At 44.8% G+C, this 72,089-nt stretch overlaps 1 long non-coding RNA gene across 10 annotated transcripts; it reads right to left on the bottom strand.

The window, feature by feature from the left end:
* Positions 1–18,261: 18,261 nt before the first annotated feature.
* On the bottom strand, positions 18,262–28,720 carry LOC123145764 (uncharacterized). Of its 10 annotated transcripts, none has more exons than XR_006472447.1 (22): positions 28,108–28,715; positions 27,763–28,013; positions 27,598–27,651; positions 26,855–26,952; positions 26,619–26,774; positions 25,730–25,787; positions 24,909–24,966; positions 24,766–24,799; positions 24,364–24,454; positions 22,327–22,496; positions 21,344–22,247; positions 21,072–21,258; positions 20,868–20,984; positions 20,600–20,749; positions 20,309–20,515; positions 20,079–20,223; positions 19,822–19,954; positions 19,498–19,708; positions 19,256–19,387; positions 19,006–19,156; positions 18,648–18,836; positions 18,262–18,564 (listed from the first exon to the last, which is right to left on the bottom strand). It is a non-coding gene; the product is annotated as an uncharacterized lncRNA (long non-coding RNA). The 10 variants fall into 10 exon arrangements; XR_006472422.1 differs by having other exon boundaries at positions 24,672–24,799; positions 24,909–25,069; positions 25,730–25,828; positions 28,108–28,714; XR_006472426.1 differs by having other exon boundaries at positions 24,909–25,069; positions 25,730–25,828; positions 28,108–28,713.
* Positions 28,721–72,089: the final 43,369 nt, after the last annotated feature.

Here is a 72,089-nt window from a genome sequence, read left to right as displayed (position 1 = left end):
CCCCGAAAGAAGGAATTCCCCTGCATCTCTTGATGCACACAGCCATAATACGAGTATTTATTTACTCGCCTGCTTGATTGAATGATTGTTAGTTTGTTTCTCAGCGTGGGGGGAAACATAAACAACGCCCTCCATGTTCAAATCAGTTATGTTGTCATTTCCCAAGTTTCCTACTTTCTTTTGGCCTTGGAAGGTCCGATGTGTGTTGACATATGATAAATTTAGCTCCCTATATATGCTGCTATCAGCGAAGTTGAAGACTGATGTTTCCTATATATGTCTACAACAAGTGCCATTTTCCGTGCATGGATTATTGTCATCTATGGTCCATTACTCATTTTTTATTTAAATAAAGAGGGGTCGTTTACTTTGCTCATTTCATTCGAGCTATGAATTTATTTCATTCTGATGTTTCATTTTGTCCATTTTGATAGTAGCATATTCCTTCTTTCTAAACATTTTCATGTGCAGACAGTTTCTTCCAAGCTATATGATACGGAAACACATGATTTATCGAACGAAATGAGGTGATTTGTTGCTTGTCTTTTTTATGATTTGCCGCATCTTTTAAATTTTATAATTTATATTTCTAGTTAACCAAATCACAAAGATATCTTTATTTTTTGTAATAAGATCATGTCATCCAGATAATTAGATTTCACTCTATGATGTTCTTTGGCCTTCAATACGTCCTAGCTAGCATGAAGAATGAAATTGCATGAATCGTTAAGGGCTCAAACCACATACCCAGTGATCCCCGTACTCAAACATGTTGGAGCTCCCTTGATGGTGTGGCACACCTTGCATTTGGGCATGCTTATCCCTGGCCTTGTTGTGGATGGCTAGCCATTGGGAGAGCACCACTCATCCACCAACGCCTCCCAACAGTCCATCCTATCCGCACACCATCTCGAGGGCACCTAAGTTAGACAAAGAGAAATTTCAGCATGCACTCGAGCATCGTGACGTAAGTTCTGAAGTAGGCGCTTAAGAATAGGTAATTGCCTTCATGTACTTCTCCTTACTCAGATACTTGGCGCGGCACTTCTTCTTGGCCCTCTTAATGTTAGTCGAGGCATAGTAGTCTCAAACAGCCTGCACCTGAGCCTCGTGCCGTAAGTTTTGAAGTAGGCGCTCGCACTCGGCTTCGAGAACCATAGTCGCGTCCGCCTCATGTTCCTCAAGACACCTATAGAAGGTCTGCAATCAAACAAGACAACATTGATTAGTACAATCCTAGGTACTATTGATTTTTAATTTTGTAAAGAAATTACCCAAAACCGCCAGATCACAATGTCGGCCACCGTCTCGCACAAGACACCGCCGACCCTCTCCTTCGACGGGGTCGGGGCATCCACGTACAGCTCCCAACTCAGTGCTAGCTATGGAACCTCACCCTCACTGGGCAACATGACCCACCCTGGGAAGTGGTGCCGGCAAAGCACACCAAGGACCTGGTTGGGCCTGTGGACACCAGGGGCGTGTTTCCAACCCCTGCAGCATGACAAGGCCAACACATTAGATATTCATTTGAAAAAAACATGAAGGCAAAAGGTTAAAAAAAGACTAAATGCACTTACTTCTCCCCGTTAGGCTCAATCAACCACCTTTGATCGTGGGTCGCCGGCACGGACGGGAGCTTTGTACCACCACGCTGGTAGACCTTCTTGCCCCCCTCAACCAGCTCGCCCTCGCTATAGCTATCATCAGAAAAGGTGTCCTCGCCACCATCAGCATGGCCACTAGCCTCCGGAGTCACGTGAGACGAAGACTCTGGGACCCGAGTCTCCTGGGACGAAGACTCTGGGACCCGAGTCTCGTCGGACGAAGGCTCGGCGACCCGAGGCTCGTCGGCCCGAGGCTCGTGGACCGGAGTCTGAGACAGGTCCAAGTCAGACGGGTCCACCTGAGACAAGCCAAAACCAGATCTTCCTGCTGGTGTAGATTATGGCATGGTCTAAGATAGACTTTATGGCGACCAACTTCTACGGGCAGTCGGGCCCGACATGCATCTAAGATAGACTTGATTTCGATTTTTGAGATTTCAAATTTCACCTAATTTTAATGAATTTAAACATAATTTATATTTAGTTTGAAATCAGTTTGAATCTGCCTTGGAATATCGGGGTTAAAAATATTTCAGACGCCACTGAAAGATGTGAAATTTCGGAAATAGCACTGAAATTTCATTAAAAAATTAACCATGTGCGTCACTAGTACGTCAACTACTCGGTGCTGGAGTTCTGGTCTTAACTAGGGTAATGATTTCGACTAGCAGTTTAACTATTCTGTTTTGGCAAGTGTAGCAGCTATACAACATGCATGCATGTACACATGAGAAGCTCGGGCACTTCTACTAGATTCAGATTGTAGCTGTACATTTTTATGGGGATTCTTATATACCCAATAAAGGATAGAATAAACTGACCTACCATATCGGGTGTTTTATAGTTCATTCAATTAAACTCAACTAGCAAAAAGGCCCGTGCGTTGCAACGGGAGAAAAAGATACCACAAGCTCTTAATTCACGAAAAGTGGTCTTGAAAGCACAAGTGCTCCCTAGGTGGTTTTGGTAATTAATGTCAACATATCTCTTGTTGGACTAACACTTTTATCTAGTATATTTCAGATAAGTTCAACAATGGAGTGGCATGGACTAAAGGATGTGGGAACTCCTTCAAGATGCTAAGGACACAGGATTGGCTCAAGCTTCAAGCTCAAGACTCTTCATTTTATATTTCAATGATCCAAGATCACATTGAGTCTATAGGAAAAGCCAATACTATCAAGGAGGGATGAGGTGTTGCTTAACGAGCCTCTTGCTTCAAGTGCTTAGTGATATGCTCCAAATACCCTCAACTGCTTTCCCACTTCCACACATATGTCCTAAACCTAAAGTCAAACTCGGCCCCACTGATTCTTTCTATCCGGCGCCACCGAGTCTGGATGCCTTAGCCACTGCCACAAACCCTAAGCAAATTGGTCTCACCGATAGGGATCTCGGTCTCACCGAGATGGGATTGTAATCTCTCTGTGTATGTCCATTATCAAAATCGGTCTCACCGAGTTTGAGCAATCGGTACTACTGAGATTACAATGCAAACTTTCTGGTTGACTTATTATCAAAATCGGTCCCACCGAGTTTGATAATCGGTACAACCGAGTTTGCCTAACCAACTCTCTAGTTAGCTTATTACCAAAATCGGTCTCACCGAGTTTGTGTAACCGGTCTTACCGAGATTACGTTATGCCCTAACCCTAACCAACTCGGTCCTACCGAGTTGTATTTCGGTCCCACCGAAAATCCTAACGGTCACTAGATTTGTTGAATCGGTCTGACCGAGTTTCTCAATTAGGTCCCACCGAGTTTGGCAAATTGTGTGTAACGGTTAGATTTTGTGTGGAGGCTATATATACCCCTCCACCTCCTCTTCATTCGTTGAGAGAGCCATCAGAACGAACCTACACTTCTAGCATCCTATTTCTGAGAGAGAACTACCTACTCATGTGTTGAGGCCAAGATATTCCATTCCTACCATATGAATCTTGATCTCTAGCCTTCCCCAAGTTGCTTTCCACTCAAACCCTCTTTCCACTAGATCCAAATCCTATGAGAGAGAGTTGAGTGTTGGGGAGACTATCATTTGAAGCACAAGAGCAAGGAGTTCATTATCAACGCACCATTTGTTACTTCTTGGAGAGTGGTGTCTCCTAGATTTGCTAGGTGTCACTTGGGAGCCTCCGACGAAATTGTGGAGTTGAACCAAGGAGTTTTTAAGGGCAAGGAGATCGCCTACTTCGTGAAGATCTACTGCTAGTGAGGCAAGTCCTTCGTGGGCGACGGCCATGGTGGGATAGACAAGGTTGCTTCTTCGTGGACCCTTCGTGGGTGGAGCCCTCTGTGGACTCGCGCAACTGTTACCCTTCATGGGTTGAAGTCTCCATCAACGTGGATGTACGATAGCACCACCTATCGGAACTACGCCAAAAATATCCGTGTCTCCAATTGCGTTTGAATCCTCCAAACCCTTCCCTTTACATTCTTGCAAGTTGCATGCTTTACTTTCCGCTGCTCATATACTCTTTGCATGCTTTCTTGATATGTGTTGTGAATGTTAAACTTGTGCCTAAACTCCACTCAAATTTTAAAGAAAGTTAAAAACTGCAACTTTGGTACTTAGTGTCTAATCACCCCCCCCCCCCCTCTAGACACATCTTCTCAAGGTCCTACAAGTGGTATCAGAGCATTGGTCTCCATTGCCTTGGTTTAATCACCATTGGAGGAAGATGGATGAGTCTACTTTGGGGAGTCTTAGGCATAGAGTACCTATTCTTGATGGAGAGTATTTTCATGAGTGGAAAAATGAGATGCTTGTAATTTTCAATCAATATCATTTGAACAAGTACATTGCTGGCCCTTATGCACCTCATATTGATCCTATGCATCCTACCCATGATGAGTCAATTGACATGGTTAGGAATCTTAGAACTGCCGAACTTATCATTAGAGGATTGCCTAGAAACTTGATTGGATGTTTGCCTACTTTTAAGTGTGCCTACACTATATGGAAATTTCTTGAGGAACGATTTCCAGATTATTCATTGAAAAATCTAGATGAAATTCTCCATAAGTCTATTGCTTTGAGTAAAATTAATACTAGTGATCCTATATTTGGTGATTGTCTATTTGAGCTTACAAACCTTATGCGTGCCAAAGGAAATGTTGGTATTATTAGTGATATTATTTTTGAAGCTATAAAAATTCATAGACAAGATCATTATCAAACTCACTCTAACGAATCACCCTCTCTAGGATTTGATCCACCACATGATGATGTTGAACATGGATACTATGATGAGGATGATGAGAGTGACTTCGATCTTGATGATGCAATGAGACACTTTGGTCTTATGGCAAATCTTCGGGGATATATGTCAGGAGGAAAGGAATGGGTTCTTAATAGTGGATGTACCGATCGCATGACCGGAGATAAAGACATGTTTCGTGAGCTTGCTGATAATGATAGTCCTTGAAAGTATGTCACTTTCGGTGACAACTCAAAGGGTAGGGTGGTTGGCCTCGGTAAGGTGTCCATATCACATGATAGCTCCATTCAAAATGTTATGCTCGTTGAATCTCTTGGCTACAACTTACTTTCAGTATCTAGACTTGCTGATTTCGGTTTCAATGTCCTATTTACTGAAGTAGATTGCCAAGTGTTTCGTCGAGACAATCATAAAGTGGTCTTTACCGGCATACGTAGAGGTGATCTATACATTGTTGATTTCACTAAAAAGGCTCAACCTAAAACTTGCTTCATTGCTAAATCCTCAAAAGGCTGGTTATGGCATAGACGACTAGGTCACGTTGGTATGCGAAACCTTGACAAGCTTATTAAGGGAAATCATATCCTTGGTGTTAATGATGTCATATTTGATAAGGATGGACTTTGCAGTGCTTGTCAAGCAGGTAAACAGGTTGGAGGAAGGCATCCCGTGAAGAACATCATGACTACAAAGATGCCACTCAAGCTACTTCACATGGATCTCTTTGGCCCCAACTCTTACAAGAGTCTCGGTGGAAATTCTTTTGGTCTAGTTATAGTTGATGATTTTTCCAGATTTACATGGGTGTTCTTTCTTGATGATAAATCGCAGGTTCAGAAGATCTTCAAAAACTTCGCTAGGAAGGCCCAAAATCAATTTGAAAGTGAAGATCAAGAAGGTTCGCAGCGACAACGGAACAGAGTTCAAGAACGCAAATGTGGACACCTTTCTGGAAGAAGAAGGGATTTCACACGAGTTCTCGGCTACGTACACACCTCAACAAAATGGAGTTGTTGAGAGGAAGAACCGGACGCTCATCGAAATGGCGAGAACGATGCTTGATGAGTACAAGACGCCAAAGCACTTTTGGGCAGAAGCGGTTGAGACAGCTTGTCATACAACAAATCGCTTGTATCTTCACAAGCTACTCGGCAAGATGGCATACGAGCTACTCACCGGTAACAAACCCCAAGTTGGATACTTTCGAGTATTCGGCTCAAAGTGCTACATTCTTGATAAGTATCGTCGTTCTAAATTTGCTCCTAAGTCTCATGAAGGTTTCCTACTAGGTTATGGCTCAAACTCTCACACTTACCGTGTCTACAACAATTTCACCCGAAAGGTTGAAGAGACGGTAGATGTGAAGTTTGATGAATCTAACGGCTCGCAAGTAGAGCAATTGCCAATTGATGTAGGAGACAAAGATCCTTCGGAAGCAATCCAAGACTTGTCTATTGGCAAGGTCCGTCCAACGGAGGTGAAAGAGAGTACCTCGTCCGTCCAAGTGGAAGCTTCTACTTCACGACAAGGTGAACCAAGAGTTGATACGAAAGCATCCACAAGTGGGACACACCAAGATGAAGAAAACGAGGAAGTGCATCAAGATGAACGTCAACAACCTCCTTCTCCACCACGACAAGAGAACGACAACGCCAACAATGAAGAAGGCCAAGAAGAAGAACAAGATGAAGAAGATGTTCAACAAAGACCCAAGCAAAAGCTTTCACGAGTTCAAGCAAGAATTGGCTAATACCATCCCGTCGAACAAATCTACAATGATATTCAAACTGGGAGAATCACTCGCTCTAAAACTCGTCTAGCTAACTTTTGTGAAAACTATTCTTTCATCTCTAGCATTGAACCTATGAAGGTCGAAGAAGTATTGGAAGATCCGGATTGGATAAATGCTATGCATGAAGAGCTACACAACTTTGAGAGGAACCAAGTGTGGACATTGGTTGAGAAGCCCGACAACAACCACAACATCATCGGTACCAAATGGGTGTTTCGCAACAAGCAAGATGAAGATGGACAAGTAGTTTGCAACAAAGCACGTCTCGTCGCCCAAGGCTACACACAAGTCGAAGGTATGGACTATGGTGAGACTTACGCCCCCGTTGCTAGACTTGAGTCTATCCGCATCTTACTTGCCTATGCTAATCACCATGATATCACCTTGTACCAAATGGACATTAAAAGTGTTTTTCTAAATGGTGAAATAGAGGATGAAGTTTATGTTAAGCAACCTCCCGGCTTTGTCAATCCTAAGAAACCCGATCATGTTTACAAACTTCGCAAAGCTCTTTATGGTCTTAAACAAGCTCCTAGAGCATGGTATAAATGCTTGACCAAGTTCCTTATTGAAAAAGGCTTTGAAATTGGGAAAATTGATTCCACACGTTTTACTAAAAGGGTTAATGGTGACCTATTTGTGTGCCAAATCTATGTTGATGATATTATATTTGGTTCAACTAACCCTCATTTTAGTGAAAAATTTGGAAAGCTAATGTCGGAGAAGTTTGAGATGTCTATGATGAGTGAACTCAAATTCTTTCTTGGGTTGCAAATCAAGCAAACTAAGGAAGGTACTTTTGTCTCTCAAACGAAGTACACTAAGGACTTATTCAAGAAGTTCAATATGCAAGAATGCAAAGGTATGACAACACCCATGCCTACTAGTGGACATCTTGACTTAACCAAATATGATGAACCGGTTGATCAAAAGGTTGATCGCTCTATGATTGGTTCATTGTTATATCTATGTGCTTCATGTCCCGATATTATGCTAAGTGTGTGCATGTGTGCATGATATCAAGCTACTCCTAAAGAATGTCATCTTAAGGTCGTGAAAAGGATAGTGAGATACTTAATCCATACACCAAATTTTGGCATTTGGTATCCCAAGAGGGCCTCTTTCGATCTTGTTGGCTACTCCGACTCGGACTATGCCGGAGACAAGGTTGATAGAATGTCCACTTCGGGTACTTGTCAATTTCTTGGTAGATCTCTTGTGTCTTGGTCTTCCAAGAAACAAAACTCAGTATCCTTATCCACCGCCGAAGCGGAATACATTGTCGCTGGTTCATGTTGTGCTCAATTACTTTGGATGACCCAAACTCTTAAAGATTATGGGATATATGTGAAACATGTTCCATTGCTTTGTGACAATGAAAGTGCTATTAAAATTGGTCATAATCCTGTGCAACATTCTCGAACTAAGAATATTGAAGTTCGTCATCATTTCATTCGAGATCATGTTGCTAAGGGTGACATTGATCTTAAGCATGTTCGCACCGAAAAGCAATTAGCGGATATATTCACTAAACCTCTTGATGAGAAAGTGTTTTGTAGGTTAAGAGGAGAATTGAACATCATTGATGCTTCAAACTTGGAGTAGAAACTCCATTGAATACATGCAAGACATGAGCTTATGACTAATCCTTGATTATGATGAAGATCTTATGTCTTGGATATATTTGCATCTTGCATGTTATCTAACCCATGTAGGTACTTGGTTGAATCAAATTCCATGAGATTGTAACCTACTCACATCTTGAGCAATCTCTACATCACCAAGTCTCTATACAAAGGTGGTTGAAGACAAGGAAGCACGAAACCATTCGAACATATCCTTTGACAAATTCTATGTTGAGCTTCATGATTGTCATTTTTGGATACACAAGTGCTCGTCCTTGCACGAACTAACCCATGTAGGTAGATGGACTCAAGTTCCAAGTGGTGCTCCCAACTCTTGATGAGCTACATCAACCTTGAGCGACCCACACAAGTTCAACTACATGATCAACACCACCAACCAAGGTATGTTATTCCATCTTAGAGAAGCTTTACTCCAAGTCATGAGCTAAAGCAACTCGACAAGATGTGAATACATCAAGATGCTTAAATGAAAAATGGCAACCCCATTTTGAGCTTAAACAATGAGTATGACCTATGATCAAGTGATCTCACTTGACTCCTAAGTCAATATACTCTAACATAGGTGACTTTGTCGCCGACCATCTCTAGATGAAGTTCTCTTGTGTTTTCTTCTGTGTTTTTGCATTTGTCTCATGCATATTTGTTTCCCCTTTCAAAAAAAACTTCATCTAGATTTCTTTCTGTTTGCTCTGCATTTTCTGCATCAATTCCTTGCATATCATTCAGTAAATTCCTTGCAAATCATTGTGAGATCTTACTAGTCTAGTGAGCTGAGGTGACAAGTGTTTTCTCTGCGATGAACTCGCTTACACCGATTTGTTATTTTCGGTCCAACCGAAAACTTTCGGTACCACCGAAGCATAACACTCGGTGCCACCGATTTCACAACAGGAAAAACAATTTGCCACTTATTTTGTGTTTCTTTTGATCCAGCTCCACTCAATGAATCTTGTCCTCTACAAGCATCACATTTTTTAATCATTGCTTTTATGTTGTGACTCAAGGATCAAACCCATTCACGACAAATTCCAAACGGAGAGAGAGAGATTACATCTTTATCAAGCCCTTCTTGGAAATTGATGTCAAAGGGGGAGAGAGAGATCACATCAAAGCTTATCATTTAGAGAGAGAGATCACATCTTAGAGGGAGAGAGATCCTTCAGGGGGAGAGAGAGAGAGATCTCTAGGGGGAGAGAATACTAGTAGAAAGTATTTCTCAAGGATCCCAGATGCTTGGTGTTCAAGAGGAGAGATGCCACATGTCTTCTTGAGGGGAAAGACATGTTCATATGTGCTTATTTGCATTAGCTTGCATTAGCTCTGTTCATTTATAACTTTCAGCTCTGATTTTCTGTTCCCTATCTTCTCCCAGTATCCCATGCTAGATTCAGGGGGAGCAAGACATCTAAGGGAAATAAATCATCTAAATTCATTGCATATCTTTACTCTTGGGGACATGTCTAATCCAATGTAGTACTTAGTACTCACTCTCTACATGTCATCCCAGTCTTGGTATTCTTGTGGTTTCTTCTGTTTGCTCTGGCTAGTAGATGTATCTGTGTTATCTAACCTTGTTTACGCAGGTTCATTCCATCATAAGCCAACTCAAGACTACAAGGTAAGTACATGCATCACAATCATGTGTATGAGGAATTCTTGCTGATGTACATACTGTTTGCAAGAAGGACTCATGGGCATGAAGGTATTTCCTTTAATACTTTTTGCTCTGATGCATATGGCCAAGATACATGTAACACATTGCCTGCTCTATCATGGTTATGCTATCACATGCTTCCATTTTCAATATTCACATGATTGTATACATGTAGGGGGAGCCTATGCTTGTTACATGTCTTTCCAAAGCTTTACTTGCTATTCTTTATATCTTTATCTAAAGCTTTGATGTATGTTGTCATCAATTACCAAAAAGGGGGAGATTGAAAGCACAAGTGCTCCCTAGGTGGTTTTGGTAATTAATGTCAACATATCTCTTGTTGGACTAACACTTTTATCTAGTATATTTCAGATGAGTTCAACAATGGAGTGGCATGGACTAAAGGATGTGGGAACTCCTTCAAGATGCTAAGGACACAGGATTGGCTCAAGCTTCAAGCTCAAGACTCTTCATTTTACATTTCAGTGATCCAAGATCACATTGAGTCTATAGGAAAAAGCCAATACTATCAAGGAGGGATGAGGTGTTGCTTAATGAGCCTCTTGCTTCAAGTGCTTAGTGATATGCTCCAAATACCCTCAACTGCTTTCCCACTTCCACACATATGTCCTAAACCTAAAGTCAAACTCGGCCCACTGATTCTTTCTATCCGGCGCCACCGAGTTTGGATGCCTTACCACTGCCACAAACCCTAAGCAAATCGGTCTCACTGATAGGGATCTCGGTCTCACCGAGATGGGATTGTAATCTCTCTATGTATGTCCATTATCAAAATTGGTCTCACCGAGTTTGAGCAATCGGTACTACCGAGATTACAATGCAAACTTTCTGGTTGACTTATTATCAAAATCGGTCCCACCGAGTTTGATAATCGGTCCAACCGAGTTTGCCTGACCAACTCTCTGGTTAGCTTATTACCAAAATCGGTCTCACCGAGTTTGTGTAATCGGTCTTACCGAGATTACGTTATGCCCTAACCCTAACCAACTAGGTCCTACCGAGTTGTATTTCGGTCCCACCGAAAATTCTAACGGTCACTAGATTTGCTGAATCGGTCTGACCGAGTTTCTCAATTCGGTCCCACCGAGTTTGGCAAATTGTGTGTAACGGTTAGATTTTGTGTGGAGGCTATATATACCCCTCCACCTCCTCTTCATTCGTGGAGAGAGCCATCAGAACGAACCTACACTTTCAGCATCCTATTTCTGAGAGAGAACTACCTACTCATGTGTTGAGGCCAAGATATTCCATTCCTACCATATGAATCTTGATCTCTAGCCTTCCCCAAGTTGCTTTCCACTCAAACCCTCTTTCCACCAGATCCAAATCCTATGAGAGAGAGTTGAGTGTTGGGGAGACTATCATTTGAAGCACAAGAGCAAGGAGTTCATTATCAATGCACCATTTATTACTTCTTGGAGAGTGGTGTCTCCTAGATTGGCTAGGTGTCACTTGGGAGCCTCCGACAAGATTGTGAAGTTGAACCAAGGAGTTTGTAAGGGCAAGGAAATCGCCTACTTCGTGAAGATCTACCGCTAGTGAGGCAAGTCCTTCGTGGGCGACGGCCATGGTGGGATAGACAAGGTTGCTTCTTCATGGACCCTTCGTGGGTGGAGCCCTCCGTGGACTCGCGCAACCGTTACCCTTCGTGGGTTGAAGTCTCCATCAACGTGGATGTACGATAGCACCACCTATCGGAACCACGCCAAAAATATCCGTGTCTCCAATTGCGTTTGAATCCTTCAAACCCTTCCCTTTACATTCTTGCAAGTTGCATGCTTTACTTTCCGCTGCTCATATACTCTTTGCATGCTTGCTTGATATGTGTTGTGAATGTTAAACTTGTGCCTAAACTCCACTCAAATTTTAAAGAAAGTTAAAAAGTGCAACTTTGGTACTTAGTGTCTAATCACCCCCCTCTAGACACATCTTCTCAAGGTCCTACAGGTCTATAATCTGAGAATTTGTAGCTACGGCCCAAACAAATGTGGTCTTAGCCTAGAAAAGCGCAGTTCAAGATTCCACATGTATTCTATTTCAACATGTTCATCCCCTATGCGAATCACTACGAGTATGAAAAAAAGACGGATAATGCATTATTGATTAAGAGTGCACCCTAATCACTAACTTAGATTGTATTTTCTTAAATTGTTAACAGGTGAAATAACAACATATATATTCATATTCTACATATTTTTCTAATCAAAATTCATATATAACATGTTAAATTTGAAGTTATGGTTAAGAAGATATGAGTATTTAAAGAAAATATTTGATATCTACTGCGGATTTAATGTAAGAAAAATCAGGGTTTTTTTTATAAAATAGCATGACGGACTAAGAATACCTATTTTTTTTGTTAGTAGGTATAGATATAGATATAACAATCTAACAACACTATGTAGTACTTATGTTATATATACATGTGTGTATTATATTTGTGTGCTTGTCAGATTTCTCACTGTGTACTTTTAATGGATTTGTGAGACAACTCAAAATTGTACAAAGATTATTGATACTATGGAATTGGCTCGCGAAAAAACAATAGGTGAAAGCCTACTAATGGGCTCAAACTCTAGTCGGGCCATCCTCAATTCCTCTCAGCTGTTATAATTGAATAAAAAGCATCATTAAAGTAGGTCGCCCTATTGTTTGAATTCTTTTAATTCTCATTCATTCTCATCTTTACCTGAAGGTCCATACTACAGTACCATTCCATAACATAGATGTATTTTATCGGTAAATTTTTAAGGCTCGGCATTTATTCCTCGTTGTCTGACCTAACCCTAGACTACAAACAATCACAATGGTGGTGGCATGGTGGCAGCCACCAACTACCCGAAGCATCAGGTGCAGCTCGTGAACCACCACCATCATCTTATGATGGATGTATTGACCAATGATGAGGTGAAAAAACATCTCCAGGTAATTATAATATCATCATCACTCATCCCCTGCATTCATTAATATTCTCTCTTTACTTTCTTTAATCAATGGCTGCCTCCTCTCGCTCATACTATGACCGCGTTTCCGTTGACTCGCCGGCCTTTGTGGTGTTTCCATTTGTTTGTCATCGACGGCTATGTCCTTTGGTGCACCTACGTCCTCTAAGGATTTTTTTTCTAATGTGCTTGTGCTCTCCTGTTACAATGCATGAACCATTTTGCTAGTGATTACTAAATGACCCAATTAATTGGGGCTTGCACTTTGATAATTTGCAACTGCTTATATTGACTTTGATATTTTACCACATCTTACTTTGGACTTTGACACTTTGCGCTTGCCCACAAGAAAAGACGAGATTGTCCCTGCTCCACCCCATTAACCACGCACAACATCCTCTCCCCGTTCCCCAACTCTCTCTCACCCGTACTTCCAGAGTGACAGGGGTGATGGCGGCGGATGCTCCCGGCAACGCAGGGGCTGGCACAACAGCACGGGCAAGCAAGCAAGTTGCAGCATCAGCACCAACAACTAGCAAGGCTAATTAGCACGGCACGCAAGCGGCAGCACCACGGGTGGCACGAGCGCACGAGCACGAACCAGGGGAATCCATCACCTAGTTGTTGCCGTCGCCGTCGTCCGGCACGCCCTGGCTCTCGCCCGTACATCGTCGGCGCGAACGGGGGAGAGAGAGAAGCATGTTCCCGCATACATCGTCGGCGCGGACGAGGAGAGAGAGAGAGAGAAGCATGTCCCGTGTACGCCCGGAGCTTGAGCAGCGATTCCTTGGACGCGACATGCGCACCGGCAAGGAGCAGAAATCGGGAGTGACGGTTAGGCGGCTCGTCTTGCCACCCGTGGAGGAGCACCGCGGAGTCACGTGAGCCTGCCTATCGTCGGGGTTGGCATCGTTGTTGCTCGTGGCGAGGAACGAGGAGCAAGGGGTGGTAACAGGGAGGAGCAAAGGCGGTGCCAAAGAGCTACAAGTGCGGCGGCGGGGAGCGGCAAGGGCGGCTGCAAGGAGTGCCTAGCCGGCTGGTTCATCGGGCACATTGGGGATTTCACGTGAATGGCTCGGTCTTCAGTGAAACATGTACAAAGGGAAATATGGTCACTAGTTTTGGGTATATATCAAACATATACCATCAAATACATTTGAAAGGATTGTTTTTAGGGGGAAAAGGGCAAACAATCAAAGACCAAAGTAAGAAGTGGCAAAATATCGAATCCAATGTAAGGCATTTTGTCAAAGTGCAAAATAATAAGTGGCAAATAACCAATTCCCCCAATTAATGGAGACGTCCAAAATCCACATTTAATCTATATCTATACCTACTATTAAAGGAAGGTGATATTCTTGATTTCGTCCCGCTTCGTTTGGTCCCTTAATTAATTTCACGTACGCTATTTGGTTCCGTTACTTGTCACCCGTTTTGGCCCAACGGAGGAATCGCACCTGACGGCGCACTGTGGCCCACATCCGGAGAGCTGGCAAAAAATAAAATAGCCGATGGCAGGGTTCGATCTCATAAACCCACCACCCGACCACACACAGTTTGTACAACTGACCTAGCTGTAGATAAGAGAGGATTTTTTTTTTCTCTCATTGCAACCCACGGGCCTTTTTGCTAGTTTCTTTAAAAAAAATTGGCTTTAAAAATCCCAAGATTTGCGTCCTCCTTGATAAATATTTCCAATTTAGTTGGGTCTTCTCAAATCCCACAATCATAGTGTGTTCCCTACATGAATAATTGATGAGTGACCACCGAGTGTATCGATCTCTCAGTCCCACAATGTGTCCTTACTTGACCCATTCTCTTCCTTTGGTAGTATCTAGTGTGTGCTTATTGCCGTCTGGGTCTGCTTATTCAGTTAATGTTATTCATGAAACAGAAGACATAAAAATTGATGGAGTTGGCTGAAAGAGGGCGAGGTGGTACTATTTAGGGCGCTACTCTGCGCCGGTCGACCGGCCCAGACACTCCGCCGGTCCACCCGCGTTCGTTGGACGCGTACAGCCGTAAACATTGTGTTTGGTCCACGGGGTCATGCAAAACTGAGCCCGCCGAACCCATGCAAAACAGAACCTGTTGAACGCACGCAAAAATTGAACCTGCGTCTTTCGCCCGCATGGAACGGGCTGTCATTGCCATGCGTCATAGCTTTGCTCGTTGACTCGCGACACCCATCTTCCATGAATGCCCAATCCATTGTGGTAGTTCGTCATGCCTGCCTTGCATCGCCATGGAAACTTGCCGCCGTCGCCTCGCGAACACTCCGTCATCCGGCAAATGCTCTGCCGGCGCCATGCGCCGATGCTTTGCTCGTCGACTCGCGATGCCCCAGCTCTCGTGAATGCCCCGTCCACCATCGCAGCTCGCCGTTGCCGCCATGCATCACTGTCGTAACTCGTCGTCGTTGCCTCACACAAAAAGCTCGTTGTAACATGGCCTGTGCTGGTCCAAGCAAATCGTCTTGCCGTTCGCAGCTTGCCGTCTCGCTAGTCCCAGCAGATCGTCTCTCCGAACCTAGCAAATAATCACCAGAAATTCTCAGCGGCAAAAAATCACGCCGGTCACAGCAAAACTATCGTCAGTCCCAGCAAAAATGATCGTCCAGCTAAAAAAATGGCTTACCATCATTGGGACGTAGCAAAAATTCACACCGGTCGCTGGTCACAATAAAAATTCTCGCCGGTTCCAGCAAAAATGATCGGCCCAGTGACGTAGCAAAAATTCTCGGCGGTCCAAGCAAAACAACTCATCATTTGTAGCAAAATAAATTTGCCAGTGCCGGTCGTAGCAAAAGATCATACTGGACCCAACAAACGATTTGCCGGTTGTAGCAAAAAAAAGTTTGTTGTCCCCGGGAGTATCAAAAGTACACACAGGTCTCAGCAAAAACAACTCGCTGGTTGTAGCAAAAATGCACCGCCCTCACAGGGCGCGGCAAAAATTCACACCGGACCCAGTAAAATGACTCGCCGGTCGTAGCAAAATGCCCCGCCGCCACAGATCGTAGCAAAAATTCACACTAGTCCCAGCAAAACGACTTGCCAATTGTAGCTCGATGTCGTGCCGGATGCAACATGAAACACCGGTAGTAGCAAAATTTGACAACGGTAGTAGCAAAAAGGACGTCGCCGCCGCCACCATTGGTGTCCTTGTGAATGGTTGTAGCAAATGTCAACACCGGTAGTACCAAAACACAAGACCGTTTGCAGCAAAAATGGCCGCCGCCGTCCTTGTGAACGGTTGTAGCAATCATCGACATGGTAGTAGCAAAAAATGACACCGGTTGCAGCAAAAAGCCGCTGCCGCCGTCATGTGTCTCAGTTCATCATCAATGGTTGTCGCAATCGTCAATGCCAATCGTAGCAAAAACACCAACGATTGCAGCAAAAAACTCAGTCGGTTCCAACAAGAAGTTTTTTTTTGTTGCATCATTTATTTTGGCTGCATGGTTCATCTATGCAACAACACGGCCATGGTTCTTCCAGCAAAAACCAATCAACCGGTTCCAGCAAATTCTCGCCGTCAGTCAGGGAGGTGATCGGACGTTCACTGCTGGCGATGTGATACGAGGTAGTAGATGAACAAGAGAAGAGAGAGGAGAGATAAAGGAGGAAGGAAAATCTACAATGAAACGGTGGTTATCAAGGAAGAAAGGGGAGCAACTAGTTAACAAGCGCTCCTTCGGAGCGCTCGTAACGAGCGGTTCGGGAGCGCCCTACGCATGACAAGTGTCTCGCGCGGAGCGCTCCGGCCAGGGAAAACCAGGTGACGCGGTTGGTTCCCGGTTTTCCCTTTCGGGTTTGTGGTTTCGTGCGTTTTGACCCTGATACTATCACATTTTTCCGTTTTCCCTTTCCGCGCGAAAACACAAATAAATACCAGTTCGCGCGCTTGGTTCCCTGTTTCCCTTTCTCATTTCCCTTTTTGTTCCCATTATATTTCTGGGTAATGGAGATTTATGGGGTAGTTACGGGCGGGGACTACCAACACTATCATATGTGACCTTTCAAGTAACGAAAAAAGCAACTTTTTATTGTAAAACGGCAGTCTTCAAAATTATTCAATCGTGTGACTTCTTTATAGGCACATGTGAACACTAGGAGAGGCATGGGTGTATAACTTTACTAAATTGAAGAAAATCGTGCTGGTTCGTGCGGCGCATTGTCCGTCGTGGTATGACACAGCGCCTCCGGCGCGAGGGAACCTCCTGCTCGCCTTCGGCTCATTTAATTTTCATAAACATCTTGAAGGGGGGGCATAGGTCGAAGTGTGTGCTGGTGCGTGCGGCGTGCTGGTTCGTGCGGCGCATTGTCCGTTGCGGTGTGACACGGCGCCTCCGGCGCGAGGGAACCTCCGGCTCGCCTTCGGCTGGTTTAATTTTCATAAACATCTTGAAGGGGGGCATAGGTCGAAGTGTGTGTTGGTTCGTGCGGCGTGCTGGTTCGTGCGGCGCATTGTCCGTCGCGGTGTGACACGACGCCTCCGGCGCGAGGGAACCTCCTGCTCGCCTTCGGCTTGTTTAATTTTCATAAACATCTTGAAGGGGGGGCATAGATCGAAGTGTGTGTTGGTCGAAGTGTGTGCTGGTTCGTGCGGCGTGTTGGTTCGTGCGGCGCATTGTCCGTCACGGTGTGACACGGCGCCTCCGGCGCGAGAGAACCTCCTAGCAGGTCGTGCAAAAGGCAAGCTGCTTTGTTTCGGAAAGCACAGGTTTGAAGAATGTGCAGTCACGTCTGGTTAAGAGTTATGCTTTGTTAACGATATATATGTTTGTGTGTGTATGCACATGTGTGCATACTACAAAGGCATTGTTATGTTGCCTCCGTAGGTACGGGTTTGAAGCATGTCAAGTCACGTGTGCGTAGGAGCTAGCAACGGTTGAGGCGCTCTTGGTATGTGTGTGTGTGGGTATTTCCCGGAGGCATGGTGACCCAGGGTTTGGTGGCACGAGGCCATGTCGCCTCTGGAGGCACGGGACGGTGCTTTCCAGAGTCACGCGTAAGGGTATGTGTGTGTGTGGATATTGCCCGGAGGCATGGTGACCAAGGGTTTGGTGGCACGAGGCCATGTCGCCTCTGGAGGCACGGGACGGTGCTTTCCAGAATCATGCGTAAGGGTATGTGTGTGTGTGGATATTGCCTGGAGGCATGGTGACCCAGGGTTTGGTGGCACGAGGCCATGTCGCCTCTGGAGGCACGGGACGGTGCTTTCCAGAATCACGCATAAGGGTATGTGTGTGTGTGGATATTGCCCGGAGGCATGGTGACCCAGGGTTTGGTGGCACGAGGCCATGTCTCCTCTGGAGGCACGGGACGGTGCTTTCCATAGTCACGCGTAAGGGTTCATTTTTGGAGTCACTGCTGTTGTACAAATAAGAAGAGGCATTGTTGTTTATAGTTTACTGGCGCTCTCTTATGATGTAAGACGCACTGTTGTCGAAATAGTTTTTTTTCAACATGAACATGTAATTTCTAACTACATTACATATAAATGTGAGTTATTGACAAACTGTTTTGTCACGTCTAGATAGAATTAGCTTCGCGGGCTAAATCAAAAGTTTTAGTCTTCATTTTTGCTTAAGATCTTGCTAATATCTTCACCCATTTCACTAGCTTTGACTTGATTCATCTGTACATTGCCTCTGCCCTCCAGTCTTCGACCTCATCCTGTGAAATTTTGCCGAGAAGAGAAGTATATCATTAGAGTTTCTGCATATAAGTTGTTTATAAGTAAATATATATAAACTTACTGTCAAATCTTCCAGGTCTTCGACAAACTTTTCACCATTGTAAAGGAATGCAAGCTTTAAAACAGCAAATGTTGATTCTCCCTTTTCTACGACTGGAACATCTTGCACGGTATGAGTCTGCCATCTTGTACCCTTGGCATTCATTGTTTGTCCTAGTATGATGTTGAAGACTTCTTTAAACCTAGGTACCTGGGAATATTGTATTTTGTAATTAATTATTTTAATATTGTGACTTGTAAAACTGAAAAAATTGTTTTGTATAAATGCTTATGATTGCCGACTTATAAACATGATATTCCTGAAACTGTCTTTCTCTTTTTTCTTTGGCATCTTCATTTTCCTGAAGTACTCGGCTTACTTCTTATGGTGTCAATTTGTCGATGTGTATCTTTTTCTTTTTCAAATTCCTCGTGAGTTGTTTCTCGAGGATCAATAATGTGAACTTTGTGTTTGTATTTGTCCAGCATATATAGTACATAGCGGTCATGCTTCTCCATTGGAATGAATACCTGCGTACAAAGTACTTGTTACTTAGATGACAGTTTAATATAAAGTAATTTAATAGAATGCATATTTTCTCATTTTGTCATGGTAGAATAGGTTGTTACCATGTTTGCTGTTGAGAGCTTTTTCCGTTGATTTTTCTTGAGATACATGGGAACGAGCTGATTCTTTGTTTTTTGCAACTCATTTTTAAATTTTGTAATAGTAGTTGTGTGTTTCTTCAAATCCAATATGTGCTGCAAACAATATTTATGATGAAAAAAACTGTTAGAGAAAAGAGCCATGTAAGAATATAAAAAGAGTAGTTGTTGCAATGTTCACAAGATTTTGCTTTTTAAAAGTTTACCTCTGCAAAGTTTGGGCCTAATATTACTCTGTCACTCTGTTTTGATTCTTGTCTGCTTTCTCAGATTTCTGCTATGTCATCGAAGATCCTCTTTTCCATATGATGTCATTTGTTCGTCTGTGCTGGTCTTGGACCAAATACTGCCTTCAGCTGGGCTCCAGTAAGTTGCGTGCTTTCACTGTCCCTGAGGATGCGCCTAAATATAGCTTTGCTGCGACAGGGGAGATAAAATAATTTTGGAGGTGACGGTTAATGAGAAACAGATTCTTACATTATTTTTGGCCTCTGTCTAACTATTTTGAGGTGCAATAGAAAACAACTCACCTTTTGTATTTCTCCTGCCAGCTGTCGCTCATGACTAGATGGAAGAGGTCGGACGCCTCCTCTGTGTGTTGGAAGCAGTGAGAATGTTTTGGATATGGACTGGTGCTTTGTCTTTTTTTCCTTTTTGTTTCATCTGTTTCAGTCAACGAAAGCAGATATGTAATATGTAAGCTCTCGTGATACGAAAGATGTTTGTGAACACCGTGTGATGTGTAGGTTATTACAAAAAAAAGGATAAGTAGAAATGATTTTCTTACCTTTTTTGGTGGAGAAGAACTTTGAAGTTTCTCGTTTGAATTCTTTGATTCTTCCAGGTAGTTCTTCCCACTTTACTTGGTTTGTTTCACCAAATATGGCTGTAAAAAAGAACTCTGGTTTCCACTCGGCATCTACGTTGCTTTGCTGCATGGAGGTTATCGGATATTGAAGTATTCAAGTAGTGCTGTTTGTAAAAATTAAAATTGTTGCTCTTGTATTATTCACTTACATCGAAATCCTCATCATCTTTTATGAGTTCAATGCCATTCTAGTATTTTGCAAATTGAGCCATGATGTGTCCGCATTGGGTACCCTACTGTTTTGGCACGCAAACTCTGTTAGGTGTTTGTGCTATCCTCGACCAGTTTGGTTCGTTGTTGGCTTGTAGCTCCGTTTCGCCGTAATGCTTCTTCATGAGTCCGTGCTTCCTTTTAATCTATGTTATTGTTGGGTTTTGCCATTAATAAAGGGAATTCATGAATTGGAAAACTAATTGGAAAACAAGGTTGAATTGACATACCAGTTCTTTGTGGTCCTTATGGTGTGTTTTCCATGTTTTTTTTTCATCTCCGTGTCTGTAATTCAGTGAGTCAAGTATGTCGATGGAGTTCGTGTACTTGTTGAGCACGTACAGTGTGTAGTGTTTATCTGTGTTGTGAGGTATCATAATCTGCAGTGTTTGGAGACAGAGTGAGTTAAAGTTAATTCTTGTCAGGAGAATTAAATGACATGTGAATGTGCAATCTGTAGGAAGAATGAGTTATGTTTCTATATTTCTATTAACTTACCAGCTTTTTCTTTAAAAGTTCCTTGCCTGTTACAAGGGGTGTAAACTCTTTCAATGCTTCTTCCTCATTGAATTCTGCTAGTCCACTTTCCTCTCCAGTTTTAACACCGAGCACGACCTGCGACCAAAAAGTTTTCTACTTTTTAGTTCAATCTTTGTATTCACTGAAATGATGCAAGTGTTTTTGTCAAAATGGACTTCATACGTTTGCAAATTCTACGGGAAGTATGGCTTTATCGGTTGTGTTGTATTGTTGCTGCGATGTCCATTCATCGAACAATGCGTTTGCAATGGAGCCCTTCATCTGTCCATCATCTCCTTTCATTAGTTGTGCCATTATTTGTTTTCCTGTAATCCAATCGTATCACTTCGAGCTAATATATATGTTTAGACTGCAAGCAGAAAAAGTTTATACATTAGTTAGGCTATTTTAAAAAGGGGCAACATTTGTTTTTTTATGCAAGAGAAAGTACTTACTCTCCGCATTCGTCCTGTCCTTCTTTGCTGAATAGGTATTCATGGAGTACTCTGGCTTTGTTTATGAATTTGAAATCTCATGGGACAAATGTAGGAATCTTGATTTCTCCAAGGGGCCTTCTTGAAGGCTTTACCGACCTTTTCTTGACCGAGATTTTCTTGTTTGAACTGTTCTCAGATGATTGAGGCATTGAATGTTCTCCTGGCTCTTGCTACAAGATTGTCAGATACGGCTTGGGATTTTTGTTGAATTCATAGCTTTCATGCTCGTTGAGCCATGTTTTGATTAAATCGAAGTTACAGCCCATCTTTATATGGTTGTTGTACACCTCTAGTTGTAGTGGGTTAAGGCTTGAAAGAAATTCGTCAATTTTTTCCTGCTTTTCCATTGTTTTTGGTTTTAGGAAGTCTAAAGAGATGGTGCTGGAGGTGCCTTGATGATTGCTTGTTGAGCCTGTTTCTTCTTGAAGAAGAACAGGTTGTTTCTTCTGCTCGGAAACCTGTTGTTGTGTATTTGGTATGTCGTTGCTTCTGTCATCCTCTTTTAAATCAGTGCCTGTTTGTTCCAGTTGCTCTGTGGTCGTGATATTGCTGTTGATATTTTGCTCGTCTGTTTCATCTTCGGCATGTTGTGGTATCTTGTCGTCTGGTGGTGGTTGATCTGGTTCTATTGGTGGATCATTTTGTTCGTGGACTGTGAAAGATTGTTGGGCGACGGCGTGGCTGCTGACATCCATAATATATTTGTGTTCACTGGATATATCAATAACCTCATGCTCTTGTGTGGTTGCCGCATGCATAATATGTTCTTTTGGCCCGGTAGTTGGCGGAAACTCTTCTAGTACGCAACATTCTGCTTGTTGCATTTCTTTGTCTTCCATATCTACTTCATATTTCAGCATATCTGTAAAACAATAATTAAAAAAAATATTACTTCTTCTAGTGTTACGAAACTGTAAGATTTAGTTTCTGAAAAGAGTTACCTGTTGTACACTTGATTATTGACAGTTTTGTATTCCCTCTGTGTTGGCTGATTAGTTGATATAGAACCTTTTTCCTCAACTTTCGTACTTGTTCTGGCTTTAAGGTTACTGTTGTTCCATCACTGGAGTAGTGCTTCAGGTTCATGTACATGTAGAATGCGCAGTCCATTCTGCATTTAAATGAACTAGATGACTCGTTGCGCCCATGGCGCAAAGGCCAAGTGCAAGCCAAATATTGAAAGAGTGCACTAAAATATATAAACACAAAATGAAATATATGAAAATAAGTACGGATTGATGATAGATAGATGATGGTTGTTTCAAAAGCATACCACACAACAGTCTAAGCAACAAATAACCGACAGTTAAATGCACAGGATGGTCTTAGGAGATTACGTAAGATCTAAAAGGATGATAATCATAGAAGTCTTGATAGGCAAATATACTAATGCTAAGTTATATAACAAGGGGCTCTTGCAACTTGCTTATATTGAGTAGACGATCAGGCGGAGTCCCTTGGAAGTGCATTTGAAGGCGAAAGCATATGCTTGTCCTTTGTTCATGCTAGATGACCCGTTGCACCGATGGCACGAAGGGTAAGAGTGAACCAAGCATTCAAACCATGCAAGTAAGAATATTTTAGAGACCAGTCATAAAATCTTGGAAGCACAAGGAAATAGATTTAGGTACGTTCATACATAGCATTATGTAGTCTGAACCAATCACATGGTAACAATGAGCGTTAAGAGAGGCACAGGAAACACACAACTGAGCTTGAAAACAAAGAACACATCTTACTGGTTGTGCATATATCAAAACATAAAACTATACACATTTTCACACTCACACATACTGTCAGCAAAACAAAGAATGTTGGCTGCTCCTGAATTATCTGCAAAACATAAGGAAGATGAACAGGACAATCTGACAGAACTTAATCAGATCTCAAGTTTCTCGACAAAGGAAGCTAATTTCCTACTGCCTGACAGTAATGTTACATCGTTACTTGGTTATCGCCATACAAATCAGTGTAGTTAAGAAACACTCAAAGGTTGCAGGCTACAGATAAAACCTTCTCGAAATAGACTTTCACCCAACTTTATAAATAAAGCAAACATCCATACAACCAGGCCAAAGTAGCGAAGCAAATAAGATGGTCGGGGCAACAACACGACCATGCCAAAAGAAAGCAAAAAAGAATTAGGAAAAAAAGCCACCGAGTGGCAGTCGGCATAGCAGCACTACAAAGAGGAGAGACGGCACTACAGATAAAACCCTCTCTGAGAAAAGCATGAAGCAACAATGACCATACAAAAGGTAAAAACCTGCCCGAGCAAACACGACGTTGCATCTCCGAATAGAAAGTGAGGCACCAAGCAAAAACTCCCTTTGCAGAGACAACGACACATCCTTAAGATAGTTCTGCACCCCTCATCAGCATGAAGAAAGCAACAACTCCAGATTTGTTAAAGGTCCTAAATAAACGTGTTAAACATTTGTGTGATTTATATTGGTCTAACCTATAGATTTAGCACATCACGATGGATAATTGGATAGACTGCCATTACCTTGTCAACATGCTTCTATAAGCCCGTAGTTGTTTAAATTCAGAAAGTGTTTATGATACAACAAACCTGGGTTTGGGTTATTTATACGGATAGGATAATATATGATTTTTATGCATATTCCTAACCAAAGCCTACACACTATCTGATTCTAAGTGTCCACATCCATTTATGCCGACTGATTTTTTGTTTTGCCGATCAGTGTGTGAGTGAAACTTGATTATCATGATACACTACCAACCAAGATACAACACGAGGCATGTATAGGCTAGGAACAGACTGGATGAACTAAAACAATAGAAAAATCACAGGTTTAACTTGCATATACAACAATATTTTCATGTAAATGAAGGAAGAAACACTCATGTATGAACAGAACTGAAGGTCAACAGAACTGAAGCTACAAAAGAAATTTAATTCTAAGAAAGAGGCATCAGTTGATGAGAGGGAAGGAGGGGACAAGAGATATTACCTCGTCATCTTAGCGTCTCATCAGTTGACGGACGGATGGTATGCAAGTATACAGAAGATACTATAAATTGATCCTTCCCAGCACTGATAAGCTGCAAGAGTGTTCATATCATCGATTAAATGCGTCCTCATACATGAAAATCCAGACACAACACAAATAAGCATGAATTGTGTCATTTCAATAGGACGTCCAACAGCCAAGGTATATTTGAATCATAATAGCGAACGACCAAAGCACTGGAGACTATTAAACAAAATGATCAGAAAGGCCAAATCAGAGTGGCTAGGTTTGAAGACAATCATACATACACAATCTTTGTAATATGTTCTGCTAGGGTGGGGGGGAGATGCCAAGGTTCACTGAAGGTGTTTGGGAAAATGAAATGCATCGTGTGTACATTACCATGTGATTCTTCAACTCTATTAGCTTCCAAGATCTGAAACAATAGAAAAACTTTCAGCATGTTTGTATTCTCAACAAACAAATCAACCTTCATATGGTATTTAAACTAAATATGGGTTGGAGTGGCAGAATCTGCAGAGTACCTCATTTAGTGATTCCAGGAGACGGAAGGAGTGGTAAATCTGCGAGGAATGCGGCAACCTATCAAGAACAGAGTTGTGAATTAATCTCTTTGTCTTGATGCCCTCATCACCAGGTCCACCATCACTGATATCTTCTCTTCAGACACATTAGCAAGCAGAGTCTGTAGGAGAAGCGACCAAGTGAATAGAAGAGCCCAATAAATTCATATGCAGTAGATTGGCTAACCCTAATCAGGAACTCGAAAAAATCTAGTCAATCTGTTACATCCCAAACACACCAGGCACAAATCCCATCTGCAACATATACACACAGGAACCATGATGCTTATAAACTGAGCAGTAAGAATAAGAATGACAACCAGATCGGTAAGGATATCCCAACCTCAGCCCACACCCGCAAAACAGCAAAGCGTCCATCATGCCAGCAGCAACTTCTAATCTATCAAGTTATTCTTTCTTATTTCAACTGGAGCATCTATCAATGGATTCAAATTCAAATGAAGAAAAGCCACCGTTGGCATCCAGGGGAATTTTTTTTTCAGGGTAGCTCATGGAAAAATTGAGAAATAAACTTAAGATTAATGCACAATTAACTCAGGGTAAAAAACAGAGAAAAATAAGGATACAAAATAGAACAGAGATAAAACGTTCAAACACTTACCCTCGAAAAGACCTTTCAAAAATAAAATGAAAATGTACGGAAGGATCGCTACATTTCGTATTCTCATACTTAGTTAGCATATGTGGAAGCCCAACAGGGCAAGAAAAGAATGAGAATGCTGAAATCATACAAGAGGTCACAAAGTAGATGAGGAGCTCACCAAAATATTTGGCTTGTTGATCAGGCACACAGCTGCGACAGAGAGCCTCGTCGATCGTCTGTCAATTGATATGTAGTTGACGGGCAAAGATAAACCGCTCTGATCAGTTTAATTGCATGAAGCACATTCAGAGTCAGCTCAGTTTAACCACACACAGAACATTCAAATAACAACTTTCATCTAGAACAAGGGGTAAGCGATAAGAAATAATTAGTTCCAGTAGTCCTTCCTAAACCTCTACGCACCAAACCGTCCTCTGTAAGTAGACAGTAACCGCCACCTAATCCGCTTATGAAGCACGGCTGCAGGCACTATATTCATAATGAGCTGCAGCTGGTACTTATTGCACGCACATGTTGCAATGCATGAAAAACAGGGGACAAACATGTTTTCCCAAGCAGCAAACAGAAGCAAAATCACCAGCCCAAGTAAACAAGGACACTTTTTTTTACAAGCTAATGGAACATGCAGCAAGAAGTAATCAAGCACAACAATTATACCACATCTAACCTTGCTGGCCAACGAGGCAGCCATCAAGCAACCAGGACAGGATGTGAAACAAGCAAGTGCTGGCATGCTCTTCTCAAGATCAAACCATTGCAGTTTTTTAATGTTTGTAGATGGTCCTTCTGTACTTTACACATTGCACTTTGACAACCAAAAATGTAATTACATATGGTATATATCAAAACAATTAGCCTCTTGAAGAAGCGGAGATCCATAACAATTCTTCATAACAGAAGAGGATCTCATTTGTAGAGTGTGCATCACTAACTTAATTCAGAAATAAAGAGTGGATGCATGAGCTCTAAACTGGAACATGCACAACATCAGAAAACAAGTAGCACACTGCAAAGAGGAAATGACATGAAAAATATCTAGATCATACCTCTGGCACACAGTCCACTTCCCTTTCCTGGCAGTCAGTGATTTCTTAGCACAGAAAGCTGGAACAGTCACAACATGAGCTGGACGGCTCCTCCATCAGTGTCTTGCTATTTATGACCAAAGGCAATTAGACACAATACATAAGGAAGAAGGATGCCTGTGAGCGCACCAGTTTTGTCATGATCCATGAATACACCAAACATTCTTCTCAAGTATAATAGCTCAAAGAAACATTACCACAAACTTTGCCGATCTCAGGACCATGGATTGCATCTATTAAAACTTGAATATACTTCCAAGACCGCTAGGAACAATATGACCAAACATAGAGCAAACTACAAAAGAGAACAAATAGTTATAGTATATCCAGAAAAAGGTAGTATTATGTAAATATATAGCAAAGTGATTTTGTGTATGCCAGTTGCAGCATCTGACACGACACATTTTCTAGCAAATGGACCTCTGTTTGACATTTCACCACAAAGTGCCTGTACAAAGACTTCGGTGCTGTGGCACACGCAGAAAATTGAGAAATGCCTTTTACTATCTTCTTTTTCAGATGAGGTTCGTCGACATTACCTCAAAATACAAAGCGAGACAAGGCCTTGTGTTGTTTCATTTCAGATATCACATACGATCAATTTCAGGAATAAACACTTGCTGGGAAATTATAGTAGATCCTGAATAAAAAGAAAATACAAAATAGAAATGTTCTTTGACATGGCCTTCCATCAGTGTATTCATTTGTCTTCTATTGATCACCCAAACGTGAAATGAAAATAAAATGATGGTTTCTCATTTTGGTCTCAAAAAATTATACCAACAAATGAAAAATGAAAAACAATGTTAATAATTTTGTAACTGCAATAAATATGGCATCAGGACCAAAAGATGCTCAATGACATCAATGCCTAAACTGTAGTAGCATGCAGATATAACATTCTTTTCGTCTCATAAACCAAAGGAAGTTCAGAACATACCATCTTAAATCAGTGTGAGCGCCTTGGCTTGTATCATCTCCTAGTTGACCTGAGCTACAAATGCAATACAAGTTAATACTCTGATTTCATTCACCCTATTTTGCACAGGTCAATACCGAACGAACCAAATAAGTCAATAGAGTTATACTCTGAAGAAATGCTTACCATATTTTAACAGAGATGCAGAGGAAGAGGGATAGGGTCTGAATCTGATGGGCCAGAGAGGAAGACGGCCATGCGGTCTGCGCCTGCCGAGAAGTGCCGTTATCGATGAGAAGTGTCGTTATCGATGGCAGAGAGGACAGGAATCTTCGTGTCCATGGAATGGGGGTGCAGCAGCGGCCACCTCGTCGTCTCCGCGAAAGCTTCATGTCTTCGTCCATCTCTCCAGTGTGGGGGCGCCCGTGCCTCTCCTGCTGAGAGTTGAGGAGCAACGAAAGCTGGGTTAGGAGCAGCTATGGCAAGAGCACAAAGGGGCAAGATAAACGGGAAAGGAGAAGGTCGATGTACCTCTGGAAGGAGAGAAGGAGAGGGGCTTGAGTAGCAGGCTGCGCCCTTCCTGACGAAGAAAGAACGATGGGCCGACAGCGCTCCTCGCACGCGCCTCTGCACCTGCCGGTCCTGCTAGGTCGAGCCTGCAGGTTCAGCACGCCTCCCCACGGCCAAAAACAACAGCGAAGCAACCGTCGCCCTGCCGCATCCCTCCCTCCTCTGTTCCTTCTCCTCCCGCGGCTCTCAGAGAGCACAACAAGAAAGCCGTCGGCCGCCACCGTGACCTCGTCGGATCCGCAGCCTCATGCCGCCTAGGGACCGGATCCGCCCGGATTCACGCAACAGCGACCTGGTGGCACGGGAGAGAAGAGGAGAAGGATGAGCGGCGGCAGCCACGCGCTGGGAATCGTGAAGGAGGAGGAGAGGAACGAAGAGAAAGTGGAGTTGCGTGGGGCTCGAGGAAGTGAGCGGATTGGTAGCTAGGTTTTACTGCTCGCGTCCCATCCGGCATCCACACCACCAATCGCGCACCGAGCCACCCCGCAAGCTTTCACCTGGCTCCACACCTACCCAAAGAGACTAACAAGTGGGCCCAACACTTCTGAAGCGAAAGAGACCTGGCTGAGTGCATGGAAGGAGGAAGGAGGGTGAGGGTAGACCAGCGCCAATCCACCCATCCTCCTGGACACACGATCGATTCGCCCCAGCCCACGATCGATTCAGCCCTCTTCAGTGCCTCTTTCACCCGGACAGAAGCCCGCACCCACCGTGTCACTGCCAGGCTGGTCTGCTCGCAAGGCTGGCCCATGCGTCAGCTGCTCTAGGCCAAAATAACAAGCGTGCAAAATAACGAGCGTTTGGATTTTTACCAGTGCGATGAAAAGCGGCCAGCGAGACAAACCGAGCGGGCAGGATTACTTCGAGACAGGGAGGGCGCTCGAACGGCGGGTTGCGTAGGAGGGTTTATATGTTCAATGGTATTGAATGTTGGATAGTGGTAATTGTTGTATTGAAAAGACGAAAGAACAGAATTATTTTAGTAATTGTAGTATTGAATGTTGTATTGAAATAAAAAAGAAATAAGTGAAGATGTTGGAAGTGCTTACGTGTCTTCTCCTTGAAGTGGCACCTGCAGTCTGACCTTTTTGTAATGGTCGATGTTTTTTTCTGAAACTTGTAGCTCTGTGCTTATGTGCTTCCAGATTTTCATTAATTTGCTGGTTACATTGTTGAAGAATTCTATTGTGCCTGGATATGCAGTTGAAGAGTCGAGGAGTTCAAAACGCTGTTTTTGCATGTTAACTGTGATGGTGAAGTAATGACTTATAGTTTTCAAACCCGCTCAACAAACATGGTAGAAGGAACTGCAAAACACAAAATAAAAAGAAAACATTTGGAAATCTTCTTATATTTAGAAACATAAAATAAAAAGAGAACTTTGCATAGCATATATGTAAATTGTGTTTTGTTTTTGAAACAGCTGATCTCCTTACCATGTCATAATCTTGCAGTTTTTCTTCTTCTTTCATGTTGAAAAATGATATAAGCCTTGCAGGTAGTAATTTTTTTTCTATTCTGTTGTTGATCATTATTTTCGTAGCACATTGGATCTTCGTCGTCGGCTTCCCTTATTGAGTGCTACTTGTTTCGTCACAGATAGACAAAGGGAATTTGTCAGTTCAGCTATAGGGGAAGTTTATCTATTTATAAAGTCATATATTGTGTTTTAAACATGATTCTTTTGACGTGATATTTACTTACAGTGTTGCTTAACGATAGAATCTTTCTCCTTGTGCCATTGAGTTGTTTTCTCAAGATTGTTAGCATGGGCTCTATTGCTTCGGTGCGTACTGATTTACCGACCTTGAAGCTTTCGGAGACATGTCCTAGATTTACATCAAACTTGTCCGTTGTAATGAAAAGCTGATCCCTGCAAAGTATATTTAGAAAAATGTTATGGTTCACACATGATACAGTCAAAATGATCGTGTGTAAGAATGTTTTCTGTGTTAGTTGCATGAACTTACATTTCTCTCTTTGTCCATGGCTTGCATACAACGTTGTACAGGTCTTCGATTGCTTTGTTGACGGAATCACTATGTTTGCCACCTTTCTCCATTGTGCCTGCGATGATTTTGAATTTAATATAAATAATTCCAAGTCACAAAGATCACAATATAGCAATTATGTTTCTATTGTCTTGTCTGCTTCGATGCTGGAAGATATGTCCTGTCAAGTGTTGTTCCTTTCTTGTTCTCCTTCTGCTTCCTGCGGCATGTTTTGTTCTTCTTTTTGCGTTGTACCCTTTTGTTCAGCTTCTTCTCCATCCTTATTTGAGTTTTCTGTGCTTTTCTTGGCATCATGTTTTTCCTTGTCAACCGTTATGTCTTGCTAGTGGTTTTTTCTGTCTTGTTTTTCAGTCTCGACCTGGATGGCATTGACTTGTCTGCAAGGGGAATTGGCATCGTACGACGGCGTAGGGTTTTCTTCGATAGTTTCTGGTTATTTCTCTGGAACGATTTGTGTGCTTGCTTCATTGGTTGTATCTCCGTGGTTGCGTTCTTCATGTTTCCGCGTTGTCATTTAAAAAGCATTGAAATGATTTAACTTGCTACTTTATTTTAATTATAGCAGCTGTTATGGGAAAATAGCGAAGCGTTCGGTGTGTGCTTTGAGCTATTTTGATTGTGATTAAATTGTCATTTTGTGGAAACATTTCGTGCAACTTCACCTGTTGAGCTGTCGTTGGTGATGCTGACTGTTCCACCTGTTCTTGGTTGGGTGTTGTTTCTTGGGTACCGTCTTGTTCTTTGTTTTGGTGATCATCGTCACTGTCATGGTTTTTGTCTTGCAGCTGTTCAATCATAAAGGGGGTAAGTTTCAACCATGGAACTACTTTACATTTTCGTAAGATCAGCTTATGTTACTTTACCTTATCAGTCGATGTTGTTTCTGTTGTCTCTACTGCTATTCTCGTTGCTGCTGCTGACTGTTGTGCTTGTTCTTCGTTGAGTGGAGGTTTTTGGGCATCTTCCTGTTCTGTCTTTTGGAGTTCATCGCCGCTGCCGTTGTTTTTGTCTTGTATCTTTTGAAACACACAGGTGGCTAAGTGGCAGTGCATTTGAGCTTCAACAGAGCTATTTTATACTTTCAGAGGATCAACTTATGTAACTTTACCTATTCTGTCGTTGTCGCTGCTGTCGTCTCTGCTACAGTTTTTTCGGTGAGTGAATATTTTGGCGCTTGGTCTTCTTTGATGTTGATGTTTGCCGTTTGAAGAACATTTTTGTTTTCTTCTTTGGCCTCCTTTTCCTCATTTGTCTCCTCTCTCTGTGATTGAGGAAAGTAGTGAAATGTGAAATGTGCATTTTTGAACTATAAGATAATTCATAGGCATTATGTGTTTTCACCTCTGTACTTGTTACTGCTGATTGTTCTACATGTTCTTCGCGTGGTGTTTTTGGGTTCTTCTCTTGCTCTTTTTTTGTTGTTCATCGTCAGTGACCTTGTTTTTTTCTTGCAGTTGTTCAAATATAGAGGTGGCAAAGTGAGAGTGCATTGGAGTGAGTACAGGTGTGGTAGGTTGGAGTTTATTTAATTGTGCACGCGGCAATTTTATAATTTCATGCTTGCAAGTTTTGTAACTTCACCTTTTCAATCATTGACACTGGCGCTGACTCTGGTAGTTGTTGTTTGGTGATTGAATTTTTGGTGGCTTGGTCTTCAGTGGCATTATTGTCTATCGTTTGATGAACATGTTTGGGTTGTTCATTGGGCTCCTCTGGTTGTGTTTGATGGTCTTGATTGTTGGTGCTCTCCTGAGCTTCTTGTGCCTGCACCAACAGAAAAATTATTTAAGAAATGGGTGCATCTCTGATTGTTGAGTTACAATTTTTTTTATAAGACCTCTTTCTCTGGATTTACAGGACTATCTCCTGCTGGAACTACGGCTTCTCCTTGTCTCATTTTGTCCTCTACTTTTTCTTGTTCAATGTTTATGCGAGTTCTTTTTCTTGCTTCCTCTTCCTGTTCAATAAAAAATTGAAATTATAGTTTGAAGTTCATTTGTGCCTCAGCTTTGTAACCTCACCTCTTTAGTTGTTGTTGTTTGAAGTTCTGTGTGTTTTCCAGTTTCCTTTGGTTGCGCCGCTTCTTGATCTTCCAGATCAATGTAATTGTTTGTTTCCTGCATTTGTTCAAAGAAAAGGGTCAAACATGCCTTATAATTGTTGTATTGCGGTGGTGGGGTGTATTACGTAGTTCAGACATCATAAATGGTTTGAAAAGGGTTTGTTGTTGATTTTTTACCTCTGTGTTGATGATTGGGTTATTTGTGCCTGCATCGACTGTTTCTTTACCAGGTATAACAGTCTCTAGTTCCTCATTGGCTTGGATGTCTTGGGTTTTCTCCTTTGTACTCGTGATGGTGATCTGCAATGTCGTGGCACTGGAAATCTCTTATGCACAAACTTCCTGTTCTGTGACTCCTTCGTCTGTTTGAGGTTCACTATGGGGTTCAATTTCAACACTGGTTGTCTCTTGGTCTTGCAGTGATTGTGATACCTGTAGTTCAAACAATATGAGTTTGTGGTTCACTTTCTTTCCTGCCATTATGAGTTTCCGGTGTGGGGTGTAGTGGGCCATGGAATTTTACCTCCTCTTCGTTGTTTTCTTCTTCTTTGTCATTTGTTATGCTAACGGTTGATTTTGGGTGAGCCTCCTGCATTTGGTTGACGGGACTGTTGACTTGATTGTTCTCCAGCTGAGCCTATATTTTGTTGAAGGTTTGTCAGTTAACTTATAACTCTATCCAGTTTTGAAAGGAAAAATGGATGTTCATACTGACCTCCACACTGGTTTTGATGTCGATTGTATCTTGTGCTTGTGTTGGAGTAGTTGTTGTTGTAGCACTGTCTGTTGTGAGGTTGCTTTGTTTCTTGCGTTCATTCTTGTTTTTGGGGTTGTTGACGCCATCCTGCTGTTGGAGTTCATCTTGGCCTGGCGTGCTATTGGTACGTTCCTGAAAGCATTGACACAACTCTTTTCAGTTGAGGTATGAAAACAGGGTTTTGCTTGCGGATGGCACCATGCATTACTATTTATTTACCTGTTTTTTCCGCTTTATCTCCTTCTTGTCAATGCTCACGTTCCTTGATTTTGTTCTTCTCTTCCTCTCTTTGTCCTCTTCTTCTTTCTTACCTTTTCTCCTTTCTCTTTGTTCTGTTGTGGCCACTATTTCATTCGTGCGGCTGGCATCGACTTGTCTACTTGATGCTGCTGGAACTGCTTGCTCTAGCGTCTGCAGGGTCGCGTTGTCTGTGAGGTACCTTGTGCAAACTATGTCCTGAAATTGTCTGAGTTGTTCTAGAGAATCCATCAGGGCAATTGTTTGTTGCACGACTTTGTCCTTCTTTCTTTCATCCAATATCTCTTCTTTTTCGTCGCATCGATGTTTAGCCCTGGTGATTACTGCGGGTAACTGTTCTGCTTCATGGAGCACTTTTTCCAACAATTTGTTTATCCTTTGGAATCTTTCTTCTGGTCCTGTGCTGATGTTTTTGTTTGGTTCCGTGCTTCCACTGGTGCCGATACATGGTTCGCGCCGGCGCTTGGGTGGAGGTGGTAGCAGCTTGGTTGTGTGCTGGTGTTGCTGTTCTTTACGATGTTCTCCTGCTATCTGGTGAATTGAAGACGAAGTTGATGCTGTGCTGGTATAGAAGATCCTATCTGCTGTTCCTTTCCATGTCTGCATCGTTTCGGTGGAATGGAATTGGTTAGACTGGAAACTTTTTTCAAAAAGAGAAGTACCCATTTATGTACAACAGAGCTATACCTGTATCTTGCCAAATTCATAGTCATCTGGTCGTGCTTTTCCGTCCGTTTTCATGTCTGCTCTAGCTATTTTTGCTAGGTCACTCTCTTTGAGATGGTTTGCTCGTGGTAATGAGATTTTGTCCATTGTCTTTGCAATCTTTCGCATTTCTTTTGTGTCGGTTGGCAGCAGCAGGGAGTCAAGGTACGTCATTACCGGTACCTGTGCCAAACCATTGATGTGCTTTTTGTTCTTTTCCTCCCGAGGCAACATCCTGTGCTTCTGCCATGTCTTGTCTCCTTCCCTAATACATTCGACGATTACCTCGCAGAAATCCATCTTTGCCATTTCTGGATAGTCCATGTCCTTGACCATTATAGCTGTCCGGGCGAAGATAGCGGTGCTTGACCCACAGACAACATTGTGGAAAAAAATAAGGAAAAATATTTTAACCGATTTCCTATTTGATTCTTCATCATCTATTTCCACCAATGTTTTTAGCTTCTCGAACAGTTGTTTTGGAGCGAATTTTGTATCTTTGAAGCCAAGCTCTAACATCAGTTATTTCATTGAAGCTGGGCTAGTCTCTGGCCTTGGTGCTGACCTTTGCGTGTCATTTGGGTATCCAAACACCTTGTGGGTAGCTTCCTTGGTAATCTTGATTTTTTTTGTCTTCAGTAGCATCACCGAAGCTTATTGTCATGGTTTCTGTGTTGAGGTTGTCGTAGATGTGGGCTGCAAGCGGTATGCAGATGGAGCCCGTTATTTTGCAGTTCTCTAGGCTGCCAAATCCTGCCGTCCTAATATCTTTCTTGTGACGGTCTTTAAGTAAATTCCATGCTTTCTTGACATGGGCAAATGCTGCCCCTGCCTTGCTTTGGCATTTCTCTTCATCTGTTTCTTGCTGTTCTTCGTCAACTTTGGTACTACCAGTTCTTTCCCGCTTGTCTTTCTTCTCTTTCTGTCCTTCTTGCCTGATTTGGGCTGTTTCAGAAGAAAAAAAGAAAGGGTTTTGTTAGAAATGAATGTTAGATCCCTAGTGGTATTCAAAATTAGTGCATAAGTGTGTTTTTACATCGTCGTCATGTTCTGTGTCGCTGTTGTGCTCTTCGGCATCATCGCCGTCTGTAGGAATGAAATCTGCATCATGTTGTCTGTCATCGTCGTCGTCATTGGTATCTGAACCTTTGCTGTTGGTATCGTCTTGTTCTTTTTCTACCCTTTGCCGTTTGTTTTTCTTCTTGCGTTCAGCTTGTTTCTTCATGCCGGTTGGTTCTGTTGGCGGGAGTACCATTAGAGGTAATGGTTGATGCTGCAAGGTACCAGTGTCGACGATGTTTTCAGCATTTTCCTTTTTCTTTTGCCTTTTTGCTCCAGGAGTAAAAACAGTGCTGGTATCTGATTTTCTCTTTTTTTTTGCTTGTTGCTAGGTGTTTACTTCTGTTGAGCCTGGTGTAAGTTAGCATTTCTGCCGCATGTGGTTTGTTCCTACTGGTCTGTTCTGTGTCCTTTTCTGATGAATGAGGAGACATGCTTTGTGTTTGTGTGCTGTCAATATCACCGTCTTTGTGTCCTGCATAATGACCAGGTAACGAAAAACGATATTTTTGTGTCCGAAAATAATTTATATACATTTAAAATATATATCTTCAACGATTATGCATAAGGAATGTGAAATTCCCAAAAGGGGATTTGTAGTTTCTTTTTTGGGTTAAGAAAGGTTATTTCTACTATTGCCGATTGAGCTAATAAGGGGATTGAAAAAAAATTAATTATGGTTATGAGTGGAGCTGGGTAAGTGAAGTTAGGGTGAAGCATTTTCTGAGACAAAAATGCACTATGCAGATGATATTTCTACATGTTTGTCCAAAGTGGCAGGTAGTTTTATTTATAGACATAGTTAAGTTATTGTTGTCAAGGATAACAGTTAAGTTATTAATGTCTCAATAAAGGTTTTTGCAGATAGGCAGTGGACTCTTTTGGTCAAACCTTTGACAGGAGCTTGCTGGATTGCATGTTCTTTAGCAGGGTCTTCGTCAGTATTTTGCTGGGTTTTAGCTTCTTCGCAAGGATTTCTCATTGCTGCATAAAAAATGGGCAGGTGTTAGAAGCAGAGTTGAGTGTCGCAGAAAAAAAAGCTGCGTGGTGTGAAAACAAACTTGTATGTATAGAGAGGCATGGGTTGTTTTACACTAGAAGCACATGGTATAGGTATTCTGTGTTCAAGGTTTTTCAGATCAGAGGCACTTAATTTGAAAAACGGTTACATTGAAGGGACAAACATGTAGAAAATGTCGTACGGTTTTCAGGTTTTGGCCTCTCAGGATGCTTGCGGGGTTTGGATCTACCGACGTATTCTAGTTAGTGGCGTTTCAGGTTTAGTAGCTTTGAGCACTTATCGTATGGCGAAAATTCCAGGGCGGAGAGCTGTAGCATTTCTATTAAATCTCATCTCTCCGGCAGTTCAATTTGTTAGACAAATTGATTTTAGGTTATTCAAAAACTCCTTGGTAGCGGTGGCTAGGGTTGCTGCTCCTTGAAGTTGAAAAATCACTACGATCTACCCGGTGGAATGGAGTGGGATAGAATGATAATTACCTTCAATTAGTTTGCAGTGTTCTTCGGTTACATCCGCTTATTGTGTCGTTGCTCTTTTTTCATTGCGATTTCCGCCGCCGCTGTCGAAGTTGTCGCCGTCGGTCGCCGCAGCCGGCGGGGTTATTGGTGTTCTCGCGGGCAGTGTGTGGCTGTGTGTATGTCGGATTGGAGGGTGGTTGGGGAACGCGGTGGCGGTTTGTTCGGTGACGCCAATACGATTTCGAATTTGTGTTTGTGTGCAGAAGGAAGAAGGAGAGCGTGCGGGAGTGATGAAGGTTTTGAGATTTACTTTGCGGAAGGGGAAGCAAAGTAGTAGAAGAGGGAGGGAGAGATGGAAACCATCGAACCGTCTCTAATCTTCAACCGTCCGTTTGACCATCAAGATCCGTTTTTTCTGATGTTAGGCTCGGGAGTGTAGGTTCTACAGGCACGTAGATGCAGGCACAGGAGGCACGGCAGTGTAGAGAACCACGGGACAGGCAACAGTCTCTTGAGGCACGTGGATGTAAGCATAGGAGGCACGGAAATGAAGGCAATATAGGCACGGACATGCTACTTTTGGAGGCACGGGTATCAACGCTGAGGATGTACAATAGTGCTGTGCAGAGGCATGTGTTAGAAGCGCCGTTAAAGAGGCATGGTTGTGAAGTCTCAGGAGCGACGCGGGCGTTGCAGTGGGGCCATTTAAGAGTCACGGCGTATGTTGTGTTAGGCACGTGAGGCACGTGGGTTCAGGCACGGAAGTGAGAAAAGGTGAATAACAGGCACGTACGTCTGTTTTCTCAAGTCACGGGTGTGCAGTCTGTAGATGCAAAAAAGTGTGGCAGCAGAGGCATGGGTCTGACTACTCGGTTACAGAACCACGGTCGTGAAGTCACGTGGGTTGTGGCACTACGGGACACGTAAGTGTCACATTGTGGACGTGGGTGCAGGTACGTAAGGAGGCACGGCATTCCAGGCAACGGAGGCACAGACTTGCGGCTTGTCGAGGCACGGGTATCAACCATGCGTATGCAAAATAATGCAGTGGCAGACGCACGTGTCAGGACGCTTGGTTACAGAGGCATGGTTGTGAAGTATGAGGAGCCACGCATGTCTAGTTGCGCACGTGGGTGCAGGTACGTGCAGGGACAGAAATGAAGGCACCATAGGCACGTACGTGCAACCTCTGGATGCACAAAAGTGTGGCGGCAGAGGCATGGGTCTGAGTACTCGGTTATAGAATCATATTGGTGAACTCACGTGGGTGTGGCACTACGGGGGACATAAGAGTCTTGGCAAGTGTCATGTTGTGCACGTGGTTTCAGGTACACAAGGCACAGAAAATGAATGCACCATAGACAGGGACGTGCATTCTCTGGATGCACAAAAAGTGTGGTGGCAGAGGAATGGGTTCGAGTACTCGGTTAGATAACTACGGTTGTGAAGTGACGTGGGTGTCGCACTACTTGGCACATAAGAGTCTTAGCAAGTGTCGCATGAGGCGACGTGGGTGCAAGGACGTAAGGCATAGAAATCAAGGCACCACGGTTGTGAAGTCACGTGGTAGTGATGAAGTGGAGCCTCTCTAGAGGCATGTGGATGCAGGCACACAACGCACGGAAGTGCATGTTCTACATGCACGTACATTCAGGCACAGGTGGCACGGAAATGTGGGTTCTATAGGCAGTTAGAGGACCACGGGATAGGCAAGATTCGTGTGAGGCACATGGATGTAAGCATAGGAGGCACTGAAATGAAGGAAATACAGGCACGGATATGCTGCTTTTGGAGGCACGGGTATCAACGCTGAGGATGTACAAGAGTGTGGTGGCAGAGGCATGTGTTAGAATGCTCGGTTAAATAGGCACGGTTGCAAAGTCTCGGGAGCTACGCGGGTGTGGCAGTGGGGCCATGTAAGAGTCCCTACGCATATTATTACGTTAGGCACTTGAGGCACGTGGGTGCAGTTACGGAAGGCAGAATTGGTGAATCCACAACAGGCACGTACATGTGTTTTGTGCAGTCACGGTTGTGCATTCTCTGGATGCACAGAAGTGTGCCGGCAGAGGCATTGGTCCGACTACCTGGTTAGAGAACCACATTTGTGAAGTGACGTGGGTGTGGCACGACGGGCCCCGTAGTAGTCACTGCAAGTGTCACGCGAGGCACGTGGATGTAGGCACTTGAGGCACGACATTGAAGGCACATGAGGCACGGATGTAGGTACAGGAGGCACTGAAGTACTAAACCTAAGAGGAGACCTTTCGCGAGTGCGGAATGTTTCGAGATTTACTGTGGAAGAGAGGAAGCAAGAGAGTAGTGGAGGTGGGAGAGTTGGAAATGATAACCACGGTTCTGAAGGGATGTGGGTGTTGCACTACTTGGAACATAAGAGTCTCAGCAAGTGTCGCGTGAGGCGACGTGGGTGCAAGGACGTAAGGCACAGAAATCAAGGCACCACGGTTGTGAAGTCACGTGGTAGTGATGAAGTGGAGCCTCTCTAGAGGCTTGTGGATGCAGGCACACGACGCACGGAAGTACAGGTTCTACAGGCACGTACATTCAGGCACAGGTGGCACGGAAGTGTGGGTTCTATAGGCAGTTAGAGGACCATGGGACAGGCAAGAGTCGCGTGAGGCACGTGGATGTAAGCATAGGAGGCACTGAAATGAAGGAAATACAGGCACGGATATGCTGCTTTTGGAGGCACGGGTATCAACGCTGAGGATGTACAAGAGTGTGGTGGCAGAGGCATGTGTTAGAATGCTCGGTTAAATAGGCACGGTTGCGAAGTCTCGGGAGCTACGCGGGTGTGGCAGTGGGGCCATGTAAGAGTCACTACGCATGTTATTACGCTAGGCACTTGAGGCACGTGGGTGCAGTTACAGAAGGCAGAATTGGTGAATCCACAACATGCATGTACGTCTGTTTTGTGCAGTCACGGTTCTGCACTCTCTGGATGCACAGAAGTGTGCCGGCAGAGTCATTGGTCCGACTACCCGGTTTGAGAACCACGTTTGTGAAGTGACGTGGGTGTGGCACGACGGCCCCATAGGAGTCACTGCAAGTGTCATGCGAGGCACGTGGATGTAGGCACGGTTGTGAAGTCTTTAGAGTTACGAGCGTGTGTCACCACGGGCACATGAGAGTGATGCGTCGGGGAGTGTGGTAGTAGAGGCATCGGTGCGAATAGTAGTCAGAGAGCATTGGTCGTTCAGTAGTAGCGGCGTGCGTCGGGAAAGGTGCGAGGAGTTCAACATAGTACGTGATTCGTATCTGAACGCAGTGCACTCTATCTAAGTGTGCCAGTGCAGTGTGTGCTTGAATGGTTTAGGCAAGAACATTTGTTACGTGATTAATTGGACGATTTGGCGGTTGCTCTTTCCGGCAACCGCGAGCACTGCCACTCGGCGGTTTCCTCGGTGCACAGCAACCGCGGGTGCATGTCTACTGCCCTCATTACCACGATGAGGCCTCGTCCAACCGCCTCCTCCTTGACCCAAACCTTGGCACAAAAGGGCAACTGCGCTTCCATAGCCGCTCAATTACGGAAACACTATTGCCGCTCCATCTCAACTAGCAACTCTCACAAACTCTGTGTCAAGGCCTCCATCGTTGGAGGAGCGTAATGGCGGATGAACCGTCTGCCAAGCGTCCGCGTGGTGAGATGTCCGACCAGAGCACTGAGGTTGACAATGTTCAGGTCCCCGGTCAGAAGCACGACTACAAGGTGCACCTCAAAGAGGTTGGTATCCACGGCAAGGAAAAGCTAGATGTTGTATGCACCAGCAATCCTGACGAAGCCGACAAGATGATTAGCAGGATCCTGAAGAGGGTCTGCGGCTCGTACCCTCAGTTTATCAGCGTTGATGTCGAGTATACCAGGGAGCACGAACCTTCGCAGAGGGCAGCGGTTCTGAAGTTATGCGTGGAGGAACTGTGTCTGGTATACCACATCACCGCTGCAACTAAATGGTGAACCATCCTACAGCTTCAACCTCTCCATGTTTTTGTTTAGTTAGCATTTCACCCTGAAATTTGATTAAATTTGTTTATTGAATTGATGTATCAGTGAAGTTTCTGAAGTAGATAAAGCAGGACGTAAGGCACAGAAATGAAGGCACCACGGTTGTGAAGTCACATGGTAGTGATGAAGTGGAGCCTCTCTAGAGGCTTGTGGATGCAGGCACACGACGCATGGAAGTGCAGGTTCTACAGGCACGTACATTCAGGCATAGGTGGCACGGAAGTGTGGGTTCTATAGGCAGTTAGAGGACCACGGGACATGCAAGAGTCGCGTGAGGCACGTGGATGTAAGCATAGGAGGCACTGAAATGAAGGAAATACAGGCACAGATATGCTGCTTTTGGAGGCACGGGTATCAACGCTGAGGATGTACAAGAGTGTGGTGGCAGAGGCATGTGTTAGAATGCTCGGTTAAATAGGCACGGTTGCGAAGTCTCGGGAGCTACGCGGGTGTGGCAGTGGGGCCATGTAAGAGTCACTACGCATGTTATTACGCTAGGCACTTGAGGCACGTGGGTGCAGTTAAGGAAAGCAGAATTGGTGAATCCACAATAGGCACGCACGTGTGTTTTGTGCAGTCACGGTTGTGCACTCTCTGGATGCACAAAAGTGTGACGGCAGAGTCATTGGTCTGACTACCCGGTTTGAGAACCACGTTTGTGAAGTGACATGGGTGTGGCACGACGGGCCCCGTAGGAGTCACTACAAGTGTCACATGAGGCACGTGGATGTAGGCATGGTTGTGAAGTCTTTAGAGTTACGAGCGTGTGTCACCACGGGCACGTGAGAGTGATGCGTCGGGGAGTGTGGTAGTAGAGGCATCGGTGCAAATAGTAGTCAGAGAGCATTGGTCGTTCAGTAGTAGCGGCGTGCGTCGGGAAAGGTGCGAGGAGTTCAACATAGTACGTGCTTAGTATCTGAACGTGGTGCACTCTATCTAAGTGTGCTAGTGTAGTGTGTGCTTGAATGGTTTAGGCAAGAACATTTGTTACGTGATTAATTGGACGATTTGACGGTTGCTTTTTCCCGGCAACCGCGAGCACTGCCACTTGGCGGTTTCCCCAGCGCACAGCAACCGCGAGCGCATGTCTACTGCCCTCATTACCACGACGAGGCGTCGTCCAACCGCCTCCTCCTCGACCCAAACCTTGGCACAATAGGGCAACTGCGCTTCCATAGTCGCTCAATTACGGAAACACTATTGCCGCTCCATCTCAACTAGCAACTCTCAAAAACTCTTTGTCAAGGCCTCCATCGCTGGAGGAGCGTAATGGCAGATGAACCGTCTGCCAAGCGTCCGCGTCGTGAGACGTCCGACCAGAGCACCGAGGTTGACAATGTTCAGGTCCCCTGTCAGAAGCACAACTACAAGGTGCACCTCAAAGAGGTTGGCATCCACGACAAGGAAAAGCTGGATGTTGTATGCACCAGCAATCCTGACGAAGCCGACAAGATGATCAGCAGGATCCTGAAGAGGGTCTGCGGCTCGTACCCTCAGTTTATCGGCGTTGATGTCGAGTATACCAGGGAAGATGCACCTCCGCAGATGGCAGCGGTTCTGCAGTTATGCGTGGAGGAACTCTGTCTGGTATACCACATCACCGCTGCAACTAAATGGTGAACCATCCTACAGCTTCAACCTCTCCATGTTTCTGTTTAGTTAGCATTTCACCCTGAAATTTGATTAAATTTGTTTATTGAATTGATGTATTAGTGAAGTTTCTGAAGTAGATAAAGCAGGACGTAAGGCACAGAAATCAAGGCATCACGGTTGTGAAGTCACGTGGTAGTGATGAAGTGGAGCCTCTCTAGAGGCTTGTTGATGCAGGCACACGATGCACGAAAGTGCAGGTTCTATAGGCACGTGCATTCAGGCACAGGTGGCACGGAAGTGTGGGTTCTATAGGCAGTTAGAGGACCACGGGACATGCAAGATTCGCGTGAGGCACGTGGATGTAAGCATAGGAGGCACTGAAATGAAGGAAATACAGGCACGGATATGCTGCTTTTGGAGGCACAGGTATCAACGCTGAGGATGTACAAGAGTGTGGTGGCAGAGGCATGTGTTAGAATGCTCGGTTAAATAGGCACGGTTGCGAAGTCTCGGGAGCTACGCGGGTGTGGCAGTGGGGCAATGTAAGAGTCACTGCACATGTTATTATGCTAGGCACTTGAGGCACGTGGGTGCAGTTACGGAAGGCAGAATTGGTGAATCCACAACAGCCACGTACGTGTGTTTTGTGCAGTCACGATTGTGCACTCTCTGGATGCACAGAAGTGTGCGGGCAGAGTCATTGGTCCGACTACCCGATTTAAGAACCACGTTTGTGAAGTGACGTGGGTGTGGCACGACGGGCCCCGTAGGAGTCACTGCAAGTGTCACCGAGGCACGTGGATGTAGGCACGGTTGTCAAGTCTTTAGAGTTACGAGCGTGTGTCACCACGGGCACGTGAGAGTGATGCGTCGGGGAGTGTGGTAGTAGAGGCATCGGTGCGAATAGTAGTCAGAGAGCATTGGTCGTTCTGTAGTAGCAGCGTGTGTCAGGAAAGGTGCGAGGAGTTCAACATAGTACGTGCTTAGTATCTGAACGCAGTGCACTCTATATAAGTGTGCCAGTGCAGTGTGTGCTTGAATGGTTTAGGCAAGAACATTTGTTATGTGATTAATTGGACGATTTGACGGTTGCTTTTTCCCGGCAACCGTGAGCACTGCCACTCGGCGGTTTCCCCGGCGCACAGCAACCGCGAGCGCATGTCTACTACCCTCATTACCACGACGAGGCCTCGTCCAACGGCCTCCTCCACGACCCAAACCTTGGCACAAAAGGGCAACTGCGCTTCCATAGCCGCTCAATTACGGAAACACTATTGCCGCTCCATCTCAACTAGCAACTCTCACAAACTCTGTGTCAAGGCCTCCATCGCTGGAGGAGCGTAATGGCGGATGAACCGTCTGCCAAGCGTCCGCGTGGTGAGACGTCCGACCAGAGCACCGAGGTTGACAACGTTCAGGTCCCCGGTCAGAAGCACGGCTACAAGGTGCACCTCAAAGAGGTTGGCATCCACGACAAGGAAAAGCTGGATGTTGTATGCACCAGCAATCCTGACGAAGCCGACAAGATGATCAGCAGGATCCTTAAGAGGGCCTGCGGCTCGTACCCTCAGTTTATCAACGTTGATGTTGAGTATACCAGGGATGACAAACCTCTGCAGAGGGCACCGGTTCTGCAGTTATGCGTGGAGGAACTCTGTCTGGTATACCACATCACCGCTGGAACTAAATGGTGAACCATCCTATAGCTTCAACATCTCCATGTTTCTATTTAGTTAGCATTTCACCCTGAAATTTGATTAAATTTGTTTATTGAACTGATGTATCAGTGAAGTTTCTGAAGTAGATAAAGCAGGATATATTTTGAACTTGACTCACCAGATCAGTTTATGTATTTGATGCACTAGATTAATTTATGAATTTGATGTATGAGATTATTTTCTGAACTTGATGTTCTAGTGCACTTTCTGTTCCAGTGTAGTTTCTACATTTGATGTTCTAGTGTAGTTCAGTTTCTTGAATTGATGTGTTAACGTGGGTAAGGAGTACATAGGTGTTTTGTTCAAGTGTAACTACCAAAAATAAAAATGACATGCTGTGCTTGTGCTTGTGTTTGTGAACTCTGCATAGCAGTTTCTGAAATTTTTTTGTCCACAAATTATACGTACTATATAAGTATTTACGTGATGGATACTTGATGGATCCACCTTAAATGTGTCATGCCCCTTGCAGGCCCAAGAGCCTGCGCCCATTCCTGAAGGAGGACAGGTTCTACACCTTTGTTGGCTTCAGTATTGAAGGTGACAAAGAGATGTTGCGAAGTTCTGGTTTGGAGATCAACCCCGACAAGTACATCGACATCCAGCGCAAATGGAGAGTTCCGTTCAAGGGAAGAAAGAGGTACCACTCTTTGGCTGATGTTTCAGGGAGCGTGATCCATCCATTCTACAAACAGATGAAGGATAAGATTGACAGGGTTGAAGACCATAAATTGTGGGGGATCAGCCCACTGCTTAATTACCTCATTGAGTATGCAGCGATAGATGCGTACGCCACCTACGAGTCTTGGAAGAGAATTGAAAACATCAGAGAAGGACTGGAGAGTGCAAAAGAGGCAGAGAAGAATTATGACGATCCTTACTACGCCTACTAGTGATGATGAAAACATAGAAAACTGGTCATGGAGTTGCTTGTATTTCTGCTTGTCGTTTCTATTGTTTCAGGTTCGTAGTTTAGTTCTGTTAGGACGAAGAAGTTTCTAATGGAGTTGCTTATGTGAAGTTTGTAGTTTGTTTATGTGATTGAACAGGTTGTCTGGCTTGCTAAGTACTATGTTTATTCAGCAATCTTGTGATTTTGAATCAGTAATGTTGCTTTTTAGTCTAAAAACAACTAAATACAAATCAGTCTTTTTACGCTAAGTACATTTAGTTTTGCACACAAGCGCGACTTCCTGAGGAGTGGCAGGATTGGCATGGGTTGGAATACGCAGTTAGAGAGGCACAAGTTTGCAGTCTGTAGAGCCGCCGGTGTGTATTAGTGTAGGTGTCGGAGGCACGGAATTGAAGTCTTTACAGAAATGAAGGCACCACAAGCATCCATCCAGAGGCACGTGGACGGAGTAGCAGAGGTGAGCTCCGAATACATAGTTACAGGGTCACGGTTTGGAAGTGTGCAAAGCAAAGGTTGTGCGACAGGATGGGGCATGTAAGAGTCATCACACGTGTTATGTGAGAGAGGCACCTCGATGCAGGTATGCAAGCCATAGGATGCACTATCGTGACGTTTGTGAAGAGACACGGGCGTGGTACCGCGAGCATGTAAGTGTCGCGGGGTGTCACACATTAGGTACGTGGACGCAGGCACAGAAATCACGGAGGTGAAGACTCAACCGGCACGGAAGTTGGGTTTTTGTTGTTTCGAGCAACTATCAATATTGTGGATGTTGTAAAGTGTGGTACCAGAAGCATGCTTCCGAATACGCAGTTAGGGAGTCACGGTTGTCAAGTCTCTAGAAAGTCACGCGTGTTCTGGCATCACAGGCATGGAGTGGTGTGGGGCTTCGAGGGGCATGAGTGGCCCTCAACCCTGTGGATGCATGGTGGTCTGGTAGGAGAGGCACCATTGTGGATGCATAGGAGTGAGGCCTCTAACGGCGTGAGTGGGTGGCACCACATGCAATTGTTTGAATACTTATTTAGAGATTCACGTCTGTACTCAAGCCAGATGCATGCCGTAGGTTGGTGGCATTTGGCAGCACGTGGTTGCAGAGAGGAGGAATGTTTGCAAAACATCAAAGTCACCTGGCGGCCACGCGTGAGGAGTATGTAGAGTATCTTGGTGTCGACATGACGCATGTATGTCTAGTGACGGACTTGGGGCACTGACTTGTGTTCGAATGATTGGTTAATGAAGAATCAAGGAACTACATCAATAAAAAGAGTCTGCTGCTTCATTATCACACTATGATGTGCGGTTAAACCGTTTTTTGATGTTTTGACGGATGTGAAAAATAGGTAGTGTACTAATACTAATATATTTCACAACCTTTATTCTACACAATGCATTTGAATTGGAAACATAAAAATTTGCATCCTTGTTGCAGTGAGTTCAACCTGGTTGCATTACATTTCCTCTGATTAGTGTTCTAAACCTAGCTAGGCTTGTTCGCTTATCAACAACTTTTTATTCCTTTTCCTTGATGTCGTTGTAGATCTTTGTTATCTCATCGCCCATTTTGCTGGGTTCGATTGTATTCTGATCGCTAAATAGTAGCTTGAACAGTTGTTGTGCTTTCCATTGTTCCGTGCCATCCAATAAAAAATTCAGTTAAAAATAAGGAGAAAAAACACATCAGTATTATGTCATGCAGTTGTATGATATCTTTCAGATTTATAGCGAGTTTTAAGAGAAAACTTACATCGAGATTGTCTATCTCTTCGACGAAGTGGTTGCCATCAAAGAGATGTGTGAATCTCAGAACAACAAATGGGGTTTCACCTTTGTTCACGTTTGGAACGTCCTTTAAAAATTGAACTTCCCATTTAGTCTTTTCCTTTTCGAATTTTTCACCGAGTAATATTTCGTATACTGCCTTGAACCTCGGCACCTAGGAATTGCATTTTGTTTTTGTTTTAGAGAGACATGTTCTGTAATTTGTAAACCCGAAAGACGCTGTTGTTTACAATTCTTACCAGTCTGTCTTTATGGTTGTGGTATTTGTTATGCTCCTTTTCTTTGTTGGCTTCGTTGATTTCCATTTGAGTAATTTGCTTACTTAATTTGCCATCATGCACGTGGAGATCACGTTGATTTTTCAGGTATTCTTTCCTCTTCAATTCTTCGAGAGAGGTTTCTTCAGGCTCAATGATTTGAAGCTTCCTTCTATATCTGTCGAGCACTAATAGTGTGTATCTGTCTTCCTTTTCAAATGGCATGAATACCTGCGGTACAAAAGTTGTATTGTTAGAGGAGAGTTTAGAATATAGTATTTCTTTTGAAATGCTTATTTTTATTTTGTTAGAGGAGAGTTTTATTGCTATAGGAGAGTTTAGAATATATTTTTAACGCTATTATCATTTTTGTTGTTTTGAGCGTGTCTAATTGACATTTCTTAAGGAACAAAGGAACCAAGGCATCCTTCTCTCGTTCAAAATCATCTGTGAATTGTGTAATAGATTTTCTTTTATCCTTTAAACCCAGAATATTCTACAGGCAACAAATAAAAAACCATTAAAACGAGTTAGAAAGAACAGATCGGTACCAGGAGATTAAACAATCGTTGCAAAAAGACGAGTTTGTATCCTTGTGGTTTTTTTTTGAAATTTACCTCTGCAAATCTTGGGCCTAATAATAGTCTATGTCTTTTGTATTTAGTTTGCTTGCTTCCCTCCCATGCTTCTGCTAACTCATCGAGCACCTTCTTTTCCATTCCTTTACATTTTTTCTTGTTCGCAGGCCCAAAAATTTTCTTTAGGTTTGATCCAGTGAGAGTTGCGCTGTTCCACTGTGGTTGTACTCCCGAGAATACTACTTCTCTGCTTATAGGAAAAACAGTAGAAGAAAATTCTATTTAGAATGTCACTTGCAAGCAAGCTGATAAGCAGGAATTCATTGTTCTTTCTAGTTTCTGTCTTATTTCTGTGATTGCCGCGTAACTTTAACTAATTTCAGTTGGAAAAGGAACCAACTCACCTTTTGAATTTGGCCTGCCATGTGTCACTCAAGACTATGTCGTAGAGCTCATTTGCCTTACGCACGTGTATGAACAAATGCCGGTGTTGCGGGTATTTGTTGGTGCTCATTGATTGATCCTGGTTCTTTTCGACTCGCTCTGTCAAAACAGATAAAAAGTTATGGCTGTTGCTTCTAAAAGATATATTTGAAGCTCCTGTCATGTTGAGTGGTGGTCAAAATGAAAATAGTTATATTACCTTTCATGGGGGAAAAAAGGTTTGTAGTCTCTGGTTTGAAAACTTTGATTTTTCAGGAAGTTGATGGTGCTTTATTTGGTTGGTTTTACCGAATATGAGTGTGTATACGTACTCTGGTTTCCATTCTGCATCCACCTTGCTGTGCTGCAGGCATGTCAAAATGCATGGTTTATAGTTACGTGTTGTCCACCATTGTGAATAAACTAATTGCAGTAATAAACAAATCAAGTAATTTGACGTGTATGTACTGGTAACTTACATGAAAATCCTCTCTGTCCTTGACCAGTTCTTTCCCATTCCAGTGTTTTGCAAATTGGGCCGTGAAGTGTCCGCATTGTGTTCCTTTTTGCTTCGGTGTGCAGATCCTGTGAGGCCTTTCTGCTATCCTTGCCCAGTCTGGTTCGTTCTTGTCTTTTAGTTGGTGGTACTTGTTCATCAACACCGACATCCTTCTCATCTGTGATTGCATTTATGTTTTGTTGTTTGGGTGCGGCATTGATAAAAGTAAGAGTATCATACTATCGCAAGGAAAAGAATAAATCAATGTACAAAAACTACGTACCAGTTCTGCTCGATGCACATGGTGTTTACTCTAAGACAAATCGGCGTAGTTTACATAGTTCAGTGAGTCAAGGATGTCGATGCTATCTCTGTACTTGTTCATTACATATAGCGTGTAGTTCTTGTCTGTGTGATGAGGTATCATGATCTACGTTGAGAGAGGAGATCGTTGTTGATGTAAAAATTGAATTTCATTTAATTGTTGAATCCCATGGAAAATAAGTCGTGTGTTCAGTAATAGTTCCAAACTTACCATCTTCGAGTGCAGGATGTTTTTACCTCGCACGAGTTGTTCAAATGCTTGTAGTGCATCGTCTTCGTTGAATTCTGATAGCTCCCCTCTTTTATAATTGAGACCTAGCACCATCTTCATGAAAGAGAGTGTGTGGTATTAGTTAAATATTGTACCATAGTAATGATGGAGGTGTTTTTGTGGGTGAGGTATGCATACATTTGCGAATTCTGCAGGGAGTACAGTTGTGACGTCTGGGTTGAACTGTTTCTGTTCTGTCCATTCATCCAGTAACACGTTTAGGATGGAGCCCTCCATTTGTGTGTTTTCTTTCCCTGCTTGTTCCATGAAAGATTTTCCTGAAATGTAGCCTTCGCTCTTTGAGGTTTTATATAGCTGTTCTCTGCAAGCAAGGAGGGTTTAGAATTAGGTGAGTGAATGGTTAGTTGGATGTTAGAGAATGTGCAACTCTGTGTAATCGTTTCCATGGAACAAGGAGAATCTACTTACTGTCCGCATTGTTTTTGTCCTTGTCGGCTCATCAGATATCTATAGAGTTGCATGGCCTTTTCTTTGTAAATGAAATCTCCTGGAACAAGTGCTGGAGTGTTGACTTTCTGAATTTCCATGCTTGCTTGCTTGAATGGCCTCTTAGTTGAGATTATGTTTGCTGAGCTGATCTCGTGTGATTGAATGGTCGAGGGTTTTGGGGAACTTGTCTGCACTCTTGCAAGATGCCTTCTCCTTTTCTTGTCGTGATCGAACTGTGCCTGCTTGTTAAGCTGCCCAGTTGTTGGTGTGTCCTTTTGTGTGTTGTTGTTTTTGGTGCTCGGTTCTATTGAGACTTCAGCATCGTATTTCCTCTTTTGAAGTATCTTTTCTGATAAAATATTTCCTTTCTCCTTCTTTTCTTCTTGTGCATGTTCTATCTCTGGTGATGTTCTTGGTATGCGATCTTCGTCAACAGGGTTAATATCCTGTTTGGAAAGCTGTTGTTGGCGAGTTGGTACGGTCTTTGTCCTGTTATCCACTTCTAAAGGAGATCGTGTTATGGCTTCGTTGTTTTTATCTGGGGGTGGTCTATCTGGTTCTATCGGCGGATCTTTCCGTTTGTCTTCCTTTTGTAAATCAGTGTCTGTCTGCGCGTGTTGTTCCCTATGTAAACCAGGATCTTTCTGGGCTTGTTCTTCCGTGAGTGCTTCTTCAGACACCTTGGTGGTATCCTTGCCGCTCAAATGATAATCTTCTTTCTCTTCATCATTGCTTGTGTCATTAATGTCAATAACTTTTATCTCTTGAGCGCTTGTCCCAATTTGCTCGGGAGTTGGAGGAATCTCTTGTTGAATTATGTCACAATGTATTCGTTCCATTTCACTATCTTCCATATCGACCTCAGGTTTCAGCATATCTGTTAAAATAAAATAAAAAACTTATTGGTTTGTCTCTGAAAATTAGATAAGTAGAATTTTACTTTGTTGTCTTCAGTAAGACAAACCTGCGGTGTAGTTGATTAATGAAAGTGAGGCTGTATCTCTGTATTGGTAGAATATTTGATAGAGAATTTTCTTTCTCAACTCTGGGACTTGTTCCTCTATTAGTAACACTGTTTCCCCATTGTCGGTGTAGTGCTTTGCGTTCATGAACATATAGAACGCACAGTCGAGTCTGCGGGTAGAAGGATGATTGATTATTGTCGCTGTCCAGAGATGGTAGGGCAGTTTAGGTGAAGTTTTCCTAATGTCCTATGTTTTTCATGGATTGCATTAATAATTGTTACAATGAGTAAGGAAAAGGAGAAAGGTTTGTAGTGCTTACGTTTTTCCCTGAAGTGGCATCTGCATTTTGACCTTTTTGAAGTGGTCAATATTACTTGGAGTTAGTTGGAGCAATGGGCTTATTTGCTTCCATATCCTCTTTACTCTGCTCGTTACTATGTTGAAGTAGTCCGTTGTGCCTGTGTATTCAATTGGTAAAGAGTCAAGGAGTTCAAAGCACTCTTTTTTGATGTTAATTGTAATAACGAAGTAGTGGCCCACAGTTCCTTGTTTTTGTTGAACCTACCCGCCTATGCAAACTGGTAGAAAGAACTGCAAAAATGCAAAATAAATAAATAAGGGGTCCTTTTTGGATTTAGTCATGATTTGTTGATGGTTAGACGTAATTGTAGTGCCGAGATTGTATCTCTTATCTGTAACATGAGATGTGCTTACCATGTCGAAATCTTGTAGTTTCTCTCCTTCTTCCAGATCAAGGAATCTTTTAAGCCTTTTAGGAATTGTCTTGTCTCTGATGTGTGCTTCGTCTTTATTTTTCAACTCCAATGGATCTTCATGGTTGGCCGTGCGTATTGATCCCTGCTTGTTTTGTCACATGTGCGTAGAAGAAATTTGTAAATTCAATTGTACAGAGAGTTTGATTGATCGATAGAGTGGTATTCATTGTTGAAACTTTATCTCTACTTATGGTTTTGTATGTTGATAGAATCTTTCTTTTTGTGCCCCTGAATTGCTTTTTCAACATTTGTAGCATGACTGCCATGGTTTCGCTGCGCACTGGCTTTCCAATGTCGAAGCTTTGTTCCATGTGGCTGATTGTTACTGTTGTCGTCTCTGTATTTATTAAAATCTCGTGCCTGCAACATATATATTTATAGGTATGCATATAAAATGTTTAAGGTAGGAAATCATTGGAAGAAAATAATTCTTTGGTGTTGACATGAACTTACCCTTTGTCCTTATTTGCTGTCATGACATTGTTGTACAGTTGTTCGATCCCTTTGTCTTTTGTCCCTTCTTTGATGGCCAGGTTTTCTATGATCAACGGTTCACGTTTTGTTTGAGTGCTACCCTGGGTTACCGCCGTGTTTATGGCGACAACATCTTTTACAACACAATGTTTCTTGTCTGATGGTGTGGCCTTTTTCTCGTTGCTGTCTGACTCTTTCGCTGGAATGTTTGACGCATGGTTTTCCAATGCACTGTGGCCCTTTGCTTCTTTACTTGTGTATGTGTGCGTGTCTTGTTGAGGTTTCTACGTTATCGTGCAAAAGCATCGTTAAAAAATAAATAAATATGGTCGTTATTTTCACTATAGTTTATTCTCCGTTCCCTAAGAAAAATACTCAAATGTTTAGTGTGTCTTTTGAACTTTTTTATTGTAGCTTCACCTTTTCAGTGATTTCCGCCGGTGCTGCCTCTTCGACCTTTTCTTCGGTGAGTTGAGCTTTTTGGACCTCCGTGGTGTCGTCGTTTTTGTCTTGTGTCTGTTGAGACATAGAGCTAGGTAAATGAGATTGCATTTATGTCTTTGTTCACTCAAATTTCTAATTTCCTTAAAAGCAGGTTATCTCACTTCACCTTTTCGATGTTTTGCGTCGACGTTGCCATCTATGTTATTTCTTGCCCGGACACAGAAGGTTTTCCGGCTTGTTCTACGGCGGTTAGGCTGTCTGTTGTTGGAAGAACATCTTCTGCTTGTTCCATTCCCCTGTGTTGTTCTGTTTGTTTGCCTTGAATGTTGGTGCTCTCCCCTGTTTCTTGCATCTCTCGGAATGCAAAAAGTAATTACAATGTGTCTGTGTTTGTTTCTGGTGGATCCATTTTTTTATATGCTATAGAAAGGGGTTTTGTAGCTTGACCTCTACGTTCAATCTCTCCAGTGCCGTGCCTGTCACTTCTTCTCTGTCTTGTGTAGTTTTTGTACATTGTCGAGCGGTAGCAGCACTTTCTATCGCTTCTTGAGGCACATCGCCTGCTTCATTTGTTTCTTTTTTCTGTTCAATCAAAAAATGTAAATAAAGTTTGGATTTCATCTGTGCATGCATAACTTTTTTGTTGTAACATTGTAGTAGCAGGTGCGTGTGGCTTTACCTCGTTGGTCTTTGATGATGGTGTGCTGGGTACCGTTTTAGTCAGCATTTGCCCTTGTTTGTTGGTTTGCTCTGTCTGTACTCCTTGCTGTTCTTTGGCATGGTCATCATCGTTTGTTTCCAGTGTTTCATGAAAAAGGAAAAGCATCATTCATTGCTTGTAATTCTTGTATTACTGTGACAGGTTGTACTGGGCAGTACATTTCTTATAAATTTTGGAAAAAATGGTTCTTGTTGAATTTTACCTTTGCGCTGGTGGTTGGGATATCCGTTTGTGCGTCCACTTTTTCTTTGATTTGTATGCCAGCCTTGGGTGTGTCACCAGGTGGAGTGTCTGAGGCTTTCTCCCCTGTATAGGTCATATGAGATGCTCTTGTGCTGAAAAGCTCTTCTATATGAACTTTCTGACTTGCATGGGCATCCTCTTCTCTTTGTTGTGCTTGTAATACCTGGTAGTTGAAACAATATGAGTTGAAGGTATTTGGGCAAAGTGGGTTTGGAAGTTTTACCTCTTCTTTGTTGTTTTCTTCTTGTTTTTCTTCCGTGCTGTCAACGGTCGATGCTAGATCAGTCCGTGGCTCGTTTGCGGGAGCATTGATATGATATTTGTCCGGCTGAGTGTATATTTTGTTGCAGATTTGTCAGTTAACTCAGGAGTGTTTTAAGTTTAGAGAGAAGATACTTTTTAGAGAGAAGAGACTGATTTTTTATACTCACGTCTTTGCTGCCTCCGATCCTGTTTGTCTCTTGTACTACTCCTGTTGACGCTCTTGAGGGAGCATTATCTGTTGTTGGGTTGCTTTTCCTATTGCTTCCATCCCCTTGCTCGGTGTTCTTGACGACATGGTGGTGTTGGCCTTTATGTTTCGGTGGCGTTCTGTTGCCGTGTCCCTGACAGAATTGAAGGGAGATTTTGTAAGCTCAAGTTTGAAAGCATCGCTTTCGAGTCACTTTTTTCATTTACCTGTTTCTCATCTTGATTCTCTGCTTCTGCAGCTACTCTTCTACCTTGTTCTTGCTGTCCTTTGGCACTTCATATGTTCGTTGATACGTCCTCCTTGTTTTGCTCCTTTTGCACCTTGTTATGTTCTTCTGTCTCCCTCTAGCTAATTCCCGAGTTCTGTGTTCTTGATTTTGTTATTATTTTCTTCCCTTCATGTTTGTTTTGTTGGTCCTGTTCTTCCTTCTTTCTTTTTCTCCTCCCTCCTGGTTCTGGTGCGGCTACGATTTCTTTCGTGTGGTTTCCATGTACAGGTGCAATTGTGTCTCCTGCGTCTGCTCCATCTTGCAGCTTTAGCGTCGTCTCTTCTTGAAAGCTCACTCTGTGAACAATGTCCTGGAATTCTCTAAGTTGTTCGAGAGAATCAATCACGGCTGTTGTTTGTCGCACCACTGTGTTCCTCATGCTTTCATCTAATTCCTTCTCTTGTTTGCTGCATTGGTGTCCAGCCCTGGTCGTTATTCCGGGTATCTGTTTTGTTTCGTTGATTACTTGTTTGAACATTTCTTCTATCCTTCCGAATATTTCATATGATCCTGTGTTGGTGCCTGTGACTGGTTCCTTGCTTCCACTTGTGCTGACATGTGCTTCGTCCTGTCGCTTGGTTGGAGGTGGTAGTAGCTTGGTCGTTTGCTGGTGCTCCTGTTATTGTGTTGGAAACATCTGTGTTGAATACGAAGGTGTTGCTGTGTTGGCATAGAAGATCCTCTCTGCTGTTCCTTTCCATGTCTGCATTGTTTCGACATGATGGAATTTGTTAGACTGGAAGCCGTTTTTACAAGGGATAATGCATGTATATTCAATAGGGCCAAATTCATAGTCATCTGGTCATGCTTTTCCGTTAGTTTTCATGTCTGCTCTTGCTATTTTCCTTAGGTCACTCTCTTTTAGGTGGTTTTCTCGCGGTAACGATGTCTTGTCCATTGTCTTGGCAATCTTCCGCATTTGTTTTGTGTCGGTGGCAACAGCAGGCAGTCGAGGTACATTATTACTGGTCCCTGCGCCAAATCATTGAGATGCTTTTTGTTCTTTTCTTCCTGGGGCAACAAGCTGTGCTTCTTCCATGTCTTTGCTCCTTCCCTAATACTTTCGACGATTACCTGGCAGAAATCCATCTTTGCCATTTCTGGATAGTCCAAGTCCTTGACCATAATGGCTTGTTTGCAGAAGGTAGGGGAGGTTGTTCCACAGACAATGTTGTGGAAAAAAATAAGGAAAAATATTTTAACTGATTTCCTATTTGATTGTTCGTCATCTTGTTTCACCAATTTTTCTAGTTCTTTAAACAGATCATCGTGATGGAAACCCATTTTCTTGAGACCAAGTTCTGTGACCAGTTCGGTCATTGTCTCGGTGGAAATCTTTGGCCTTGGTGCTGTCTTTTCCGTACCGTTTGGGTACCCAAACACCTTGTGGATGCCTTCCTTTGTTAATGTGATTTCTTTCTACTGATCAGCTTCACCGAACTTTATTTTCATGGTTTCTATGTCCAGTTTGTCGTAGATGTGTGTTGCAAGCGGTTTGCATATGGAGCGCTTTATTTGGCATCCCTCTATGCTTCCAAACCCGGCTTCCCTAACATCTTGCCGGTGACTATCCTCAAGTAATTTCCATGCTTTATTGACATTATCAAATGCTGCTCCTGCCTTGATCTTGCATTTGTCCTTATTTGTTGTTGCCTCCTATTCATCATCCGTTGGTGCTGCCAATTCTTTTCCACTTGTCTTTCTTCTCTTTGTGCGCTTCTGCCTTGTTTTTATCTGTTGAGAAAGAGAGGGTTTTGTTATAGAGGATGGTTTGGTGTAAAGCGGTAGCAAAAATCTGTAGAGAATATGGTTTTTACATCATCGTTGCTGTCCTCTGCTGCGCCACCGTTGTCCCCTGCGGCGCCATCGCCCTCTGTACAAATGACATCATCATCGTGTTTTGTGCCATCGTCGTCGTCGGGAGTATCACGCTTTGACTCTTTGCTGGCATCATCCTCGTCTTCTTCCAACCATTGTCTTTTGTTTTTCTTCTTAGCTTTATTTACATCATTGTCGGTGCGTGGAACTGCTAGCGGGATTATCATTAAAGGACTTGGCTGCTGCTGCTTCAAGCTACCACCGTCGCTGATGAGTTGAGTTTTGTCCTTTATCTTTTGTGTTTTTCCTCTAGGAGGAATGACAGTCTTGGTTTGTGATTGCTCCTCTTTTCTGCCGCTAGTCACTTGCTTTTTGTTGCCCTCCCTGCTGGAAGCTAGTGCTGGCACTTTCTCGGGTGCTTCGCTGTCCATGGTCTGCTTCGTTCTTTTTTCTGACGGGTCAGGAGAGATGTCTGGTTTTCCTGGATATGAACTATTAAGTTCAGACAAAATCGTTTCAATATCTCCTTCTCCGTCACCTACATGATGATTATGTAACAAAAGGATTACGGAGTAACATCGAAATAAATGGGATATAGTTTTAAAAGTATGTCTTCCACGGCTGCACAAAAAAGATTCTGAAGGTTAATCTACATAGACTCATAAGATAGCCCTTTTCTTTCATTTCGTGACCTGAAAAAGCGATAAATCCATTGTTTTCTTGTTATATCAAGTCTTCCCACTAACTCTTTGTTTCGCCAATCATTGATAGAAATTAGGGTCAGGTGTGAGCAGTATGTCTGCTGTCAAGTCCATATCAGTGAGGGGAAGTCTTTTTTCATAGGAAAAAATACACTACAATTGATATTCTGTAAATTGGAGCAATAACTGTATGGTTTAGAGTGTAATATAAGATGTTCTCGGATGAATAATAATACACATAGTGTGTGGAAAATTTCATCGAAGTGCAATTTCCCAGGATTTTGTGGATGCAATTGGTTAACTTAATGCTGCTGCTACATAGTTTTTGTTATGTGGATTGTGTGAGCCTTTTATAGTACCTTGCTGCACGGGAGGCTGTTCCGCAGGTACCCTGCTTTCCTTATTACCAGTCCTTGCTGCATAAAAATGCCCAGGCGTTAGCAGCAGTAGAACCATAATTGAATTTCACAACAAAAAGAGGAGATGCATCCCGTTGACAAAAAAACGGTATTGTCGGAGAGGCACAGGTTGTATCACGCTATAAGCACACAGCTAGATCTATTATTGGTGCACGGACGTTAACATGAGAGAGGCACGTAATTTGAAAGAGGGGCAACCAACGGATATATAGAATCTCCTATAAATACCAGGTTTTGAATTTAAGGATGCTCTCATGGTTTGAATCTAGAGCGTTGCTCTAGATAGTTCTGGCATGCACAATACGTTTTAGGAAAATTCCTTGCGAGCGGATTTTTGTGATGGGTAAGGGTAGCATCCCATTGCACGCATGTCTACTTTATTTAAATTTTGCTAGAAAAGTCTAGACAGACTTTTTGGAAACACGGTTTTGTGTGGCGGTTAGGGTTCATGTCCGTCAAAAAGGGGGAAAATTGCTTTGATCGACCTGTGGTAATGGAATGTAATGGATTAATATTTTTTTACCTTCGATTGCTTGTGAGGGATTCGTCGCATCCATCGGCTTGTTTTTTTCCTTGCTCTCTGTTGGTATCTCCGCCGCGAGCACGGGTCGTCACCGTCAGTTGCCGCCGCCGCCGGGAGAGGTTTTTGATGCTTTCGAGGGCACCGACTGACTGCTTGTATCTCGAAGTGGATGGCGGCTGGTGGGTGAGGCGAACGCGATTTCGATTTTTGGTTGGTCTGCTGGATTGGATAATGGGGGCAGAAGGTAAGACGAGGGTGTTCAAGAGAGGGGAACTGGTGAAGTGTTCGAGATTTTCGGTGCGAAAGCAAAAGCAAGAAAGTAGTGGAGGGAGAGACGGAAATGGTCGAAACGTCTCGAATCTTCGACCGTCCGTCTGGACATCAAGATTGGTGTAATTTTCTGTGGGCTTTGATGATCTTGTTTTTGTCCTTGCTTGCTCAACTGCTGGAATGTTTTTTATTTTAGTGGGGTGACATCCACGATGGCATTGTTTGGTGTTACCCAGAGTCACGTTCGTTCCTGCGTGTGTTATAGACATTTTCTATGACGTTCCATGGTGAGTCGCATGGAAGTGAGGCCACCAGCGATTATCCTCCTATGGAAAAAGGGGAAGCATCTCGAATCTTAGACCGTAGGTTTGGACATCAAGACTGTTGCATCTTTCTATGTACTTTGATGAGCTTGTTTTTTGCTTGGCTTTCTTAAGTCTTAGTCTATGGGATGTTAGCATTTTTTGATTTTAGTGTTGTTGTGCGATGCACATGGGCATGGTTTGGCGTTACTCAGAGTCACGTTTCATGGTTCTTTTGGAGAGGCATGGACATGAACTCATTGGAAGCATGTTAGCGCATTGGTCAGAGTCTCGTTGCCACGGGTGTATGCTTTTGGTATTTCCAAATGATTCCGTTCACTTGTTCTGTTGGAGAGGAATGGACGTGATCAAAACGTTCTGTTGGTACATGTAGATGGGTAGGCTAGGGTCATGGATGTCGCGTGTTAGCAGTAGGAGCACGGTTGTTCTTCCACCAGAGGCATTTGATTCACCCGCGGGGAGCACGTTTTGCTGAATCTTGCGTAGTTTTGGTTCAAATGATTCCGCTTACTCGTTCACTTGGATACGCACGGGCGTCGAGTCTATTGAGTCAAGTTTTCCAATTAGGCTGAGTCACGTTAGGCACGCAGTTGCGTCGATGTAGAAGTCATGTTTTTCAAGCAAATAACACACGTCACGGTAAGTGTGGTATTATGTAGAGTCATGGGCGTGAAACACGGGCCAGTGTGACTCTGTATATTCTGGGAGGCACATTGAGTGGAGAGGCATAGGCATGGTGTGGTAGTATGTAGAGTCACGCTCGTCTGTGTTTGGTTCTAGAATAATTCCGTCGACTCGATCCGATGGAGAAGCACGAGCGTTAATCACAGAAAGGCACAGTTTGGTTTGAAGCCAGGGTGAACACCCACTGTTTACTCTGTGAGGCATGGAATGGACTATTCGAGAGACGCTGGTGTTGTATATTCTTCGCCCGGTCATGGGTCCCAGGAAGGCACGACATGGTATCCTGTATTTGTGTTCGAAATGATTCCGTCGACTCGTTGAGAAGAAGACGCACGGGCATGAATGCCATGAGGGCATGGTTGGGTCTGTCGGAGCATCACGTTTCATACGTTTATTATGGAAACAAAGCAGAATGGTATGTTAATACTAAAAGTTTACTTTGCACAGTCGAGGTGTTTAAAAGCATAAGCTCCTTGTTTTAAAAAGCCACGACTTCGTGCTGAGTTGCGTGGCGCTTCTTTTATTAGAAGCACGGACGTGAAGTGAATACAGCCACGGTTCTGTATCAGGTAGCGACATGACTTGTATAGTGGCGATGGCGTGGATGTTCGTGGCAGTGTTAAGGGTCACAGGCAGGTGCGTGAAGCGCTAAAAGGCATGCTACCGTATAATATAGAGCCACGCTCTTGTGTGTTTGTGTTCCGACTAATTTCGTCGACTCGATCAGACAGAGAGGCACGGGCTTTCAGCCCACAAAGGCACCATCAGGGTTCGTTCCTTGGTTGTTAGGCGCACAAACGCGTGGATGTAGAAGGCACGTTTTTCAAGAAAAGAACGCACATCACGATCCCACATTTTTCAAGCAAAACGCGGACCTGAAGTCCGTATAGCCACAACTCTGTACTAAGTAGCGTCATGAACGAGTCACCTGGAGTTAGATTTTGATATAAATATCATTTCAAAACAAAAAAATGTCAATGGAGAATGGTATGAATTCGACAGTAAGTTCTCTGGAATACAGACAGACGTACACAGTAAGTTAACTGTGTTTGAGATGTCTTCTGTCGAATATGTACGGACCATTGGAAAGAAGTTGAGTGGTTGTGGTGTGGACGAACGCACAGGAAGACGAAATGATAGTACTGGTGTTTCCCAGTCGTGCAGAGTTCGAGGTATTTAAGAGAGATTGGGAGAATTCGAGGCGCCGGTTACTCCGTTTGACCATCTGACTAGTTTGCGTATGTTATAAAAAGCTATCTTCTCATCGAACACCCCACGTCCACAATTCTCTAGAGACAGGCACCTCTTTCTTGCTGCTAGCTCCTTTCTTTCGCCATGGCCGGTAAGAGGGGTTCTGGTTGTTCAAGCAACCAGGCAGCGAGGACAAAGGCTGCGGAAAGAAGGTAGAGGTGTCGCCGCTATGCCGTAGCAGGAGCAGGAATATCCTGCCCCGTTGCACAGGTGTCGAACGATCTCTCGCGTGGATGCGATTCCTCCCACAAGCGCATTCGCCATGGAGACGATGTCGGCAAGATGGCAGTACAGAATTCCTTAGCCAGCGACGACTTGCTCGATGAGTTAATTAAGCAGCAGCAGTTCATCGCTCGCTTGGAGAAGTTGCTGCAGTAGAGCAATGCCTCTGTGGAGAAGTCCACTAGTCTCATAGTTCGATCTTTGTGTGAGAATGAGAAGCTTCTAAACGAGCTCGACCAGAAGGATCGGGAGGCCGCCCGCTTGAAGAATCTGTATGAGCAGAGCCATGCGTTGGTGCAGAAGCTGTCGGGCGAAGTGGGGCAGCTTATGGATGAGAATGCTGGGGTCCTCGTCAAGTACAAGAGCCTGGTGGAGGATTGCGTTGCTGCTATGGAGGAAAGTTATGAGGCGACGAAGAAGGAGATTGAAGATGTGCTCGCCTAGCAGCCGATCAAGAACTGGAGTGTAGGCAGAGATCTTGTAGCGTGTTTTTCCGTTGCGTTGGGGCATGTGGCCTTTTGTACTGCCATGAATTTGTAAGGCATTTATGCGTTGCATCGTCGTCGTGTTGTTTCGTTTGTTTGCACATGTAGATGAGTAGGCTAAGGTCATGGATGTCGCCTGTTAGCAATTGGAGCACGGTTGTGCTTCCAGCAGAGGCACTTTGTTTTCCCGCGAGGAGCATGTTTTGCCGAACCGTGGGTAGTTTTGGTTCAAATGATTCCGCTTACTCGTTCACTTGGATACACACAGGCATCGAGTCTATTGAGTCACATTTTTGCATTAGGCTGGGTCACGCTAGGTCACGTTTTTCAAGCAAATAACGCACGTCACGGTGCCAAAACATGAAGGTGAAAGCATGGCCGATTTGAGAGACACGAATATGAATAACACGCACCTGAAGTCCATGTAGGGTCATGATTTGTACTCTTAAACTCGTTGACTTTCTGTTTCGTATGCTTCTGTCGAATCGTTCAGACGGAGAGGCACGGCCGGTCAGCTTCAAAAGTGAACACCCACTGTTCACTGTTTCGTCAGAAACACGGGCGAGTGTAACTCTGTATACTCTGTGACTCCGCTTACTCTTTCACTTGGATACGCATGGGCGTCGAGTCTATTGAGTCACATTTTCCAATTAGGCTGAGTCACTTTAGGCGCGCAGTCACGTCGATGTAGAAGTCACGTTTTTCAAGCAAATAACACACGTCACGGTAAGTGTAGTATTATGTAGAGTCATGGGCGTGAAACACGGGCCAGTGTGACTCTGTATATTCTGTGAGGCACATTGAGTGGAGAGGCATAGTCATGGTGTGGTATTATGTAGAGTCACGCTCGTCTGTGTTTGGTTTCAGAATAATTGCGTCGACTCGATCAATTGGAGAGGCACGGACATGAATGCCATGAGGGCATGGTTGGGTCTGTCGGAGTGTCATGTTTTGTACGTTTAATATCGAAACAAATCGGAATGAGTTTAGATGTTAACACTTAAAGTTTACTTTGCGAGTGGCCGGTTCGACAGTCGAGGTGTTTAAAAGCATAAGCTCCTTGTTTTTAAAATCCATGGCTTTGTGCTGAGTTGCGTGGCGTTTCTTTTACTAGAAGCACGGGCGGGAAGTGAATACAGCCACGGTTCTGTACCAGGCAGTGACATGACTTGTGGACTGACGATGGCGTGGATGTTCGTGGCAGTGTTAAGGGTCATAGGCACGGACGTGCGGCGGTAAAAGGCATGCTGCCGCATAATATAGAGTCACGCTCCCATGTGTTTGTGTTCCGAATAATTCCGTCGACTCGATCTGACGGAGAGGCACGGGAGTTCAGCCCACAAAGGCACCATCAGGGTTCGTTCCTTGCTTGTTAGGCGCACAGACGCGTGGATGTAGAAGGCACGGTTTTCAAGCAAAGAACGCACATCACGATGCCATGTTTTTCAAGCAAAACGCGGACCTGAAGTCCGTATAGCCACGACTCTGTACTAAGTAGCGTCATGACTTGTACTCATAAACGCGTGGACTTTTGTGCCTCTTGGCAATATTTCGGGTCAGAGGCACTGGCGTGCGTCCCACAAAGGCATTGTTATGTTCTATACAGAGGCACACTCGCCCGTGTTTCTATTTCGAATGCTTCTGTCGACTCATTCAGGCGGAGAGACACGGCTGGTCAGACGACACAGGCATAGGGTTGCATTACGCACAGTCAGAGTCACATTACTATGGGTGTATGCTTTTGGTATTTCGAAATGATTGCACTCACTCATTCTATTGGAGAGGAATGGACGTGAATCCGGCGGAGGCAAGTCTTCTTATTAGCCAGAGTCACGTTCGTTTCTTTAGTTGGGGTAACCCAGCCGAATGGGTTCAGATGCGAACGCTCACTGTTGAAGCTATTTTTGAAAGCTTCTTTCCTTGTTTTCAAAAGCACAGTCACGGTTCTTTGTTGTTGTTGTGTGTAGTACTCGATAAAGGCATTGACTCAATCTAATGGAGAGTCATAGGCATGGTGTGGTATTATATAGAGTCACGCTCGTCTGTGTTTGTGTTCAGAATAATTCCGTCGACTCGACCGGATGGAGAGGCACGGGCGTTACTTCGTTTGTCGGAACATGTAGATGAGTAGGCTAGGGTCATGGATGTCGCTTGTTAGCAGTAGGAGCACGGTTGTGCTTCCACCAGAGGCACTTCGTTAGCCCGCGGGGAGCACATTTTTGCGAACCGTGCGTAGTTTTGGTTCAAATGATTCCGCTTACTCGTTCACTTGGATACGCATGGGCGTCGAGTCTACTGAGGCTGAGTCACGTTAGGCACGCAGTCGCGTCGATGTAGCAGGCACGTTTTTGAAGCAAAGAACGCACGTCATAGTGCTAAAACATGAAGGTGAAAGCATGGCAGATTTGAGAGACACGAAAATGGATAACACATAACTGAAGTCCATGTAGTATCGGTTCTGTAGTAAGAAGGGTCATGATTTGTACTCTTAAGCTCGTGGACTTTCGTAGCTCTCTGTGTTGCAGTATTTCGGGTCACAGGCACGGGCGTGCAGCCTACAAAGGCATGGTGTGGAATTACAAAGAATCACGGTTTTGTGTTAAGTGGCGCCATGACTTGCGTACTCATGACGGAGATTATGTTTCGGAAACCCAATGGTCTGACAGGCGTCTCCTCTGGTGGCACCGCTCTGGCTCGTCGTCCGAGGTGATCCTCCGGCTATTTAAGGCGGACAGCGGAGACTCGAAACCCTAGCCACATCCTACTCCTCCCTTTGTGCGCCGCCAGGTCTTCCATTTCTCTTGCTCCTCTCTATCATTTGACCATCTCCGCGATGGCTGGGCAGAAGAAAATTACTCCGAACGGACGTGCCCTATCGCAGGAGGAGATCCCGGCCGGTGAGGGTTCCTCATCTGTAAGTTCACCCTGTTTGTGGTTTTCATTCATTTGTTTTTTCTATGTTTCTCCTAATTGATTTAGTTTGTGAAACATGGATTATTGTGGTTAGCTTATTCCTAATTTGATGTGGGTGTGTCTTGCTGATATTGATTTACAGTCATTTGGAGCTACTCTCATTAACCTGGTCAATGGGATGAATGCCTTGGTTTCGATAGCAAAGGTTGACAGAATGTACAAGGAGTTGTTGGAGGTCACCTACGAATGGCAGCAGTTCTACCAGGAAATAAGAGAAGATTTGGACAAGGCCAATGCCAAGATCATACAAATTACGGCTGTGAGGAGTAATCTCCTTGAAGAGCACACCCGATCGTTGGAGGAATCGACGTCAGCTATGAAGCGACATGAAGAGAATATGAAGGCGCTGAAGGAGGAGATTGATGAACTGTGTCGGGAGAAAACCAACAGGAAGGTCGGTGGAGACTAGATATACAACAGCGTGCCTGGCTGTTCTGTGCGTCTGGTGTTCTCAGGCAGTGGAGTGGAGTTTCTTACCCTATCTTGCAAAATTTCTCTGTCAGCTACTTTGTTAACAAAATGTATTTTGGTTTTGAGTATCATTGTAATTAGGCGCCGTTACTTATGATGCATGGGACGTGAAGTCTCTGCATCCATGGTTGTGAACGTAGTACTGTAATGACTTGAGTACTGATGTAGGCGTGTATGTTCGTGGCTTTGGTGTGTTGTAGTGTTTTGGGTCACGAACAAGGGCTTGCATCCCACAAATTCGTGGTGTGGTTTTATATAGAGTGCCATTCGCTTGTATTTGTGTTCGAAATGATTTTGTTGACTCGTTCAGAAAAATAGGCACACACGCAGGTGAATCCCATGGGGGCATGGTTTCGTCTTTCGCATAGTCACGTTCGTACGTTTATCATTGAATGAAAGCAGGATGGGCTTAGATGTTAATGCTCGCTGTTTACTTTGTGAGTGACCGATTGTAGATTCGAGTTGTTTAAAAGCGTAAGTTCCTTCTTTTTAAAAGCCACGGTTCTGTACTGAGTTGCGACAATGCCGTGGACGTTCGTTGTACTGTTAAGGGTCAGAGGCATGGGCGTTAAGCGATAAGAGGCATAGTGCCGTATAATGTAGAGTCACTGTCGGTGTCAAAACCGGCGGATCTTGGGTAGGGGGTCCCGAACTGTGCGTCTAGGCGGATGGTAATAGGAGACAAGGGACACGATGTTTTTACCCAGGTTCAGGCCCTCTCGATGGAGGTAAAACCCTACTCCTGCTTGATTAATATTGATGATATGGGTAGTACAAGAGTAGATCTACCACAAGATCGGAGTGGCTAAACCCTAGAAACTAGCCTATGGTATGATTGTTGTTCGTCCTACGGATTAAAACTCTCTGGTTTATATAGACACCGGAGAGGGCTAGGGTTACACAGAGTCGGTTACAATGGGAGGAGATATTCATATCGTATCGCCAAGCTTGCCTTCCACGCCAAGGAAAGTCCCATCCGGACACGGGACGGAGTCTTCAATCTTGTATCTTCATAGTTCGGGAGTCCGGCCAAAGGTCTCAGTCCGGCCATCCGGACACCCCCTAATCCAGGACTCCCTCAGTAGCCCCTGAACCAGGCTTAAATGACGATGAGTCTGGCGCGCAAGTTGTCTTCGGCATTGCAAGGCGGGTTCCTCCTCCGAATATTTCGTAGAAGATGTTTGAACACCAGGGTAGTGTTCGGCTCTGCAAAATAAGTCCCACATTCCTTCATAGAGAGAATAATATTTGTATCAATCGGATCTGCTGACGTATTCCGTGGCGTGACATCATGCCACAGCCAGGCTCTTTATTCATTTTATTGTTCCACCTCAGCGCGTTTAGCGAGGCGGTTTCCTTGGCACGTCTTCACAAAGCAGAGATTGTGTCCCCTTGTTCCGGGATTCTCATCAACACGGGTGTGGGTAACCCAACCGCTCCATTAACCGCGGCGCTTGGGAGACAAGTGAGTTTTATTAGGCCGGTGGGGGGCTCGTAGTTTTGGCCGCCCATATAAGGGGATAAGAATCCGCCCTTTCCATTCACGCCCTCTTCCTCTTCTGCTTATCCGTCCCTGCGCGCTCGAGCTCCAGTGCCCAAGCCCGCACTTCCCACCTCAACCTTCTCCAACCATGTCTGGAGCGGGAGGTAGATGGATGACCTCCTCCGTCACGGAGGGACAAATCAAAAAGCTGAGGAAGGCCGGATACTTGTCCGGCGACATCGCGCACCGGCTTCCAGATGAGGGGCAACTCATCCCCACCCCTGGGCCCCATGAGAGGGTTGTTTTTCTTCCCCATTTCCTCTACGGACTGGGTTTTCCTCTTCACCCGTTCGTCCGGGGGCTCATGTTCTACTACGGCCTGGACTTCCACGATCTGGCCCCGAACTTCATCCTCAATATCTCGGCGTTTATCGTCGTGTGCGAGGCCTTCTTCCGCATCCAGCCCCACTTTGGCCTATGGCTGAAGATCTTCAGCGTCAAGCCGAAGGTCGTGCAAGGCCGACAGGCGGAATGCGGAGGCGCCATGGTGGGCAAGATAGCCAACGTCACCTGGCTCGAGGGTGCCTTCGTGGAAACCATCAAAGGGTGGCAACCGGGGTGGTTTTATATCACCGAGCCGCGCGACCCTAAATGGGCAGCGGCCCCCGAATTTCGATCCGGCATCCCCACCCGGCTCACATCTTGGAAAGAGACGGGCCTGTCGTGGGGCAATCCGGAAGAGGTGACCAGACTCCAAACCTGCGTCCGAGACCTGGTGACCAAGAAGGTCAAGCTTGTCAACGTGGTCCAGGTCATGCTCTTCCGCCGGATCCTCCCGTGTCAACGACGGGACTTCAATTTGTGGGAGTTCGACCCGGCCCGACACTAGACTCTATCCCGGCTCTTTGAAACGAAGCACGAGGACGCCTGGAAGGTGCTTTTCAAGAGTTCCGAGGTCTCCCCTCCCGTCACCGAGGATCGCGGATTCTGCGCCAAACGTCAAGCCTCTGAAGTAAGCTTACATTTAGTCCCTTACGAGATACCCAAATTTCATAGTGTGACTTTTATGTGGGATCTAAACTCCCGTTCCTTTGACAGGACTGGAAGAGGACATCCGGACAGTTCGACTGTCCGGCCCCTTTGCCCGAAGGCCCAGTAGACGCACACTTAGCGAAGCTACTTGTTCCGGCACCTCACGTGGTGCCGGAGAAGAAGGCCAAGGAGAAGGCCACAGGGACCCAAAAGAGTTCCCGGTGCCCGGTGTCGTCGGATATGCCCGACGGCCCCAACGCACCCTCCGCCTCTGAAGACGAGGAGGAGGAGGAAGAAGATGCCTCTCCCCTCCAACGGGGGGAGGAAAGAAGAGAAAGGCCGCCCCAACTAGGGAAGCCGGAGGGTCCAAGAAGGGGAAGACCCTTCTGCTGGACTACGCCCCCGACGCTGAAGACGGCGGGGAGGACTGGCCATCCAGGGTCAAGCCCCTGGCAAAATCGTAAGTGTCCGGCTACCCGAATGACTTATTGCAGTCCTTTATTATTTGATAGCTTTTAACGCCGAATCTAATCATGCAGTCCGCCCAGAACTCAGCTTGGCGATTCGTCGAGCGGATCCCGGAATTTGTCGGATGTGAATAGAGCTTCACTTCCGACGGCCTCCTCCCCTCTCCCTACGGAAGACGCTGAGGTGGTGTCCCGTAGGGGACAAAACCAGGAGGAGGTGGTCCTAGAAGCGCCACAAGGCAACCTTCCGGACTCCAAGCCCAAAGGGGGTAAAGCCCCGGAGGGATCTAAGACCGGCGCCGGGCCGGACACTGCTCCAGAACCATCAGTGGTTCCAGAGTCCGACAGGCGGCGCCTTCATAAGAAGGGCAAGCCCGCGGCGGCGGCGACTTCCGTCCACCCGGAGGCGCCGGACAATTTGCTGGAGGCACTTAACGGCGCCTCCATCGACGAAGAACACCGCACTGTTATGAGTGCGGTGATTCAGAAGGTTCAGTCCGCCAAGAGCGGGCTGACGGAAGCCTGCACAAGCCTGTTAACGGGCTTTGAGGTATGTGTTCAAAAAAATATATAAAAAATGTTACCGCATAGACAGTAGACCCTGATGCTCAGTTCGGTGTTTGGAAAGAAAAGCCGAACTGAGGATCTCAAAAGATACACGCAGGAGTCTAACAGAAATATGTCAATATGGGAATGCAGGCTGCGCTGCTGACCTCTGCCGCACTGACTGCGGAGGTCAATGCCTTGAAGGAAAGCCTCGAGTGGTCCGAGAGCGAGCTCGGCCGTGCCAAGAAGCAGCTCGAGGATAAAGAGGGTACATAGTACCTCCTGTAAATGTATATAGAAATACTTGGTTGCATAATAATAACAGGACCAACATTAATGTTGCAGGAGCCATGACCGAGGTGGCGACCCTGAAAGAGGCGGTCTCGAAGGCCGAAAAGAGTGCGGCATTGGAGCGCACCGAGCAAGAGAAGCAGGAGGCGCGGGTGGCGGAGGTGCGGCAAGAGCTCCAGGCTCTCGTGGAAAAACACGAGAGTTTGGAGCGTAACTCGAAGACTCGAGAGTCCGAGCTTGCCTTGGCTCTTGAGAGTGCCAAGACCGCTAAGGCCGAAGCCCAGAAGGCCCTTCAGGAGATCGAGGCGATGAAGAAGATAGCGGCGGGTAAGGCATTCTTTATGCAAAGCAAAAATATAAAAGTTAATTAGGCGCTACTTATCCGAATCCGGAGCTCTCCAGGAGCGTTTGCCGATCTGTTCCGTAGTGTGTCTGATGCCGCCGCATACTACCGAGCCGAAGAGGGGAGCTCGACGGAAAAAGTGTTCTGGTCTCAGTATGCTGAGGCCGAACATCCGGTGCCCCTGAGCGACCAGCTGAAGCAGCTTGTCGAGCTCCACAACGTGGCCGAACAGGCCATGAAGGGCCTCATAGCTCGGCTGTGGCCTGGAGAAGTCATGCCTGGGAGCTACTTCGGTCTGGTGCGGCGGCTGGTGGACGCGTGTCCGTGGATTGAGGTCGTCAAGCGCTCCATTTGTATTGAAGGTACCCGTCGGGCCCTTGCCCGTGCTAAGGTGCACTGGGGCAAGCTAGACGCGGAGAAGCTATTGACGGACGCGCCACCGCCGGGCAAGGAGTATCGTATGCCCGAGATGTATTATAATGGAGTTCTGAAGGGCGCCCGCCGCATAGCGGATGAGTGCTCCAAAGATGTAATTTTTGAGTAAACTCGCATTTGTTATCCTGTACGCTGAAGCTTTGTTCATATGCGTTAAGCAACGCTTGTTAATTTAAAATATTACCTTCTGTGCGGCCGTTTATCAAATCTGAGAGATGCAAGTCGTCGGCTTCGACCCCCATGCCACGAGTGCTGGGGTGTTCAGGATAAACCTGAGCGCTCTTGTTCCCATTCTTGGGTCCATCTAGGGAGGCGTTCAGCACAAAGAACCAGGCCGTCGGACTTATAATGCTTTATCACTCTCACTTAACCATAGAATTCTATAATTTTAAATTTCGGCGAAGCCCCTAGTATTCGGAAGACCGAGTTCGGGGCGCTATCCACGCCTAGGCCGGATAAGTCCGGTTCATCGCTCGAAGCGGCATAAGTCTTTAAGGACTCGAAGAAACCTCGCGAACATCGACCGGTCTCTTGCACTATCATGACAGTCAGTTTTAGCTTTCTCTACTGAGGTGTTAACCCAGCTCAACTGGGGCACAATCGCAGTAGTTCTCCCAGCGCTACCTTAGCCAACAATGCGGAACGTAAGGTACCAAAACATGGGAGCCGGGCAAACCCAACTATTGACCAAAGACATGATTTGGAGCCGATGCATATAGTGCTATAAGTTCGGGGTGCCGCACTTGTTAGAGTGTTCGGTCTTCTCACACCATGTTATGGGGTGTTGTAAGCCCCCGGTGTATTATCCGTACCAAAGTGTATGGTTGCAGAATTTCATGACTGAACATATTTGTATATAAAAATATATAAGTACAATAATAGGTAGGAGCTATATATTGTTTATTAAAAAAGGGCTGCTGCGAAAGCAGAATGATACAAGAAGTGCGGTAAGCAAGAGATGGGAGTATTTGACATATTCCCCTATAGGGGCAAGCTGCGGGATTGTAAGTAAAATAGGTATTAAACTCGTTATAGAGACCACCTGGACTTTTGACGTGGCTTGCTTCCTCCCTGGCTGCTGCGTCGTTGGTTCGGCGAGTGTATTGCCGGACAGGCCTTCCAAATAGTTGGGTCCTGAAAGTGTGTGAAAAGAAAAACGGCAGTATAGGGAGCCCCCTAGTGCGGTTGAGCCGCATTCTGGGCGTGCCGTTGTTGAGCCCCTCCCCTTATGCCCATGGTATTTCTAAGGCGTAGTTATGTACGCGTGGTACCAGTATTGCCATTTGGCGGGGGCTGGGGTTGGGGCCGCACTGCTATGCTTGCTCGGAACGTGCCAGCCGGATTTGTTGTAGGTTACTTCGGGCTCGCTTGACGTTGTCCGGACGTTTGGCGCCCGGATTGGAGAACTGCCTTGAGAGGCTACTCTGTACTTCCGCCGCCAGGGCCGCCATGTGCTCCTCCGTTCGGAGAGAGCATTCGGTGTTTCCATTTACCGTGATGACTTCGCGAGGTCCTGGCATCTTGAGCTTGAGATATGCGTAGTGCGGCACCGCATTGAATTTTGTAAATGCGGTTCGTCCGAGCAGGGCGTGATAGCCGCTGCGGAATGGGACTATGTCGAAGATTAACTCCTCGCTCCGGAAGTTATCCGGTGATCCGAAGACCACCTCGAGTGTGACCGAGCCTGTACAGCTGGCTTCTACCCCTGGTATGACACCTTTGAAGGTTGTCTTTGTGGGTTTAATCCTTGAAGGATCGATGCCCATTTTTCGCACTGTGTCCTGGTAAAGCAGGTTCAGGCTACTGCCGCCGTCCATTAGGACTCTGGTAAGGTGAAATCCGTCGATAATTGGGTCTAGGACCAGTGCGGCGAATCTGCCGTGACGGATGCTGGTGGGATAGTCCCGTCGATCGAAGGTGATCGGGCAGGTGGACCATGGGTTGAACTTTGGGGCGATTGGCTCCAGCGCATAGACGTCCTTGAGAGCATGATTCCGCTCCCTTTTGGGGATGTGGGTTGCGTATATCATATTCACCGTCCGAACTTGTGAGGGAAATCCCTTCTGTCCTTTGTTGTTCGGCGGCCAGGGCCCCTCCTCGTCATCGCTATGTAGCCCCTTGTCTCTGGTCTCGGCACTTATCTTGCCTGCCTGCTTGAACACCCAACAATCCCTGTTGGTGTGATTGGCTGGCTGTTCGGGGGTGCCATGTATCTGGCATGAGCGATCAAGTATTTGATCTAAGCTGGATGGGCCCTGAGGGTTTCTTTTGAACGGCTTCTTCCGCTGACCCGGTTTAGAGCCTCTGAATCCGGCATTGACTGCCGTATCTTCAGTAGTGTCACCGTTAATGCGGCGCTTATGCTTGTTGCGACGTAACCTGCCGTTGTTATCCTTGGTATCCGAATTGCCGGGGCTCTTGGTTATATTATTGCTACGAGCTAGCCAGCTGTCTTCTCCCGCGCAGAAGCGGGTCATGAGTGTCGTGAGGGCTGCCATAGAATTCGGCTTTTCCTGTCCTAGGTGCCGGGCAAGCCACTCGTCTCGGATGTTGTGCCTGAAGGCTGCAAGGGCCTCGACGTCCGGTCAACTGACTATTTGGTTTTTCTTGGTTAGGAACCGTGTCCAGAATTGTCTGGCCGATTCCTCTGGCTGCTGGATTATGTGGCTTAGGTCATCGGCGTCTGGTGGTCGCACGTACGTGCCCTAGAAGTTGTCAAGGAATGCGGATTCTAGGTCCTCCCAACAACTAATTGACTCTGCTGGCAGGCTATTAAGCCAATGTCGAGCTGGTCCTTTAAGCTTGAGTGGGAGGTATTTGATGGCGTGTAGATCATCACCACGGGCCATGTGGATATGAAGGAGATAATCCTTGATCCATACCGCAGGATCTGTTGTGCCATCGTATGATACGATGTTTACGGGTTTGAATCCCTCGGGGATTTGATCATCCATTACTTCATCTGTGAAGCATAGTGGGTGTTCGGCGCCCCTGTACTGGGCTATATCACGACGCAGCTCAGACGAGGTTGGTCTGTTGTATTCGGCCGGGCCATACTTATTATGTCCGGCGTGACGGCTAGCGTCACGTGAAGCGGGGTGCCCATGCGATCCGTAGATCGATCTTGTTTGCCTTGCCTTATTCTCCAAGATGTCTCGCAGGTCTGTTGCGTCTCCCCGTACTCTGGTATGTTTTGAGCGGTGTCGGGTGCGGCTTGGGTTGAGGGCCTGAAGGCCTCTCTATCGCGGCCACGGGGTGGCCGATCGGGCACATCGTACGCTGGTGATGTAGGTTTAGTTGCTTCCTCCTCAAGTTGGGGTAGCAGCCTGCGCTTCGGGTAGCTCTTGGATGGGCGTTCTATTTTATACTCTTCGGCCTCCAGGACTTCGGTCCATCTGTCGGCTAGCAAGTCTTGGTCAGCTCTAAGCTGCTGCTGTTTCTTCTTGAGGCTGCTTGCCGTGGCTACGAGTCTGCGTTTGAAACGCTCTTGTTCGACTGGATCCTCTGGCACGACGAATTCGTCGTCGTCGAGGCTTGCCTCGTCTTCGGAGGGAGGCATGTAATTGTCGTCCTCATCCTCTTTGTCGGCCGCTCTCTCATGAGGGCTGGCTCCTACGTCCTCCTGCACTGAATCCTGCTGGAGGGGGTTGTCTTCGGCACTGTCCGGCGTATT

Source organism: Triticum aestivum, chromosome 1B, assembly GCF_018294505.1.
Source record: "Triticum aestivum cultivar Chinese Spring chromosome 1B, IWGSC CS RefSeq v2.1, whole genome shotgun sequence".
NCBI classification, from domain to species: Eukaryota; Viridiplantae; Streptophyta; class Magnoliopsida; order Poales; family Poaceae; genus Triticum; species Triticum aestivum.
Note: the sequence above shows the minus strand (reverse complement) of the source record. Positions and strands in the feature narration are given on the sequence as shown.